The following is a 71,247-nucleotide window of genomic DNA, read 5'->3' on the forward strand; positions in this document are numbered from 1 at the left end:
CCCCGGCTCCCGCCGGCCCGCCCCCGGGCTGGGGCGCAATCTGTCGGGGACCGCCCGTTTCCATAAGAAGCGCCGCGCGGGGCGGGCGCCCGGGAGCGCTGAATGGCTGCTCGCTGTCGGGCGGACGCGCACGCCCCGCGACCGGGACTGGATTTGGACGCATTTGCATAGCAGGTGCTGATGCTTGTCCATTCTTACTTAAAGAAGTTTTAATATGGGATAAATTACCAGGAATTAGGAGCTGGCGTGGACAGGAATAAAGGAACCGTGTCGCCCGTCTTCTTACCGCCTCCTGGCGAAGAAAGAAGGAGAGAAAAATACGAAGTGAGATTCGACTTTCAAAGTTGTCTCCCTAAGAATCTACAAGCATGCACACATCCCATACAGCAAGGGAGCAAAGAGAAAACAGGAGGGAACTTTAATCAATTTGATTTTAGAATCTGTTCTGCAGTGAGTCAAGCAATAATCCCAGGGAGAGTAATACGATTAGCTAGAAAAGATCTTTTGAGTCAGAAGTCTGGCTGAGTTTAAAATGTTAATCCCGGCCCTAATCCGCCCCTTTGGCGGGTACGAGAGGCTGTGTTTTCTTCCTTACTCTTAAAGGAACATCAGGCGAGGCCCGTCGTCCCATATTTGATCACAAGGAATTCCTTCCCTTGGTTGCGTTCTGAGGGCTCACCGACTGGGTACCACGGAGCAGCCAGGGCCTCCTCTGCTCCCTAGGGGAGCCAGGCCCCTGTGGCTGCATGGGGATGGTGCTGGTTTCTAGTTTCACTCCATGAGCTTGCAAAATGGAGCTCAGAATGATGGGATTTGAAGAAATAGGAGCTGAAGTGGCTCTCTTGGCCAAGCCCCCACAATCCCCTTTAAACTGGACTCATGAGTAAAACCGGGCTTTCTGTTTTTAGGGTTTTAGGGACTGGAGAGGGGAATGATGGTCTCAGACTCCAGCCTGTTAGATTCTGGGAGAAATACCTGGGCTCAGGGAACCTCTCAGGGGGGTCTCTAAATACTTGAGGACCTAGGAGGGGACCAGAGTGAAGTGAGGAGGGATTTAGCATGAGGATGCCTTCCCCCCACCCAGGGCTCTCCAACCAAGACACTGTCAGACTTGTGGTGAAGGCTCCCTGCTCTCTGAGAAGTCAAATGCCAAGGCTCTCATCTCCTTTGACCTCTGGCCCGGGAGCTTTCTTCCTTCCCAGTCCCATACACTGCTTTTTAGGGCTCACACTTCTCTGGTCCATGTGGTTGCTCTCTCTTGGTCCAGTTTTTCCCTTCTAGAATCAAGGGGTAGGCCACTGGCTTGCCTCAAGGGCTTCCTAACACACTGGCTTTCCCCGGGAAGGCAGTGTGAGATGCCCAAATGGACCATATGGTTTGGAGAGAGAGCCTTGGGGCCCACAGACAATGGGGAAGTGAGAGGCCCAGGTCAGTGGCAGAGCTGCACGCCTGCAAACCTCCCTTTCAGCCTAATGAAGCTGTTGTCTGGGGGTAATGATGCAAATGCCTGGGCGCTTTCTTGCCGTGATAGTCTAGAACGTGATTTGTCATACAATCTGAATCTTTGGGAGGACTTTAGACAGAACCTCCCCCAAAGATGGAGAAGGAGCCATATGCGCACTTTGCATCTGAAGTGGAGGGGGGCGGAGGGAGGAGGGACCCCTGCTCATGTCAATTGGCTTCCCCAAGGACAGCAGGACAGCATTCTGGCCCTGGCCTGAGAGCTTGGGAGGACACTTAGTTGACCCTGTGAGTGTGTGTGTGTGTGTTGGGCGGGGGAGGCTCATGAGTGGGTGTAACACTACTGAGCTGATCTTAAAGTGACTGTGTGTGTGGGTGGGGGGATACAAAGGATCCATAGATGCTGAGTGGGGTGGTCACTGCAGAGAGAACATTCAGGATGAAGTGCTCACTTAATAACACTTCCCTGTGTCCTGGCTGATGCTAATGGGGGACCGGATGGACTTCAGTGGCTATTTCTGAAATAGAAACAGTAAAAGAGAAGCAGGCAGCCTGGACACTTGGCAGGTAGAGGTAGGACAGAGGGGAAGTCACAGGACAAAACAAGGAAAATGGGAAAAACTCTGAGTGACTGTTAAGGGGAAGGCTGGTATTTGCTCCCTGTAGGAGCAGAAGCTGCTCCCTGTTGCACTGGGGCCGCCTGAAATCTGGGGACAGAGAAACAAATTCCTCTTTATCAGTATAAGTACACCAGATCACCGTGGAATGAATTGCCCTAACAGCTGTGTGTGTATGTGCAACAGAGAAGCACCAATAGCCCAAAATGACCCAAAAAAAGTAGCTATGACTGTGAGTGGTGGAGAGGTGTCTATAGGGTGGATGACATGTCTACATCTGTCTGTAAATGAGTCTGTCTATAAATGTCTCTTCTACTCCTCCCTTCTGTGCCCACCTCCATGGTTGGTGCTTTAGGGGAGAAGGGAGTAGGAATTGGCTGTACTTTTCTGGGATTAATCTACCTTCTGTAACCTGAGAGTTGGCCCACAGGTTGGCACCACAGACCCAGACTCTCTGCTAGGTGCTCAGCCCCTCTAGAAGAGGGCTTACTGGATGGGTGTCTATTCACCCCCTCTGTGGTGGTGTAACTTTAGGAGGTAAAAGAGGGTGGGCGGGAAATTGAAGTGACACCATTGTAGGAGAGGGCCCTAATTGACCCTGCTGACTATGGGGGTTGGGCAAGGACAGATGGAAACCCGGCTTACACTTTTGCCTCCTCAGATCACTCCTAAGGTCATAGGTAAGTTGTCACCAAGCTCTGCCAAAGCCCTGGCACAGATACCCTTAGCTTCCTCTCCGGGCACTGACTGAGAGGAGGGTAGAGCTACCGCGGTGACAGCACCAGCTCTGAAAGCCCAAGCCACATGTTGCTCACCGCAACACCTGTTACCATCAAGAAACGTGTCCTGGCTTGGGAGCTGGGAGGTAGCTCTCTTGTGTCTGGGAGGGATGAGGCGGGAGTGCTTAGAATCCAGTGGGACCCGGTTTTCTGCTAATTTAAGAGCTTAGCAAAAAAAAAAAAATTTTAGAAAAATGACAATCTTTCAGAAACATCCTGGACTTCTTTCTTGTTTAAACACATGTGTTTCAGATTGTCATTTGCATGAGTGCTGGGAATGCCTGGTCCAGGATGCTCAGATTAGTCTTTCTTCCTGACTCCATCATCACCACCATCATCATCATCATTCATATTAATGGAAATACTATTTATGAATAATTTTCTGTGAGAGAGCTCTACCCTCAATAGGCCTTACTTCTTAAATTCATACACAAGCTTGTGAATTGTGTATTTTTATCTTGTTCAGGAAGGTCAAGTCATGTGTCCAGAATTAAGGGACCAACAAGAGCTGGGGGAACCTGGGGAAATCTGGCCTCTGTGCCCATGATCTCAACCACTCTCCAGCACCTTCCTGCTTTTTATGAACAGCCGCTCCATGGCTAGCTCCAGGTAGGTGCTGGGGCAAAGAGTTAGGGAAACCATAGTTCTTGACTTCAGGGGAGGGCGGCTTTTAACGTTGTGGAGGGGAGAAGTCAGTGGGAAAGGGCTCTGATCGTGAGCACGTGGAGGACTTCGTTGAGTTTGAAGCTGGACTGTGTTCTTGTTTTTTTGCTGAGAATTGAGAAGTCTGGGTTTTTCCTTCCTTTCTCAGGCCTCATGTTCAGTAGCTCAAAAGGGATGATGAAGATGGGAGGTAAAGGGATATAAGATGGACCCCAGGGTCTTGACCACCAGCTGGAGAGCTCCAGGCTCTACAGCAGTTCAGCAGTGCAGCAGTGCAGCAGGATAGTGCAGCAGTGCTCTACCCTGAAGTCTGGGACAGTCTTTTTTGTGACATCAAACTCTCTTCTCTATAATCTTGTCCCCTGTGCACGTAGTGACCAGAGGGTAGAGGGGCCCAGAGAGCTGACTGGGGGCTTCTCAGCGGTGGAGGGAACATTATTTGCATTCTGTGTCTGGAGTTTGTGGGCTGTTCTGGACTTCTTGTCTTCACAGAACTCAGCGTGACCTTGGCACTGAGAGACCATAGGTTACTTACGCTCATTGGCTCAGTAGTATTCTTTCAATTCAATACATTCATTCAGTCATTTAGTTCATTCCTTCATTCAGTTTACTCATTCTTTGTCTTGATGTTGACTCAACTTTTCCAGGGTGAAAGGTCGCTTATTTTCCCTACCTAAATCCCTCTAAAGTTTTCTCATGGCACTTAGAATAAAATAGCTATCTTTCCATTTAATCATCATGGATAAGATTTTGCATCTTCTGACCCCTGCCAGCCTAGGGCTGGAGGTACCTCAGCCTCATCCTCAGCTCTTCTATCCTTTGCCCTCTGTGTTCCAGCAACACAAGTCTCCTTCATGCTTTTGACACTCTTCAAGGACTTTGTCCTTACTGTTCTTCCCACATGAGCACCTTGCCCATGCCAGCTCCTTCTCTCCCTCCAGGGTGCCTGGTACAGAGCCTCTTGGTGATCCAGGCCAAAGCCCATCCTACCCAGCCCCCAAAGTCACTCTTCGTTGTGTTACTCCATCTTGAGTAGGTTTCTTATTTATCCATTTACCCATTCTGTCCCTCTGACTAAATGGAAAGATCCACGTGGCAGCAGTACCTTGCTCACTTAGCTTATTAACCCAACTTTTCCATGTTTGCCATGTAAGAGGTGCTTGGTGTTTTGTAGTTAAATGTGTGCATTGATTTGAATATATTTGAAATGGTCAAGCGTGTACCCTTCCATTACACGTGTTCCCAATTGCCCAGTGCCAGGAACTTCCTGGTTGAAAATAAGAATGAAGCATGTATGATTCCATTCTACATGTGTCAAGTGTGTGTGCTTCTGAGTGGGGTGTGTTCAGAGTGGGTCTCCCCCTAGGCATAAGGGCATTTTGGTGGACAGAGGACAGAGGCCTGACTCCTACAGGATGATTTTGTGTCAAACACAAACCCATGGAGCCCTCTGAATGACATCCTTTGTACTTAGAGGGACTTCAGCTCCTACCAGAGCTGGAGATGTCTCTTCTCCTCATGAAAGAGAGCTGATGGCTGGGCTCAGTGGCTCACACCTGTAGTCCTAGCTACTCTGGAGGTGAATATCAGGAGTGCTGCAATTTGAGTCTCTGTGCAAAAAGTTAGACCCCATCTCAATCAATAAACTGAGTGTGATGATACACACCTGTCATCCCAGGTACACAGGAAACAGATGGGAAGATCATGGTCCTGGGGCTGGCTTTAGGGAAAGCCACTTGGAATTACCCTGTGGTGTATTTGAGTGGGAGTGTAGGGGCCCTGCCCTGTGACCAAGCCCTCAGCAGCCCTCCCACCATTCCCCTAAGTCCTGGCTCTGTGTACTGTGTGTTGGCAGTGGCTCAGCTGAGGGTGGGGAGGTGGGGAAGGGCCCATTCTTGCCCTCACAGAACTGGCCATTTTTCTGGGAAGCAGAACTTGAGCTTGCAAAGCTACCAGGGAGCAGGATTCAGATTCAATTCTGGTCACCGTAGTCATTTATGGACTGCGTCCCCAGGTCCTTAGGGCTATGGTGTGCCCTGCTGGGAAGTAGGAGGCAACTCCATAGAGCCGTTCTTAGAGTCTACATTCCAGCAGAAACCAGCCCCCCTCACATAAATAAGTCACACTCTCTATGTAGGTGGTTAGTGCTAAATAAACAGGGTGCCAGGGAAAACCAGGAAAGGTACCAGGGAAGAGCTCTGAGCGGGGTGATGCTGAAGGATGAGAAGGAGCCAGGCATGGGGAGAGCTTGCAGGAGGACATTTCAGGCAAGGCCCTAAGTGCAGACTCTGGGGCAGGAAGGAGGCTGTCATGCAAAACTACAGAAGACCAGTGTATACTAAGAAAGCCTTCGGGAGTGAGGTGCAAATAACTTTGGACACACATGCATAACATGAATAGAAACTGGTATCTACTGAGCACTTTCCCTGTGCCTAGCATAGTACTGGTGTGGCACATGGCATCTCGTCTAACTCTCACAGCAACTCCATGAGATCGCACACCATTACAGCTCTCATTAGGCAGAGAAGGGGATGGAAGCTCCTACAGGTAAGTCATTTGCCAAAAGTTACCCAGCTAGGTCAGTGGTGGAATTGGGTTTGAACAAGTCTGATTCAAGGTGCCAAGTTCATTACCAACATACAGGTGAAACTGTCTCCCAATATACAGGGAAACAATACAAACTGCCACATACTTGCTCCAAGGGACAGGACAGAGAAGGAAGAAACCAGAGGGGCCTGTAGTCATGGCCTTAGGTTGTTGGGAGGATGATTGTAGAGAGCTGTGTGGAAAAGCCTATGGATGAGAAGTCACCTTCAGAGCCACAACCCACCCTCAGGAGTTTATTATTCTTTGATGGCTGGGATGAGTATAGAGCTAGCTGACTTAGCTGTGTAGAGGTGGAAAGCAACGCCACCTGTTGGTTAAGTAGGATATGGCTCTATCACAACTCAGGGAAGACATGCATCCATCACCCATGTGGTGTCTACTGACCACCCTCTAGGTACAGCACCCAACGCACTGGACCCGGTGTGAAGGTTGTGGGAGAGAGGAGTAGGTGAAAGGTGGAGGGAGTTCAGGAGACCTCGAAGCCCTGAATCTTCCTGGCAGGATGGAGAGGGTGAGTTGGGAGGCTGGGCTGTGTGCTTCAGACCACCCTCATGGGTGCCCAAGGATCTCAAAGTATAAACCTAACCTAAGGGGAATGTAGAAGAAGTGAGGGTGTCTAGGTTAACTTGAAATGCTCATTCTTCTCTTATGAGAGAGACAAAATCCAAACAAGTAAGGACTCACAAAAGCAAAGCAGTGTTTTGCATAACTGGTATGATGTATATAGAAGCTATTTGCCACAGTAGTATTTGAAATCTAGATGATGGAAATGACCCATTTTCCATTAATAGAAGAGTGTGTTGCATCCATATAAAGGAGCTATGTAACTAAACCGAAACAGTGGGTGAGAGCTTCAGATTCTGATTTGCAAGTCTCGAAGAAGAGCAGCAAAAAACACAGTGAAAGCCAAGGTATGTTTAGTGTGCCATATTTTATATAAAAAGAAAAAAGGATATAAATGAAATTCATCTTTTCTTGTCTACATGTTAGAACGCACAAGACACTCAGGTGATAAGACGGTGGCCTGAGTGCATGAGAGGGTGGGTGTTAGGTGTGGAAGGGAGAGCGTGTATCTCCCAAAGTATCTTATGTTTTTGATTCTGATTTTAAATTAAGTGTATTTATAGTCCATATTCAAGTTGGTGATTTTAAAGAAGGAAAGCAAATGGAATTCAGACCCCATTACTTGGCACTGGCTTTTCCTCCTGGGCCTTTGCTTCTCTGGATCCTCAGCAGCTGAGAAATGGGAAACCCTTGTGGGATATGTGTGGCCCAGAGTTCTGAAATCTGAGAACTGGAGAGGCCTCTTGTGGTGAGATTACCTGCTGAACAGGGAGTCCCATAAACCTCGTCTGTGTCAGGTAACCTGCTTCTCGAAACGTTGTGGTTGAAATTTGCTCATGTGCGTTTTCCCATCCCTTGACTTTAAGATTCACAATAAAGTTACATTCATAAACTTTTTGAACTTCACCACGACTAATGATGAATATAGGTAGCCATTCATTTAGTTAGTCTCAGATATTTACAAAGTACCTATGAAGTTCTGGGTACTGGACTAAACCCTAGGCTATCTCCCAGGAGTCTTAGCCCCAGGGTGTGCCCTAGTGAGGCTAAAGAAGACAAAGTGAACAGCGTCTGCAGGTGGCAGCAGGGGCAGTGGGTACATGGGAGGGAGGCATGCTGAGGACCTCAGTAGATGGACAAGGCCATTGTCCACAGGGCCTCCAACCCAGGGAGCTTCTAGAAGTTGACATACAGTTGAGGTCCAGATGGGACCTGAGCTAGCCTTCTCACTAGGCACAGCACTGAAAGGGGGCCAGGGAGGAGGAAGGGAATTTGTATGTGAACTTGTGGATGAAGTCTGGTTTGGAATGTTTCCAAGCTGCCAGGTGCTTCCTTCCGGGGGTCATTTCCCACCTCCAGGGGGTGTAAGCAGCCATGAAGTGGAGCTCAGTGCCTGCTTCTCCAGAGGGGGAAGTCTGGGAAGTGGGTGCAAAAGACATGGGCAGCCCCCAGTCCATCCACAGGGCTGTAGAACCCCCTCTACTTGACCTCCAGCCCAGCTCCCTCCTGCCCTGCCAAGTTAGCTGTGGTTTCCTTTCTTCCCATGCTGGAGAACTAGAGTAGGAAGGGGGCCCAGTTCTCAGAGCCAGACTGGAGGCAGATCCAGCTCTCAGATGGACAGTTTCTCCCAATGTGGATGCTACCTTGTGTCATGGCCACTCTGGTATTCATGGGCTACTGTGTTTCTGGATTGCACCAGTGTCTTCCTTTGGTGAATGGTGCCCTCTGAAGTCATGAGACATGGCACTTGGTTCCTGTCTTACCAAATGAAGTGTACTTAGTATGCAAAGTGTGTGAGCAAAAAATCACTGCTGTTAAAAAGCCCCCTGCTTATTTTAAGAAAAGCAAGACATAAACAGGATTAGAAATCAAGGCAGTATGAAGAGGAGTATAACTGACCTCAACTGCCGTGGTATCTTACCTATAGGCAACCACTGCTCCCAGTTACTTGGCAGTTTGAATGTGCACAGAAAGAGCAGGTGCTGTGTTTTCTTTCAACAATCAGTAGCACTGCATCCTGGGTACAGGAACCCTCCAGATCTGATCCTCTCCTGCCTTTGCTCCTCTGCACCATTCCTGAGATGTAATCTATATGGATTTTGTTGGGGGCTCCCTTGCCCAACTCTGTTCTCAGGTGAGTTCCATCAGCAGCAAGCACCTTCTAAAGATGGCAAGGTGAGACTGGGGTAATTACTTCCCTGTCCCCCATCCTGCTGGATCATCCTTCTCAAAGACTGACTGTGCCATCTTGGCTTGGTGCCATCTTGTTCCTTTAAGGCTCAGTTGGTGACTTCTCCCTACTCTTGTTTACTCCAGGTGACTGCATTATCTTGTCTGATTTTCTTTAACTTTGCCCAGATTTTTATATGTTCTCCCAGGGGTGAGTTGGTAAGTGCTTATTAACTGGCTCTCTGGAGAAAACATCATTGTAGAATCTCCTGTTTTCTGTGGGGTAAAATTTCTTACCATGGCTGATTTCAAGCTACCAACAATTTAATAACTGACTTTCAATATGTCACTGAAATGTAACAATGGCACTGAGGGGCTGATAGAGCTGACTTTAGAATACTCCTGGATTTTGTCTTTAATTGTTCACTTAAGGGTACCATCCTGCCAGGATTCTGACTGACACACCAACGTGTAGTTCCGCACCTTAACCACGTGCCTTGAGGCTCCTTCCATATCTGTACACCTTTTAGTGGCTGAATAATTTCCCATTGGATGAATTTACCCATTGGTTAATTTAACTGCTCCCTTAGGAACATGCATTTAAATGCTGTCAGCCTTTTGCTATTATGGTTTTGTAATAAATATCTTTATTCATACAACATGTTAAATACGTGCATATGTAATAAGAGGATAAATTTCTAGAGGTGGAACTTCTGGATCAAGGAGCTGTGTATGTAAAATTTTTGATTAAGTGGGTCAAATTCTCCTCCACAGAGACTGCACTAATTTGCCAACAACAGTGAGTGCAGGCATCTCTTTGCCACTCCCTCCCTAGGATTTCCTAGGTGTTTACTATTTCAAACAGTTGGGCTAAAAGCAAAACCCAACTGAGAGGGTTGACCAGCCTCACAGGGGACACCAGAATTTGTCTTGCAGAAAGGCTAAAGCTCATCCATTACTTCCTTCTGCCTCAGGTAGAAGAGAATCTGGGCCAAGTGCTGGGGCTCACATTACTCTAAAGTAATACCAGTTACTTTAGAGGTGGAGATCAGGAGAATCATGGTTTGAGGCCAGCCCAGGCAAAAAAGTTACCAAGACCTCCATCTCAACAAAAAAAGCTGGGCATGGTGGCACACGCCTATCACCCCAGCTACTCAGGAAGCTTAAGAGGAAGATTGTGGTCCAGGCTGGCTTAGGCGAAAATACAAGACCCTACCTGAAAAATAACTAAAGCAAAAAAAGGGCTGGGAGCATGGCTCAAGTGGTAGAGCACCTGCCTAACAAGCATGAGGCACTGAGTTTAAACCCCAGTACCTCCAAAAATAAATAAATAAATTGAGAGAGAGAGAGAGCGAGAGAGAGAGAGAGAGAGAGAGAGCGAGAGAGAGAGAGAGAGAGACTGTATGAGTCAGTGGCTTTGGTTTGACACTATTTGGGAAGGTACTAATTTTGAAATAATACTTCCTATAATGTGGTCTGGAAGGTGGAGGAGAACGGCAAAGAGAACGACGTAGATGGACAAAAACAGAGGAATTCTGGGTTTCCAAGGACGGGACTTTGGGGTCAGGAAAGGCAGAGAGATCTCATGGTCTGGTTCCTTATGGAGGAATGATTCTAGTGTCTTAATTATGGCAAACAGCACCGTGCTAATGTTGCTGTATGTTCTGCTCAGACGCAGAGGGGAATTTTCATTTCTCTAGGGAAGACACTGATTTGAATTGAACAGTTTTTGAAACTGTCTTTAATATTGTATATTAATTATACAAAGCAATGGGTTTCACTGTGAAATTTTCCTGCATGCACATGACATCTTTTGATCATATTCCCCTCCCCATTACCCTTTCTTGTTTCCCCCCTGCTCCCCTAGTCCCCTTTTTCTTCCCAAATAGTCCTCCTCCTACTTTCACAGTATTTTTTTTTTTAAATCTAGATTCCACACATGAGAGAAAACATGTAATATTTGGCTTTCTGGGTCTGGCTTATTTCATTTAACATGATGATTTCTAGTTCCATCCATTTTTCAAAAAAAGACATGATTTTGTTCTGTGTTATGTCTGACTAATACTCCATTGTGGATATATACATTTCCTTTAGCCATTCTCTGTTGATGGAGACCTAGGTTGATTGTATAACTTGGCTGTTGTGAATAGTACCACAAGAAACATGGTGTGCAGGTGTCTCTGTTGTAATATGACTTTGATTCCTTCAGGTAGATACCCAGGAGTGGTAAAGCAGGATCAGATGATAGTCCCACTTTTAGTTTTTTGAGAACCTTCCACATTGATTTCTGTAGTGGCTATACAAACTTATTTTCCCACCAACAGTACACAAAGGCTCCCCTAACCTGAATCTTCATCAGCATTTGTTTTCTTGATGTAGCCATTTTGACTGGGGTAAGATATGGTGATTTGCATTTCCCTGTTGGCTAAGGATAACGAATATCTTCTCATGGATTTGTTGACCATTTGTACTTGTTTTGAGAACTGTCTGCTCAATTACTTTGCTTATTTATTGATTGAATTATTTGTTCTTTTGGTGTTTAATTTTTTGAGTTCTTAATATATTCTGGATATTGATCCCCTAATGGATGGATAGTTGGCAAAGATTTTCTCCCATTCTGCAGGTTGTCACTTCACTCTGGTAATTGTTTTCTTTGCTGTACAGAAGCTTTTTAATTTGATGTAATCTCATTTGTCAATTCTTGCTCTTATTTCCTGAGCCTTTGGAGTCATATTCAGGAAGTCACTGGGAAATTTTTTTAACCTGAAATTTTATTTTTAAAAAGTAATAATTCAACTGGATTTAAAAACATTTAATAGGAATACTGAAAGCTGCTAAGAGTCATGCTCCTGGGGAGGGAACATGTGGGCCCATTCTACAGTTGGTGACACAGTGTCATAGGCTGAATTCGCCCTTCTTGGGAGTGGAGGTGATGAAGTTGGAATGAGACCTGAATGTCCTGGCCCTGGAGGAGGGCTCAACAGGTTGGGGTCAAGTTTTTTACTTAACAGGCTTTATATTTTATGATGGTTTTGCATTTATGAAAAAACTGAGCAGACCGTGCAGAGGGCTCTCGTATCTTCACCCATGCATTTTCCCCATTACTAACACCTTATTTTGGCATGGCACATTTGTTAGAATTCACGAGATAATCCCAATGCAGTATCATGGACTAAACTCCATAGTGATTCCCATTCCTTCAGCTTCACTGATGTCCTTTTCCTAGTCTAGGACTCCATCTAGGATAGCACATCACATTCAGTCATCGTGCCTCCTTACGCTCCTCTTGGTTGTGGCAGTTTCTCTGATTTTTCTTGTTTTTGATAATTCTGATAGTTTTAAGGAGTACTGGTCAGGTACTCCTGCGCCTGTAGGATGCCAGACATGGGCGTTTGTTTATTTTATTTTTAAAACGGAGTCTTGCTATGTAGCTCAGGCTGACCTCAAACTCATGATCCTCCTGTCTCAGCCTCCTGAGTGCTGTGATTACAAGTCATGCACCACCACTGGGCATTGTTGATGATAATATATTCTGTCAAACTGTCCTTACAAAATCTCTGGACTTAGGCCACCTTTGGATTTCAGGATTCTCCAGTGGGGCTTTGGTGTGCAATTGCCTGGGTGACAGGAGTAATGAAGAAGGGAGAGGCTGTGGCACCATTTTGTCTGGAGAAGCTGGACAGAGCACACTTCCTTGGTAACAGCCCCTTTGGGTGGGTCAGCAAGAAGTCTCTGGAAGAAGAAGAGGACATTTCTTGTGGTATGAGAGGAGCAGGGCAGGGGACACCAGGGCAAAAGGTGTCAGATGGAGTCTATCAGCTTTGGCTTGACTCCTCTTTGCCACCTATTCCCTGTGGTTCCTCAGAGCTACAGGGCACTCACCTACAGAATGGGGATAAGGACCCTTTCTCTCTGGAAAGTCTGAGGATTTCATGAAATAGGGTGCCACATGCTTCAGGCAGGGCTGGCACCTTCTAGCAGCTTCTAGAAATGATAGTTTTGGTGGTGGTGATGATGATGGTGGATGATAGTGATGTCATCGATGATGAGTGGCCCAGAGAAGACACGGGGGTTTTTGCTGGAAACAGTGCCTTTTCTGCCTGGGAGAGAAGAACCCAGGACCTGAGCCTGCATTTGTGTTTTCTTTTGAGATAATTGTGCTTTTCATAGGACAGGTGCCTTAAAGCAAAACTTTTCAGAGTTTGTCTGAAAAGTTGCCTAGCACTTTAATTTTGAGAAATGCAGGTGAGGCTTGTTTGAGAAACTGGGATGCATTGGAGCTTTTGATTTCCAGGCACTTGACTTTTAAATTGTGTGAGTGTGCGTGCATGTGAACATTTCTGAGTATATACAGCTTTTGCAAAAATCCAAGTTTTGAGGCTCTGAAAAACAGAGCTGGTTCTACTAGAATGAAAATGGGAACTTCTCAGCTACTCATGAAAATCTTCCACCAGCAGTTCCTGAACGCGCAGGACCAGTGTTGTGATGTGAAGGAGAAAAGGATCCAACAGCTCTTCCGGGGATTAGAAGTGAGCCTGCAATTGCCAGGATTCAGGAGAACAAGGCTCTTGTTGAGTCCCCTTTGAATGTGTGAGCTGCTTTCTCTCCGCGTGCTCAGTGCTGGGATGCAGCGTCCGTATTGCCTAGGAACCCAACAAAGACTGGCTTGGTGGCTGCTTTGACGTTTCAGTTCCATGTAGAATTTTAACCATGAAAAGGCACAAAGATTGGTTTCTTCTGAGTCCTTGACTGAAAACCACAAAGAGGCACGATTAGTGGGGCACTGGGCTGTTGTCCCCAGCAGCTGTGCTACTGCTGTCCTGATCCTTGTGCCCCTAGAAATTGAGTGGGGTACCCCACCCCAGCCTCCTCTGTCTCCAGTGTTCAGAAATGCAACACAGAGTCAACCCTGGTGGAGTGGAGGGTGCTGGGCTCTGAAGAGGATGTCTGCTGTGGTAGAGAGAGCAGATCTTAATCTGGCTTGCTGGTTGAGCTACTTACTACCAGAATGTCCAATGTGTAAAATGGAATAATGATGCCTAGATTGAAGGCCTATTAATAGGTGAGATGAGATGACCATGGGTAGGGTACTAGTCCATTTTCTGTTATTATAATTAAATGCCTACGGCAGGGCAATATATAAAGAAAAGAGGTTTATTTGGTTCACAATTCTGGAGGTCCAAGGGCATGACTCTCAGCATCTACCTGGCTCTGGTGAGGGCCTCATGGTGGCTAGCGTCACAGTCGTGGAAGTATGCAGGCACACATACGAGAATGATCACATACGAGACAGGAAGCCAGAGACCAGGGAGGGGCCAGTCTTGCTCTTTTTATAACACCCCATTCTCATGAGACCTAGCCAGGGTCCCATGAACTACCCACCTTCCACTTGGCCCCACCTCTTAAAGGTTCCGCCACCTCCCATCATTGCCACACTGAGAACCAAACTTCCAGCACCCTTGACCCTTCAGGGACAAACCACATGGAAATACATAGCAGATAGTGTTGACATCGAGTTAAGTGACACTGACAGTCCTATATACAATATGGATGCTCTACACACCCATCCTGCCCCTCATTTACAGCACAGATGTCCTTCTGCCCATCATTCAAAACCTCCAGACTACTCCCAGCTTCCTCTCCTCTGCTCTGACTGAAGCAGGTCTCCATGGCTGTTCCCCTGACTTTCGGCAACCTCTGAATGTTCTTTAGAATCAGAATGGGAGTGTGATATCTTTTCCAAGGAATTGTTGCAGACAGAGGTTAGAGTAGATGTTGGAAATCAAGTAGCCAGCACGGGGCCTGACCCCTGGGATTCTAAATAAAGGCTCCTTCCTTCACTTCCACTGGGAACGTGAGAAGGGACATCTGACAAGACATTCATGCATGTAACTCAGGAGACTTCTCAGTACCTCACTGAGTTCATGGAGTGCAGAAGAGCAGGCATGTATTGTGGACTTCAGACTCAATTTGTTCAAATCCTTTCACCAAAAACTTACAGATTCTTCTAAGCCTTAGCTTCCTCACTTACAAAAGGGTTCCTATAAAAGTACCTAATATTTAAATGGTTTCAGTATTAAATGACATGAAACATGTGACACAGCCCATAGTAAAAACTCAGTAAGTTTTGTGATGTTCAACAAATATTTGGATACAGATTTCTACAGTATTTACATGAATAGTTAGAATAGCCGCATATATTTAATAAAATTAGTGTGCCATAACCTCATACTCAATTGTATACCAACCTGTTAGCTTTTGATTTGCATTTATTTCTTAAAATTTGTTTTTACTTATGACAAATAATGCTGCAGCCTAGCAGGTATTGGTTTTCTTGACTGAGGCTCTTCCCTTGGGATGGACTTTTACGGATGGGATTTTTGTCTTAAAGTGTTCATTCAGCAGTATCTGGAGATATTTTCATATTGCCAAGTTGGCTGCAAAGAGATATCTGACAATGCAGAATACCCTCTTCTCAACAATCACTTGCTTTTGACCTTCGAGATCTTTCTTCTATGTCAGCTTTTTTTAAATTACAATCTACCAAGTTGAAATCTGTGACTTTAAACCTTATTACATTATGTAATCGTCTCAAATTTGACTAAGTAGAGCTGTTATTCACAAGTACTTGTTTTAAAAAATCTTATTATAAAATTAGTATAGGCTTATTTATTTTCTACAACTGGACCTTACTCCTTTTTGGAGTGGTGGTAGTGGTGATTTACTGTGTGGCCCAGGCTAGTCTTGAATTTCTGGGCTCAATGGATCCTCCTGCCTCAGCCTGCTGAGTAGCTGGGACTACAGGAGTGTGGTATCACTCTCAACTTCTTTTTTATCTTTATTAATGGTAAACTTCAGAAGTAGGCAAGAACAGAATGACTTTCTCCCGTAAGTTGGGAAGAGTTGATATAACTTTGACAAGGCTAGATCCAGTGGCTAGTCCATATGGTTTCAGTCCTGACACTCCACTTCTCTGCTGTGATTGCTTCTGTGTGTTTGGCTTTGGCCTCAGGGAGGTTTTCTGAGGATCCAAAGAAGACCTCTGATGCTTTGAGTCTAAATCCTTATGAACTGTTGTTATAGTTTGGATCTGCAATGTCTTCCACACACTGATGAGTGAAGGGATTGGTGCTATCAAAGCTGATATGACCTTTAAGAGGCAGGGTCTTGTGGGAGGTGTTAGGTCATGGGGATATGACCTCAAAGTTGACTGTGCGGTGCTGGTCTCTTCCTGTCTCTCTTTTTCACCGCCATATGTACTATATGCCTTCTGCCATAATGTACTATACTGCCATACACCCAGCAATAAGGCCAATCAGTCACGGACTGGAACCTCCAAAACCATGGGTCAAAATAAACTTCTCCCTTTATAAGTGGATGATCTCAGGCATTTTATTGCAGGAACGTGAATCTGACTAGCACCCTGTAAACCAGAGAAGAGAGACCTTTTTTCACCCCAGCTTCCACATAGTAAATCTTGTGACATCCTTGACTGGCTTTCTTGGGTCATGCCTCCATGTCTAAGCTAATCGATGTGCTTGGGAAGATCCTTGGCTCTTACTGGCTGTCGTGGATCATCTGTACCCATTCCCTACTGCTAGTTTCAGGAGGAGTTGGGTGTGGTGACTTACAGTGCCCCCCAGCTTTACAGAACTACAGGTGTCCATGTGTATGTGTGTCCCTGTGTCCAAATGAAAGAGCAGAGTGCTGGATGCTGTTAGTGAGGGAGAGGATAAGTTACTCTGCTTCCCTGGACTTTAGCTTCCTCTGCTGTGAAATAGTGATGTAGGGATGTACCCTGCATTCCAGGGTGATTGAGAAGGTCACATCAAATAGTGTACTTGCTACCACATCTGCCATGGAGTAGATGTCAATAACTGTTAGCTTTAAGACAGTCACAGCAGCACTCTTACTAGGGTTGTGTAAAATGGAGTCATTTAAAGTCACTTGCCCTGGCACAGAAGTACTGTGCCTTGTAGCTTTTCAAACAGTATTCCCAAGAGGCATTTCAAAGCTCTTCCTAGAACTGTTTGACAATCCCTCATCCTCCCTGTGCACTGTGCTGACACAAGGCAAGAGTCTCTTCCTCCTTTTCATTTTTGTCTTTCCTTAGCCTTTAAACCTTCCTACTCTCTGTTCTGGGGCTTTTTCTTCCCACCTGCAATTATCAGCAGCTGTCTATTAACCAGCCCCCAAATTGTAGGGAAGTAAGGGGAATTGTGAGTCCCTGGGGCTTGACCACCCTCCTTAAGTATGCACGCTTAATTAGATGGCAGCAGGGATAGCCTGAGTCCTTCCTCTGGGTGCCTGGGTTGGTGATCTGTCCTACACTTCCCATCTTCAAGAGGAGAGTGCTGGCCTTGGAGGCCATATGTTGTGTCCCCACAGATTTAACTCAGGACAACCTGGGTGACTTGGTTGCTGTCACTATAGCAAGAGCTAAGATCTAAAATGATCTTTCTTCCTTTTGTGTTTTAGCATCTCTGGAATGAAAGTATGACTTCTAACAGATGTGTATATTTTAGGTAGTGGATTACAGCCTTCCCTAATCCCACCATTGCCTCTGTCTTACATTAAATTGACACTGCTTCTTATCATCCATTATATCAAAACTTGAGAAATATTGCAATAGGGACTCTGCTAGAGATTTTTGTGTTTGGTACATTATACAGTTTCCTTATTAGTCTCCCGGGACGGATTGTGTGGTGAGGAAGCACCCTGCTGTGGGTATTACACCCAGCTGAGAGAGGCGAAGCCCGCCAGCTCCACATTGCCTTCCCTTCCCAGTAGCATCAACTTCCGCAACCTAGCTCCTTGCAAGTTCTGAAGCAACCACAAGATGGTGCTTTTGCTCTTTCTCCTATAAGGCTGCAAGGCCTTCAATCTGAAAACCATCAGGCAGCAGCTCCACTAGACACATCTCTGTGAGTTAACAGACCGAGGAAAGGCAGTCTGAAGAAGAGCCAGCATTAAGGTTGGATGTGCATGGGAACGTGGTGTGTGGACAGAACTGGGTCCCACACCCAGACTGCAGTGTGAGACAAGGGGTATTGTTTGGTCATTTCATACTAAGCCTCTTCTTAACTCGCTTCCCCAGGAAGCTCCAGAGTCTGTTCTATAACAAAGAGTGAGCACGTCAGCAATTTGGAGTATCCCTTCAAAAGCACTAGTGAAATCTAAAGCTAGAAGCTTCCCAGACCTTCTCTTTCTCACCATGTAGCCTCCTTTCTGAGAAGGCCAACTGTGGGGTTGGCTTGGGAGACACACAGGGAGAGTCCACTCACTGGGTTACAGGTGGGCCCAGGTGAGGGGGCATGCAGGTTTACCCTCCAGGGTCAGCTTTCCCATGACTTGTGTGAGTGAATGTCTGAATAGGCAGGCAGAACCATGTTCTGGTTGTGTTTGGATGGCAGTAAATCCTAATGTTCCACAAGTTAAAGAAGACTCTTGAACATCAGGACTGAGGTTCCCAAAGCATTCTCTCAACACACTAGCCTACAGGGACTCTCTTGTTCCCTCCCCTGAGTCATAAAACACCTACCCTGTGCCAGACACTTACAAGAGGCTGCTAATTCGGAGACAAAATCTATTCATTATCATCACAGCCTATTGGGAGAGACTGACATATCTAGAAAAATGCCATTTGGTGTGGCAATCGTGAAGTATGATAAAATAGGGAAGCTCAGACAGGCCTGGTAGAAATCCTGGTATGGCCACTTGATACTTGGATTCCTTGTGCAAGTGATTGAATCTCCATCAGATTAAGGGTTTTTTTTTGTGTGTGTGTGTATAAAACAAGAATGGTAGTACAGATGTCATATTAGTCTGTTTTGTGTTGCTATAACAGAATACCTGACGCTGGGTAATGTGTAAAGAAAAGAGGTTTACTTAGCTCACAGTTTTGGAGATTTGAGAGGATGATCATGAAGTTGCTTCATGTGTTATGTGATTCCAGTTACTGGAAATACCAGGAAGCCTCTGGACACATGCATTGGTAATGCTCTGAAGCTTCAGGAATAGGGTACTGGCCAAGGTTCTAAACAGGGAGAGGAAAATAGGGAGCCTGAAGGGCTCAGGTGCCACCCCAGAACTGCCCTGGCTCCAGGTGGCTTCATGAGGGTGCCACCCTGCAAGGAGCCCATAGTCTGCAACTTGGGCCTCTGAGATTTCTCTCACCCCAGCTCCTTCTAGGCTCAGGGAAGTAGCAAGTTGGCAGCCTTGTGGTGGGACAAACTGCAGACCTTCCAAAGCTATCAGTCTGGGGGTAAGGTGGAGGGAACTGTGCCCTTGGGTCTTTGTGGGTCCCCAAGCTTCCTCGTATACTAGGGTCCTCCCCAGTCTCCCTGAGTTGGAATAGGATGGCGAAGGCCTGTATCCTGTCATGGTTCTCTGAGGTAGCTGATCCCCTGCCAGCCACAGCCAAGGAAAGCTTTCTCTTTGTCCTCATGAAAGGACAGCTGCTTGGCTGACTTTTGTTCTCCTGAAACCAGACTCGAGTCCTTTAATTGTCTGGGATAGCTCATGTGGACAGACACATGGAAAGGGGACAGTGCTTCTGATTTGGGGCTTCCCTCAGCAGATGAGTCTCCAAAGTGTCACATGCCTCCCAGTGAACAATGCACCAGAATCAGATCCAATCTTTGGCTAGTGGAAGAGGCAGGCTAAGGTGGAACAGGGAAATCCGGGGATTGCCCAAGAAGAGTCTGTAGGGTACTCTGTGGGGATAAGAGGAACCATTGCTTCCAAGGCACCTGGATTCACTTCAGAGTAGGTCATCCATGGGGAGAAGTTGATTAATCATTCCTCAGCCATAAAGAAGAATGAAATTATGCCATTTGCAGGGAAATGGATGGAATGGCAGATCATCGTGTTGAGTGAGATAAGCCAAGTGAAATATAGTATGTTCTCATTCATTAGTGGAACATATGCCTATGATGATGATGGGACATGAATGTGAAAGGGGGATGGTCTGGGGAGACCAATGGGGGGAAGAAGAAAAGGATACTGAGGGGTGAAGAGGATGGAAGTGTTCTGCATACATACATATGAAGATGCACAATGAAACCTACCAGTGTTTGCAAAAGGGGGGAAAAGGGAGGGAGAAGTGGGAATATAATGGAGAGAAAGAGCTTGTTCAAAATACTGTACATGTGTATGGAATTATCACAACGAACCCCCATTGTATTATTATTGTATACTAACTCAAAAATATAATTAAACTATCTGAAAAATCATTCCTGAGACAAAATACAATCCCACACACCCTATATACTCTCCTGCTAGGCTTATAAGGGTACAATCATCTTATATTTCAACCATACTGGGACCATGTTGAGAGGGGAGGAAACACTCTGTTTTTTGATGGTACTGAGGTTTGAACTCAGGGCCTCACTCTACCCCTTGATCCATGCCTCCAGCTCTTTTTGCTTTAGTTATTTTTCAAATAGCATCTTGATGTTTTTGTCTGGCCCATGCTCAGATCTTGATCCTTCTGCCTGTGCCTCCTGAGTAGGTGAGATTACAGATCTGTGCCACTACACCTGGCCCAGGAACATTTCTGAATTGCACTGGGACAACCACCATAAGGCACAACTGTCCCTGGCAGACCAGCACATATAATGACCCCACCTAGGAGTGTCAGGACAAAGCTGTTTAACACTGTCCAGACCTCTTGACCACTGTGTGACCTTGGACAAGTGCCTTAGCGTTTTCATCTGTGAAATGGGACTAAGCAGTGGAATTTAATGAGAAAGACATAGTTGTTCCTACTGTTTTTTATCCAACCTTGCTGCTCCTGAAAGTGTGTGGAATGAGTTTGCTATAAAGGAATAGAAGGGCGTGGCTGCTCTCATGATTTTTCTTGGTTTGTAACACTTTTGTGGCTGCATCAGTGTGAATACTTAACTTTTGCAGGCCATTATTATAGGAGAAAAGCACCTTTGCAATATAGAAATGGTTCTTGTGCGAGGGCTGAAACAATGGTTGAAAGAGGCCCCTTGTTTCACCTTCCCATTATCTCTGGAATAACTGAATATTAGATGAGGGAGAGCCTCATCTGCATCTGATTAGACACGCCTACCACTCATCCCAGAATATCAACTCTGTCCTCTTTGTGAAACAGAGCTGATTGTTTTCAATCTGGCTTTGAATTAATTTTGAAACTGGAATTTTGATGATTTTAACTTGTTCCTAACTAAAACATTGAGTTGAATTTGATGACATTGTGGTCATTTTGCTTATTCAATTTGTTTGATGTCGGGAGGGAAACTCTAGCTGCTTCTACTCAAGCAGAATTTGTGTCCACCAAATGTGAGCCCAGAAGCAGTTTGAGCCTCACTCTAGGCCCCCTGTGCCACCCAGTGGGGGCACCCTGGAGCCATGTGTGGTTTCTGTCATCTTCTGCTTTTCAAAGAGAGAACTGACTAGACAGTGGCAAAACAAACCTGGCTACCGCTGCCATTCTGTGTGGCCTGTGCTCACCATTTGATGACTGGGTAAGGCCAGGACTAGGCCCCGTTAGCTTGTGATCAGAGAGGAGCATCATGTGTTCCCTGGTGGACAGGACCAGTCAGACAATGCAGACTTTGGAGCAAAACACTTATTTGGAGCCAGAGCACATGGCTTCGAATTCTGCTTCTTACCACCTGCAGGCTGTGTGAAGGTGGGTGATGTGTTCCCCTCACTGAGCCTCACCTTCCTGATCTGTGGAATAGAACTGGGAGCAAATCCCTGATGCAGTCGTTACTGGGATTCAATCAGGTAGGTCATGTGAGGAGCTCTGCATGGGGTCTGGTTCACAATAAGCAGTAGTTACACCAGTCACTGTGGTTCTTTCTACTGTCTCAGGGAACTTTGGCAGAGGTGCTAGGCTCTTTGCTGCCCTCTGGTGGTGAGGCACAGAGGGCCTCCAGTGGAGGAAGTTGGGAGATGTTATTTTGAAAACAAGAAAATCCTTTTGGGTTTTAGTGTTTTCCTGATGGCTTCTGAGAATTTTCAGCCCATTTTTCAGAAAAAGGAGGAGAGGAAAACACCCCCCAGGGCTCTGAAATAAGACCAACTGTCATGATTCTCCGGTGCTTGTGCTCAAGGAACCTCTGTTTTACTTAATAATGGCCTTAAAGAGTAAGAGGAGTGGTGGGAATCATTTTGTATGCCAAAGACAAGCCTTAAGCTGTTTTCTTTATATTAATTTTTTTTTATAATTCTGAGGACCAAGCCCAAGGTCTCAAGCCTTGCTAGGCAAGTGGTGTACCACTGAGCTACACCCCAAGCCTAGTTTTAGATTTAATAAGGAAAGACGCAATTGGTATGCTGAGGTTGCTAAGAGCTACAGTAAGTGGTACCTCGTTTATAAATGAACCTTTATCAGAGGTTGTGCATATAGGAAAATCATAGTATATATAGGATTCGGTGCTTCAGATATCCACTGGGGGGTTTGGGAATGTATCCTCATGGATAAGGAGAGACCACTTAATTCCTAAGTGCCATTGTAGGTTCTGAGAGGTTCTTACAAAAAAAATATCACACACAGTCCCTGCCTTCTAAGAACACATCATGTTAAATGTTCAAATTAAAGCTGTTAAATTGTAGTGCAAGTCATGTAGCAATTCAAGGCTAAATGAATCAGCCAGATGGATATTAGAGTTGATATTGGAGAAAGTCCAGCTTTTTGGGCTTAAGACTTGTAAGTTGCACAGGGCTCATTGGGAAAGGGCCCCTGCTTCGGTTCATGTTCTATTGTTGCCATCTTGAAATTCTTAGTTTTTCTTTCTGTCACTTAAAAGCTTTTTTAAATTAAGACATAGTAATTATACATAGTCAGATGGTACTGTGTGATATTTCAATACATGTATACAGTTTGTGATGGTTGGATCAGAGTAATTAGCATATTCATCACTCAGACATTAATCATTTCTTTGTGTTGGAAACATTCAAAATCTTCTCTTCTAGCTACTTGAAATATACAATAAATTATTATTAATTGTAGATTTATAGCATTTAAACAGTGGCCTTTGCATCTTTCCTTTTGTACCAGGCCCTGCCAATTATATGGCAGTCATGACCTGAGGTCCAAGGTGACCAGGAGAAGCTGTCAGGTGGAGGGGAACATGGGGAGTGTTAGGCCAGGTGGAGGAGATGAGCTGAAGTTCAAGGAGGTGGTTGTGTGGTGTCAAGTACGGCACAGCACCGAATTCTGCTCAGGATGTGTTTTGGGAAGTCAGCGGCCATGGCACCTGGGTCTCCACTCAAGCCCACCTGCAGGGAGGTGGTGGTTGCCAGGGGTGAGGCTCGAGTGGACAGAGGAGTGCACTCCTCTTTCCTAGGATAGCCTGGGAGGGCCATGACCATGACCAAAGGGCCTGTTTAGAAAGACTACCTCACCTTATTTTGCTACACTAGAATTACTGTCCTTTCTGGAATGTGCTGGGTGGACGCCTCACAGGGCTGTTGGGAAGCCTAGAGGAGAAAAACCACAGGATAAAGCTCTGTAACCCAAGAGAAAAGGGTTTCCTCCCTTGCTTAGCACAGTTTTGGGTGGTAGTGAGTCCTTGTTTGGTGTTTGGTGAAGTGCTGGTACTTGGAGCCCATCCCATCCTCAGTGGTCTGGCTGGAAGTAAGGTTCCAGGGCTTCCAGGGAGGCAAAGCCTGGTCTTTGTTTTCCAGGAACAGGCTCTGTCGGGAAAGGAGACACTTTGCAATTCTCTCCTACCTCTGCTCTTTGCTGGATTGGGCTCGAATTCCTCTACTTACCTTTACAAATGATTTAGCTTGTCTGGGCATCTACACAACAGTGCTCCCCTGAGGGAGAAGTGCCTGGGCAGTGCTGGCCCCCGAAGGAGGCTGTTAGAGTTATTGGTGGTGCAGTCTGGGAGTCTGCAGGGCAGAGAAGGGAGGAGCATCCTGGCCAGCAGGACCAGGGAGAGCGTGTGGGCACTAGACTCACCAGCAGGACGCAGAGTGCCCTGTAAGGGTGAGAGAGTGTGTGGTGTGTTTAGAATGAGAGGAAAGGCAACAGTGAGGCTAGACCTGGGAATGGTGTGAGTAGCCTTCACCCCATGCTGTCTGCTGACAAATGAAGGGATCCCTGCATTGGGAGGGGGTAGTAGGGCTCTGTCAACAGACTGCTTTATGCCAGGCTCTCCCCAGTGAGAACCTGTTGGTGCTGCTTTGGGCCCAAGCAGGGTTTGGGGCTCCTGGGAGAAGGGGTCTGGCCTCTACTGTCCCCTGTTCTGTTATATGCCATTCTGCTGGAGCTCTCCTGCTCTGTTCTGTCTGTTGGCCTCTGGCTTCCTGTACAGTCCACCTTCTTTCTCTGTAATGAAGAGAAAGGTGGAACCCATCCTGGGCCATAGACCCAGAATGGACTAAGTACTCTCTGTCTCTCAGTAGAAAGGCTCCCAGCTACTAGAGAGTAAGAGAAGTAAAAAAAGCCCTCTGTAACCTTGGTCAACTTTCTGAACCTCTCTGGTCGTCAGTCTTCTCAGGAATTCATGAGGGGTAACCTGGATGCTTGCATTAAAACCCCGAAGCAGAGCCAGCATGTCAGGACACCATCTGCAGAGGTGAAGGGGACATGAGTGACTGGCTCCTGGCTCCTAGTCTAGAGGCATGTCCCCTTGAGCAGTCCTGCTCGGGTGGGAAGACAGAGGGCCTGGCTGACTTGGGACACAGTGAGATACAGGGCTGTGGGGAGTGTGTGCAAAGTGACCTGGTCTTATGATTAGTAAAACATTTACCAGGAACTCACCAGGCCTTGGGGCTCTTTTTCACATACAGCCATCACTTTCAGTCTCCACTGGGTAGGCGTTGTTGTCATGTCCATCTGCAGAAGCAGTATCAGAGCCTTAGCATCTCCCAGCTGTGGCCCCCTGGCTCCCCTGGCTTCATAGCCTCTCCAATGGGCACTTCCTGCCTCTCCCCAAGTTTCAGTGGAGTCTTGGGGTCCTGGAGCCCAAAGCATCTTGACTGGCCCCATCTATGTGACCCTCCAGTCCCATATGCCCTCACCTGCCCATTTCCATCAACCTGCTGCACGTGTGAGAGGAAGGTCTGGCTTCCTGGCTTTGGAATGGACCAACAGCCCCAGACATTCTGCAGAGGTGATCATGTCAAGAGGCAGTTGGCCAGTTTTCTTTCCCAATCCATTTGTCCTTGTTTATTTAGGACATGGTAAACATTTTATTGTCCTCTCAGTTTAACGAAATAGAAAAGAAAAAAGTCAGGAGTCTAGAATTTTGGTACATTTCAAATATATTTTGTCACTTTTCATTTTCGCCTTAGAAAGAATATGAAACCTGCGTGCAACACTAATGGTTTCTGACATTTATAGCATATAACACAGCAGTGCAATGTGGCCTCTACTGAAGGACAGCGTGGCGGGGTGCTCTGCAGAGGGTATGTACACAGCATGGTGAGATGCATGGTCACCTCAACTCCCCAAAGAGGACTGCACTTTTTCCCGATGGATTTCATGGAGAGTCACAAACATTGCTTTAGTACTGCATGTTCCGTTGTAGGGAAGGAAAGAAGCACTCTTGGAAGGTTTTCCCTTGTCAATAGAGTGGCTGTGGGTTGTACATGTATCTGTTATTTTTTACGCTTTCTCCTAAGGTTTTTGCTAACTCTTGGAAACTTCACTGTTGAAGTAAAGCATTGCCTACCAAGGTGGGGAACTTTTCAGAAAGCTTCAGATTGGAGAAAAGACCCAACACCTTCTTTAGTGTCACTTGCCCGGCCATCACAGATCTTGGAAATGTTTCTTAGAGGAAGGGGAAATGAACCCAGGAAGCATGTTTCTCTGGCAACCTAACTTGAGTTCCTCTAAGCACAGATGCAGAGAGACCCCTGCTCCCACCTGCATGGCGACAGGGGCCACTGCAGAGTCACACTGAGGCTGTGACTGCGCATAAGCCTGGGAGAGCCCGTGGCAGCTGTGCCGAGGCGCCAGGCCCTCTGAGCGGAAGCTTCCCAAGCTAGGAAGGGAGCAGCGCTGCAGTGAAATGTCTCCACAACGCTCATTGTTCCTCCCAGGCGCTTATAAAGCTCAAATACAAAAAAGCATTTCTTTTAAAAAAGGAAAGGCATGAGTTTCCCCCTTTTCGGCAAAAAAAGCAGCCCATGAACAAGTCTGCAGCACAGAAGAGCTGCGCCTCACATCTGGAAGCCTTACGCACACAGCTATAAAATGTAAAAACTGACCCTGGGTAAAAAGTGCTTCATAACAATATATAATTTGTATCTTATGCCTGTGAGAAAGAAGGGGTTTTTATTTTAATTTGCAAAGTCCTTTGCTGAAGTCTCCCAACTGGTCTGGAGTTTTTCTATCAGAGATTTTTCATGCTATTCTTCGTAGACCCTGGGAAGAGAGAACACAGGTGTAAGTGGCTCAGGTTCTGATGTAGGTGGCTCACAGCTGCTGGTGGGGCTGCTCCATTCATCCCCCGATATCCCCAAGACTGTGGCTGGGAGTGGGAGGGACACCTCTGAGGACCTGTGTGCTTTTGTGCTACAAAAGCTCACACAAGTCTGGCTTTGTCCTTTTAATCAGCTTCCGCTGCTGTGGTCTTATTTCATCCCCCAAAGTCCTACAGAGCAAACCCCCTTTTCATGTGGGGAAACTGAGGCCCAAGAGACAGAGATGTGCCTGATGATTTTGACTGCTAGTGGGGTAACAGAATCCTCTTCAGCATGGGGGTGGTTCCTGTACCTCCTAGTTCCATTTCTCATTTCGGTCCCTTCTCTTAGAGAAAAGTAGTGGTGGGGGACTCCTCTCCCTTGACTTAGGTTTGTCTCCCAGAAAAATGCCACTTCTAGAAAACACCGCAGAGGAGTGTTTTCTAGACTGAGGAGGGGGGTTAGTGGGTCTGGGGCTGTGACAGAAGGTCCCATGCCCTGTGGTCACATCATCTCGACTGCATTGCCTCACTTTTTCCAGTTATGGGGCATTCAGGAGCCACCTTGCTCCTCTCCTCCCAAGCTGGCTCTATTTAGCCATTTTAACTCTTTCTAGTTCTGACCCATCGCCGCCTTAGGGCATATTTCACACTCAGATAGCCTATTGCTCCCTGTGCCTTGCTCTTGACTTCTGAGTGAGACCACCTAGCTATATATTGAAATAAAATGCTTGAGTTGCTGCTTCTGATGGCTCCCAGAAGCTCTGGTCTGAGGTGCTCTGAGTTCCCTGTCTAGCGATGCAGGCCTGGCCCTGCTATGTATTCTCCTTCCTCTGCCTTTGGGCTCAGCGTTCTTTTTCCGTCTCTGTCTGCAAAGAAGACTTTGCACAGCTCCATTATCTCCATTCTACATCCATTGAGACATTTTTAACCCTTCATAGGGAATAGGAGTATGGAAGGCAAGGGCAAACCCCCTTCTTCTCCCCAGGACACCTCATCATTCCGAGAAAGAGAGATGAACTCTTGATGTAGTGAAGTGACAGAAGGCCTGGTAAACTGAGAGGCTCTTGCTTTCATCCATGCAATTTATAAAAGTAAAAAAAAAAAAAAATCCGGCTCTTCAAAGCTGCAACCCTGGATGGGGGGTGAAGGGGAGGGACAAGGTGAACAAAGGGACTATCTCCCACTAGTCTGAACAAGATGCTGTCAACCCCTCCTTGAGATGGCTGTGGGGTTCACCTCTTTTCACTTTTGATGACACAGGACCTAGAGGGTGACATAGCGTGGACAGAATAGGGCCTGCTTTTGCCACGTGAGCTGCCTACCCTGACCAGAAAGAGGGCTTCATTCCCATCAGATATATAAAAGAGTCTCCCACCTCATCACTTTCTATTTCAGGCAACTGCAAACCAGGCAATTTTGAAGGCAGTAAGAAAAGGCTCAGGTGCAGGGGCTGGGCCCAAGTGTCAGCTGTGGAGAGCTGGTTACAGGGCTGAGCTTGGGGGATTGGCACTAGGGCCAGGTGATAGAACAGGCAGTACAGGTACCCACTGTGGCCACATGTTACCCACTGGAGGCCTGGCTTTCTGCCCTGGCTTTGCCCTGAGCTCACAAGGCAGTCACACTCCCTCCTCACCCAGCCTTGGTTGAGCTGGCTTGGGCTCCTGGGGAGGTCATCTGAGTTTGTGTGTGTTTCCCTGGTCATGCCATGCAAGTAAAGGCGTAAGCAGGCTCTGTGTCTGAACAGTGGTGTACTCCAGGACAGGTTCACCTTCATGAGGGACAGAGGAGCTAAGAAGTGCCTCCCTTTCCATGGCCAGACCTAAGACCCCAGGGATCAGAGTTCAGAAGCCACCTTCTTGATTATGGGGAACAGAAGCCTGGGGAACACAGGGGTCTGGTCATCTCATTTCTGCTGCCCCCTTGGATAAGGGTGGCTCTGATTTTAAAGGGTCAAACCCAAGGTCCTTCTCATACCTGCTGGGGAAGGAATTTGTCAGATGTCTGGACAGTACAGGGCAAGGGCCACCTTGGAGAGGAGAATATGGTGTTGGCAGGGAGTCTTCCTCCTCATCTTGGGGGTATACTCACACTTCACCCCACAAGAGCCACAGGGGAAATGGCAGGTGCTCTCCTGGCCATTCTATAGCTCATGTAATTTAAATAAAAAGAGGAATTAAGACTATAATATGAAAGACTCACACGGACTTTTGGTTCACAAACGAATAAACAGCTGTCCAGAAGAACAACAGCCTACTTTAAGTGGTGAGTTACTTGTCCTTGAGGCCACATAAGCAACGTCTGGTCATCTGCTTGGTGTGGATATTGTGGTGGGGCTAGATGATCTGGTGTGAGGGGTCCCTTCCCACCCCAGGAGCTACAGCCAGCTTCAGCAAGAAGGACAAGAAGAGACAGGCTTACCTACGCTTCTCGTTCCAGGCGTTGTACCACTTGATGAAGCGCTTGGTGCTCTGCAACTTGGGGTGCAGGCAGTGCTCCTGGCCCCGGTACCTAGATACGCTCTTGGTGGTGATGCTGAAACCAAGTGGAGGGGTGCAGGTTGAGGTGTCTGAGTGCCAGTGCTTTGTCTGGTCTGTTGGGTGGTCCTGGTCTGTCAGAGACATGGCCTCCTTCCTCCCTCAAGGTAGCATACCCAAGTCCTTATTCCCTGGCTGGTTCTTTGGAAGGTTCTGTTGTTGCCTTAATGTCTGACTCCAAGTTTTGGTCTAACCTGTATGGAGTGAGTGGTCTCGCTTTTCTCCTTGGAGCCTTCAGAGTCTGGGATAGTGTCCCCTACCCCCACCACACCCCCAACAGTGTGTTGTCCCTAGGTCTCAAGGTCTCTCTTGCAGGATAATCGTTAGGGTGCTCTTTCAGAGATGGAGAGGACCAATGCCAGCAATGTGCACCAGTCTGCCATTGGATTTGAGGAGCACCATGGTGGGGTTAACATATGCCCTGCAGATGCTGGTACTCTGACCCTCAAAATCCAGCTAACCTGACCCACTGCAGATTGTCTCAGGGATGGGGTTTGCTGACCCTCAAGCAAAATCTTGTCGGTCTTGAAGACCATGTTGATGCTTGGGTTGATGTTCCAGTTATTTCACCTTTGGGCAGAAGAACAAGACCTCCCTTTTCCACAGCCCGAATATCTCAGGTTCTCTCAGGCAATACTCCAGCGCACCATGGAGGCCCAGCTATGCTAGAGAAGCAGGGTGGCCTTGTAGAGAGAGTGCAGAGCCCCGGGTTTAAATTCTCCCTATTGCTCTGAATCTGTTTGCCCATCTGTAAAATGGGGACAGTAATAGGACCTACTTTTTAAGGTTATTGGGATGATTAAAGGAGACAGCACCTGATAGATGCCCAGTGAATACTGTTGTTAGTAATTAGTCATGGAAGATGAGACGGCCAAGGAGAAAAGCAAGGCTTAGTGTGTGAGCCTGGAGGGAGAGATCAGGCTGCTGACTATCTAGCACTGCTGTGTTCCCTCAGTCAGAGGATGGCCAGAGTTAGGCGGAAGTTTCTGGGTGGGGGAGGAAGGATGGGGTTCAAGAATAAGGGGGTGCTTAGGATACTGGACAAGTACAAGGAAAGGGGCTGGCATACTACTTCATGAAGAGTCACAGGAGGTCGGTTGGAGGTGAGAGTGAAAAGAGCAGGAAGCAGGGAGAGAAACTACCAAAGGTAAACCCACAGGCAACCAAAGGTAAAGCATCAGGGCTCATGGGCCAAGTTTGAGAAGCAGGCAGTGTTGCCACAAAGAGTTCCCTAATCCTTAGGGAGAGGAAAATGGGAACTTGTCAGCAGAATGGAAGCAGAATGTTTCTGGGCAACCTGTTCTCTTCCCTGCTCTGTGCTTAGAGTTTTTGGGGGTTCCCCATACAATGGGCCTTCTGATAATGCAGGTGGTTGGCCCTGCCTCCATTGGAGTCCTCTATGAGGCTTGTAACTCCTCCCAGGCCTTGAGCATGAGGCCAGGCTAGAGTGAAATCCAGCTGTTCCTCCCCTGCCCCAGTATCTAGTCACCCTGTAGGAATTTAGCAACCCCCCCATGCCTATAATGCTGCTTTTGCACTCTGAGTGAGTGTCAGCGTGCAAGCTAAGCATCACAACTTCTGTAGGGCAGGGAGAACAGGAAAGGACCCATCAGTTTTCCCACCAAAGTGTTCAAATGCTGCATCAGAATTCTGAGATTATATAAATTAGGAGTGGAGGGCAGACTGGAGGATTCCTGACTCCAGCAACTATCAGAAATTCTGGATCCCATAGCCCTCTCCTCAGCAGTTGTGAGGTGCTGAAGGTATCTGGTGAGAGCTCAGTGGACACAGACACAAATTGCCTTTCAAGAACCCTTCTGGTTGCAAGAACTTGAACTTACAAAGCAGACTGCTCTGCTACCCTCACCCCCCAGCCAAGATTTCTGGGTAACTCAGGGTGAGCTGGAAAACTTCCTCTTGTTCAGCCTCTGTGGCTGCAAACCTGCTTTGGCAAAAAAGTGCTGGCCCCTTGTCTGATGTAGAAAGTCTTAGGATCTTGGGAGTGGAGAGGAGCCCTTCCAGGGGGACTTTGGCAATGGGGAGAGGTTTAGGAGAGAGTGACTAGGTGCTGATCTTTTGAGGTCTCTATATATTTTCACAAGGTTACATAAAGCTTTTTCACTCACTTGCTTGGTTGTGGTTTCTCTTTATAACCAGAGAAGTTTAGCCAAGAGCAGGGCAAGCCTGATGGTGAGAATTCTTTTTCAGAGGCCACTATACCCCATACCATTTTTTCCCCCTGCAAGATCTCAGACACAGTTTGCAACATTCCCTGAAATTTTGAACCCCCAAGTTGGAAGTGCTGCGGGGGACTTGTGGCTCTTCTCCCAGCTTTTTTGACCCCTGGCCCACACGCAGAGGATTTGGGGCCACTTTATTTCTATACTGCAAGGCAAGAGACAGGGATGAGGAAGTTAATTTAGATGTCCATGAAGGAAGGCATTGGGGTCGGCTCAGGCCAGGTAGCTTTTCAATCCCCCTAACTTCAGCCTGGCTGTGCAGCCCCAGGAGGTGTGGGGTGTGGGGGGTCAGGGTGGGGGTGTGCCCTGCCCTCTGTAGACTCTGCATGAAGATCTTGGGCCCGGCAGGGCCACTCATTGGAAGGAACTTGCCCAGACTGAGAATAAAGTGTGTCCTCTTTCTGGGGGAGGGGAAGAGGGGCCAATGGCCCATGGCAAATATTTGGGAGCTGCTTTGCCAAGGGCTCTCTTCCTGGCCAAGAGTGTATTGATGGGAAAACCACGGCGCTGGACTCAAGTGGTTAATTGGGAAGGCAGAGGAGCAAGGAAACTCAGTGTTCTCTTGCTCTGCCCCAGTTTTGAAGACATTGCCGGCATCCCCACCAAGCAGGGCTCGTGGTGGCGGTGTCATGGCACATTAACTCCAGCAGAGCACTTTCCACTGGGCCTCTCAGGTTCTCCCGCACCCATGAGTCCAGCTGCTGGGGGAAGAGCCAGCAACACTCCCACAATGAAATTCCTAGAAGCCCCTGGTTGAAAACATAAAAAAAGACTCTAAAGGGAAAAGGGGGACTAAAGATAAATGTCATTACATCTCTCTCCAGTGACAGGAAGGTACATTCAGACCCCTCAGGGTCGGAGGATGTCTAGTAGTTGATGTCTGGGTTCCCCAGGACCACGGGAACAGTTTGGGTGTGAGTTCTGTGGGATTTCAGCCTCGGTGTTCTAAATTGGCACACCCAGCATCATTTAACCCTGGATTGCTCTAGCACCCTGGGCAGTCCACAGTGCAAGGCCACATATTTGAATCCTAGCAAGTGCGCACTCCTAACGCTGTTTGCCGAGCGCGGGGCAGAGACCCCTCCACCCTCAGCCCTCCTCACAGACTGATGAGGCCAGCCTTCTAAAGGACGTGCTGGGCAAATTACAAAAGCTTCACCAAGGCCTTGGCAAAGGCGGAGGGAAAGGTTTGTTAATCCGATTCAGCCCCAGGCTGTGCCCCAGCACTGCACACGTCACGGTGGGGAGCAAAACTCACATAACCATCTTCTCCTCGCAGTGCGGGTACTTTGGCTTCATTTCCAGCTTCTTCACGTCGCTGTAGCGGATTTTGGGCCCCTTCCGGGAGCACTTGCATTTGGATCCTGCGGGAGAGAGCGCGGGTGCTGCTCAATTGCGCAAGGGGTCTCTTGCTCCACAATCGTCCTAGGTGTCCACCCAGACCATCCCCACCCCGGGATCCCAGGATACCTAGTAGTTGATGTCTGGGTTCCCTGGGACTGACCCGGACGGCGATAAGGGGACCTCTCGGCACTCACCGTCCACGCGCCCGGCGCATAGCGCCAGGAGCAGCAGGAGCAGCGCAGCCGCCAGGAGCCTCATGCTGGCCGGAGGGGCGCAGCGCGGAGCAGGGACGCTAGGAGGGCGCCGGCGGGTGCGTGGAGCGGCCCGGAGACGCCGCCGGGCTCGGCTGTCTCGGCTCAGAGCACGCCTCTGGGCTGGGCTCTTTCCAGCTGCGCCCGTCGGTGGGTATCCCGAGCTGTCTGTCGCTGCACGCTGCGCTTTGCGCTCAACGATCTCTCCTCAGCCTCCCTCCGCCCGCCCTGGCCTCTTTTAAATTCGCTCCTGCCCTCGCAGCGAGCGAGCTCATTAATATGCAGAACCACTCGGTGACTCACTGAGATTTCTCAATGTGGTGGGGGGAGGAGACCTTCCCAGCCCGCCCCAGGACCCGGTCGCGATCGCAGCAGCGCACACTTGGAGCCACGCGCACACACGCACACTCACATCCGCTATCCTCTTGCTAACTCGCTCGCACAAGCTCTCCTTCGCACACTTTGCACACCCAGACCACAGCTTGCACACATCCAGTGCAGCTGCTCTGTCTGGGAAGGCCGGACCGTGAAGAGGCTGCTGAAGGGCACTGTTTTTTTGATTCACGTGGATCCCTCTCTAGCCATACAGGCCTATTGTTTCCAGCTGATGGGAGACCCAGGCCTGGGCCCAGATGCTTGGGGGAAGACCTAGAGGGTTTTCCAGGCAGTTGCTAAGTGTGAGTGTCAGCAGGCCTTACCCCTAGGGTGAGGGCAGTCCCTGTTGGGCCAGCAGCTCTGGTGTCCAGAACACAAAGCCAGGTCTTTATAGGGACTTGTCATAGATTGTACAGGAGCAAAGCCAATGGCTGCTGTCCCTGAACTGACTCAAAGAGAGTATGGGGGTGGTTTTGGGCAGTCCCAGAGGAAGGCTTCCTAAAGTAGGGTCTGTAGCCTAGTGGCCCTGTGGCTGGGGGCTGAGGGAACCAGGAGGACTCCCTGCTGTCACATTCTTCTTCAAAGCCAGGCAGAGGCCAAGTAGGAGCCATGACAGTGGTAAATACTTGGATGAGGGCCCTCCCATGTTCCAGACATTGCATCAAGCTTTGGGGTTAGTGGTATGGGACCAGCCACGGTGGCAAAAATTCCGACCACACTACTTACCCACACAGTGACTTCAACACTCAAAGGCCTCTTTTCATGTGTAGGTCATCACAGAGAGGCTGTGAAAAGTACATAAGGTCATAAAGTACTTAGCAGGATGCCTGACACACAGTGCCAGGAAATGGTACTTTTTGCCATCATTAGTATACAACACACACACACACACACACACACACACACACACGCAAATTTTGAGTCAGCCAACTCCCCTCCAAGTTGGTACTTTTAATTTATTTGACAGGTGCAGAAACAGGAGAAGTTCAGAGAGAAGAACCAGCTTGCTCAAGGTCATATAGCCAGGAAACGGGTCTAAGTTAGGAGATGCCCCTGGGTACGTGGCTGCAGAACTGGGCCTCATGTTCCCGGGCCACTCTGCTGCCTTTGGGCCTATCGCCCTGCAGGTCTGTTGATGAGCTCTGGGACAGAGCATCTCAGGTTCTGGAGGGAAGGGGGAGGACTTGTCTCCCAGGCCAGAGCCCCAATGCTGTGCTGTCAGCCTGACAGCTCTCCGGGGGTCTAAGTGCCCAGAGGGGCTTCTGGATGGGAGGGGACAATTTGCAGGGGCAGAGTAGGAAGAATCTATGCTCTCTGTTCCCAGCTGGATGGTGTTTGCTGCCTCTAGAGGAATTTGAGCCCTGAAGAACAAGCAGAGTCCATGTCCACAGTTGCATCTGTCCTTAAAGCAGGCTGGACATTTCATTCAGCAGAAGATGAGTACACGGGAATGATTTTTTGGAGTGATTTATGTTGACTTTTTTAAAACATAGAATTAGCTTTTCTTAATATGAAACAGTGCAGTGTTGTTAAAGAACAGCAACAAAAACCCATAAAAACCAAGCAGTTCCAACTACACTGAGGTCTGTACGAAGACGCTAGTGGTGGTGTCGTTCCAAACCCTTGTCTCTTGGCTTTGCCTACATGTGAACAAGTAAGAGCCAGTTGTATATTCTGTTCCACAATCTGCTTGTTGTTCCTACCAATATAGCATGGTTATCAGTCCACCTGGCTAGTCATGCTTCAACCATATCTCTTTTATGGCATCATTTGGAGCCGTGTAAGATAATGACTATGAGGCTGCTATCTGGACTCAGACTGCCTGTGTGTGATTCTGAGCAACCAGCTGTGTGTCTTTGGGCAAATGATTTTTTTAGGTCTCTATTTTCTCATCTGTGAGATGGGATGCTAATGGCACCTCCAGCCGAGGGGGAATTAAATGAGATGATACGTGTCAAGCTTTTAAGAGTAAGTGCTTAAAGTTCTGGCTAATGTTAACATCATTGTACAGATGTGCCCCAATTAATTGAACTGATTACTCCCTGCTGGATATTTGGATTGTTTTCAACTGCTCTTGTAAGCAGTGCTAGGTAACAAATACCCTTGATGCTTAATTTGGGAATAGCTCCTTAAAAACTGGATTAAGTCTTTCTTAGAATCATTGGGCCATGAACATGCCCATTTGAAGGTTCTTAATACAATGGCCAAAATTCCCTTTAAAAAACAGTGCACTTTATCCTGCAGAAGGAATTTTTTTAACTACCAAGCTTTCTTGGAGCCCGCAAAACATTATATTTTATTAATGAGATTTTATTTCTAACATACTAGTTTCACTAATCTTGAAGTAATCAACATTGATTACTTCAGAGACATCTAACAGCTCCAGGGATCATGGGCACAGAGCTTTTAAGGTTCTAAAAACATGGACAAATGGTCCCTAGCTCACTGGCTTAGACCAGAGGTCAGATTGCTAACTTGTGGCCCCCTGTTTTACACTCTTGTCTATTTATGTTGATCATTGGTTTGTAAAATACAATGGCGTGTGCCTTGTCACACAGATGCCCCATCTGAGTGAGCTCTCCTAGAGCCAGGGATACAGGAAAGGATGTGATTCCCTTTTCCTAGCAGGTCTATGGGTGATGCTGTATCACTGGGCAAGGAGGGGGCTTGATCTCTGACATACTTGTAGGGCACAGACTCTCTACTGGCCTCAAGGCTGAGAGGGAAGGTACTGGGGGGTCTTTGGATAGGTATGGTGGCAGAGTTAAGTGGGCATGGGGGAGGCAATTCTTTGTATAGTAGCTCTGCCTACTTCAAGGAGGTTCTCTGGGCTACAGTGTAGGGCAACACACATGGCCTGCCTCCTGGAGGGCAGCCTGCTCTCTCTCTCTCTGGCTCTCTCTCTCTGTCTCTCTGGCTCTCTCTCTCTCTCTCTCTCTCTCTCTCTGTCTCTGTCTCTGTGTGTGTGTGTGTGTGTGTGTGTGTGTGTGTGTGTGTGTGTGTACACATCCAAGTGGTTGCAGTCATGCCAGGTTCTACAGGACAGTTCTATGGGAGACACAGGTGTACAGGCACAGAGGAGGGAGGAAGCAGAAGCAGCACCCATTCAATGAGGGAGTAGACACTTGGCCGAGCCCCCCTCTCCCCCGGTTTCACTCACTGAACACCTGCTGTGGGCCAGGCTGTGCACAAGGTGCTAAGGACTTAAACTGCAAGGAGAGGCATGTGTGGGGAAGGTGGGCGTCAACCACAGCCATAGGTACAAACCTGGAAGTCCTGCAGAGCTAGGATCCATGAGGAAGCTGGTGCCATAGGACTGAGCAGGAGATCTGGCTAGGCAGAGGTGGGGACTGAAGGATGAGGGGTCCACCAGGCAACCATGGAAAGAGGCCATTTCTGCCCTTTACTGTCCCTGCTGTTCACACGACCATCTCCTGTGGGGACTCCCCTACTCCAAGCCCTTCCTTGAAAGTCCCCAGCAGGGCCTGCCCCTCATGGCCAGCATCTGCCATCCTCCCCATTGACTGAGCTCAGCCAGTGTTTCATCCCTCAGGCAGGTAGGCAGGCAGGATCTTTGTTTGGCCCCTCTGCCCAGTGCTCCTCCCCAATCCTCACTGAGCCCATGTCCACTCCTCAGATCCACCCTCTCTAGCAGCCCTGACAGCAGGCACTCTCGATGCCTTGATCCACCTGACTTGCTTCACTTGAAACAACGTCAGATCATGCTACCTCAAGTTTATTTGGGGGCTTATTGAGGGGAATCTGGGTCTGCAGAGCCCACAGCCATGCTTGGCATGCAGCAGGGACTCGTTTCTTATCTAAATAGAAGCGTGTTTCACGCAACAGCCCAGGGCTGTGAGAGAGCAGTGCTGAATTTAGGCTGTGCAAATGAAGAGGTCTGTGTGACAATGTGTGTGTGTGCTTGTGGAGAAAAGAAAGGGGAGATCTAGGTAGGCTGCAGTTTCCCCGGAAGCTGGTTCTTCCTCAGGGCATTTGCTTTAGCATGACAGTGGCTGGGACGCAGGCAGCTGGGTACACCTCAAAGTGTTGAGGGAGGTGAGGCTTCACTGGTTATGGCTGCTTTCCTGCCCTGGGGTGGGGAGGGGGCGGGAGACAGACAGTTTCTCTCCCATCTTTACCCCTAATTCTCTCTGTGACTGACCTTCTTCTCAGAAGGGGAGTCCTTCATATGTTCCTGATGGGACAGGACTCCTAGAGTCCAGTGCTGGTAGTTGCTGAGGCCCAGAACAGGGCAAGATGTCACATGTGATCACTAACATGTCTTGCCCCAGATGCTAACTCTAGGGTGCAATCCTGGGCTCTGGCAACCTGTCTGGCCCCATGATATGGCAGGTCCTCCAAAATACCTGCTTCCAGTGGGTTGTGTGACTGCCAGCTCTGAGTCCAAGCCTGGTGAGCACCCCTCACTCACCCATCCTTGTGCCTGGAGGTCCATGGGCCTCTTTCTGAGTGTTGCCCAGTCTGTGGAACCCCAGAAAGCTGTGTGCCTCTTCTGCTGGTCTCCTCTAGCTATAGTTCTGCTCTAGCCACAGTCCTGGGTAGTGACCCCCATCCCAGGACCTTGCTGTGAGGTGGATGGGGCTAAGGGCAGAGGCTGTCCAGGACAACTTCTGGTTTTGTTCTTTACATTGGGAATAGTTAGGGATTCTGAGCAACGTAAGCCTGGAGGAAGTGACAGAGGATACAAGCCAGGTGGTATTGAGCTAGGCTCAGGCAGCCCTGTGGCAGAAGACGGCCCCTTCCACTCACATGGGTAATGGGAGGCACTGCAAGAACTCCCTCAAACATGGAGAAAGTGCTGGCTGCCAGTCAGGCAGACCAACAAGCAGCACTTATACTGACATTTATGCATTTAACAGCATGCCTTTGCAAATAGGCATCTTAACTATATCAAGTTAAGCACAAGCAAAAATGTTTCCAAAGAAGACTCCCAACATGTAAATGAGCAAAGGGCATCAAAGGACAACTAAAGGGGAAAAAATAAAGAAAAATAATTAAGCATTTCAAAAAAGAATGTGAACTCTTATTAGCAACCAACAAAAAGCACATTACATGTGTAGTATTATGGCATTTTGCTTTGGGAGCTATCCAATAAGGAACTCTTTATTTCAAATAGTAATATTCAGAGCTTATAATGGAAGCTGAAAGTGTGGCTTGAGAGGTAGAGCACCTGCCTAGCAAGCACAAAGCCCTGAGTTCAAACCCCAGTACCACTAGGAAAAAAAAAGCTGATAATGGTCAAGGGGGCAAGGACCAGCTAAGCACTGATAGTGGGACTTTCAATTGGTACAAGATTTTGGGAAGTTGTATTTATGGTCTGTATCCAGAGTGTTTGAAGTAAACCATTTCACTCCACTAACTCACCTCAGAAAATCAATTTAAAAATCCGATAGCAGAGAAATGCAATTTACAAGCATATTCCTTGTTCAAAATAAAGTACTGTGGACCAGGTCCAGTGGTATTCACTTTAGTGAGGCCTTGGGTAACTTTTAACTCCACTTGGCAGCTCCTGGCAATGGGTGACAGGCCTGTGAGCCTTGCAGCGGGCACTGCAGGAGGGCAGATAGAATCCTGCCTTAGATCGCCTTTGCACAGCTGATCAGCCTGCCCCATGAGTCCACAGCCCACTACTTGCCTCTCCAGGCAGCTCTGCCTCACAGTTACAGCAGGTAATGTCCCACTGGTTCTGTCTGTCACCTGATTTCTAGGTGCCTGGTGGTGCTGCCCCTTGCTACCCTGCAGTGAGCCCACCTCCAAGCTGCTTCACAAGTCAAGGTCTTACAGCCACCTGTCCTGCTGTTCCTTGGCCAGGCTACTTTTTCCTGCCTACCTTCCTGAATTTGCCAACATGGCAACTCACAGGGAAGCTTCCCTGACTGTATGTGTATGTAGTGTTCCTTTCTTCTCCTCATCCCAGCCTAGGAGAGGTCCCTAGTATCTGCCACCAAGTTCTAGCTCCCCTAGCCCTTTTATTAAGTCTGTACAAGTTAGGATATTTTGGGGGGGAGTGCAGTGCTGGGGATCAAGCTCAGAACCTTGTCTCTGCTAAGCAAACACTGCACCATTGAGCTATATCCCTAGTCTTCTTAGCTCCTGTCTTCTCACCCTTGCAAAGGCTTTGCAGGGTATTTATGGTCAGTGGGTTGCTCTGTGTCTTTCTGGTTTAGTCCAATGTCTCAGCATAAGCACAGGGCCTTGCACACAGTAGGTGCCCAATGAAGGAATGACTGGATGAATGGTAAGTGCCTTAATGTCTGTCTGGTGAGTTATGGAGTCAGACTTTCTGGGTTAGAAGACTGCCATACCACTCTGCACCTCTCTCTGTGCCTCTGCCTCCTCATGGGTACAAATAACACTGATGGCGATGGCGGTAATAACAACAACAACAGAAAAACGGGGCTGCCATGAAGATTAAATGAGCCTGTGTAGGACAAACATGTAGCACAGAGCCTTGTACATGGCAGGTATTCCACGGATGTTCATTTCTGTTTTTGTTTTATGAATATTAAATATGTCATTATTAGAGAGCACTTAGAACTATTCTAAGTGCTGTGCAAATATTAGTTTATTTAATTTTCATAATAACCACATAAAGAAGGGTTGCCTTATTTTATAGGTGGTAAAACTGAGGCACGGAGAAGGTAAGTACCTTGCCCCAAGTGATTAGCAAAGGACAGCGCTGAGGTTCAAATTCAAATGGGCTGGCTTTGGAGTCCTGTTCTGTGCTATTGCTGCCCCTCCCAGGAGAAGGGGGGAACCCATCCCTACTACCCCTCTGCTCAGTCTCGCTGGCTCTCCTCTCCCACGCTGCTGCCCTCAGGTCCTCAGTGCTTCTCCTTGCCTGTACCCTAGAGCTTCCATCCAGCGGGTGCTGCCAGCACTAGCTAGCAAAAGCACAAGATATCCATGCATTCTTTGGAGCCTCATGTATTAAAAATTATTCATTGCTTATCTGAAATTCAAATTTAACTGGCTTTCCTGTATTTTAACTGGCAACCCTACATCCAGTACCAGAGAATGGCAACATGGTTTGGGGCCACCCCTCCTTCAATGAGTGGCCTCTTCTGCAGTGATCTCAGAACTACAGAACCTGGGTTTGGCATGGGCAGGGGTAAGAGAAGGACACATGCGTTATGAACTCTTGCATGGCAAAGTGGGGATTCTGCTCTAGACTTTGAACGGGCAGGCTTGTAGGAGGACCTGCCACAGGGAGGCAATAGCTTGACAGTGCTCAGGGATGGGGAAGATCAAGGCGTCACCAGAGCACTGTGAGTGTAGGGCAGGGGACCCTGGGAGCAGTGCTGCTAGGAGCTCCAACTTCCTGGATTGCAAGGGTCCATTGGAGAACTGCGGGCAGGAGGGTTCATGGCTAGTTTTTGACTTGTAGGAAGATCTCTTTGACTGTTGGGTGAGTATATGATAGCAGAGAGGGGGTTGGGAGGCAAGAGAAACCTTGGTCAAGGGAAGTCCTTAGGATAACACTTTGTCTCTGGATTCTTTGCCTTCTGAAAAATATAATGCAGAGATGAAACATTTGTTGTTAAGTGGGAGGTATTTGTGATGTTAGTGTTTTTATGTTGACTGACCTTTCTGTAAGTGGGGTCTCCAACAGCCAGAACCAAGAGCACAGCAGGAGAGAGGAAGTGAATGCCTTTGGGGTGAGGATTGGTGACTAATTTGCTTTGAAATGAGTGTCTCGGGGAGCCCAGGTAGGAGAACAAGGTCAAAGGCATCATCACTCAGAGGATTTCCCTGTCAGGTGAATACTAGCTTTGATTAATCTTGAATGAAAAAAACTTTTTCAAGCAACTGTTTGAGAGATGTTGCAATTTTTTGTCTTAGCAACTAGTCATTGCTTCTGAACATGACCAGGTTCTTAACAGTGAGCGATTTAAGGCCTTAAAAGAATCGTCATAAACAGCTCCCGGGAGTCAAGAGCACAGCCCAGAATTTAAGCACATAATGGAATCATATCAAAAGCAAGGAGGAGCGGCAGGAACCATAAATCCTTGAAGTGCAAAATCTGTCCATTGTGAAACTTTTGCTGAAGGGAAACCAGATGTGGATGCTGGAGAGAGTGAGGCAGGAGAAGAGATGCAGAGAAAGGGCCTCTTTGCAAAGGTAGGTGCCTGCCTCCCACTGCGTGTTGGCCAAGACCGAATCCAAGAGTTCTGGCTCAGGCCATGGAAGTGGGGGCAGGTTGTCTCCCACGTGCCAGGGCTGGGAGGTCCAATGTCAAGAGCGGAAAGGCAGAGGCTGAGGGTTCCATGTGGTACGCACCACTGCTTCAATTGGACTAACACATTTTACAAGGTTTTCCTGTATTTTTGTCTTTGAAGACTCAACATTTGGAGCAGTTCTTTAAAAAATGCATTTGAGAGATCACAAAGAGAAAAAAATGACGAACATATGTGGAAATTCACTTGGAATGGGAAAAGGCAAACTTGTCTCAGTTGCCATCCTTGCCCTGGGTTGGGGAGTGGATTGTACTCAGATGCACAAAACTCTCTGAAAACATCAAGCAGAACACTTGCTGAGCACCCACTCTGTGCCACACATCTTGCCAGGGCAGCAGAGTTGTAGACCAGCAGTTCACTGGAGGCCTGCCGTGGAGAGAGACCCTAAACTAACAGGTCTGGGATTTCAGAGGGTGGCCATAAGGCAGTTGTACTCAGGTAGGGCTTGAGAGAACTTTCTTGAAGCAAGAAGTTGAGACACACCTTGAGTGATATTTCCACAGATAGGTAGAAGAGGGTGAATGAAGGTGATCCACCAGCACAGAACAGCAGAGATGGGAGCTGGAGGCCAGAGGTGGGTTATGGGAACTGGGTGATAGGAAGGCAGGGTGTGAGTAGGGAGAGGTGGGCAACAAGGGGGGCTTGGAACTGATTGAACTGGAAAATTGAATTTATGCCTAAATCTGCTCAAGGCCTTTTCAACTTCCATTTCTTAAACCAACAAACAAAGAAACAAGTAAGCCAAAATAAGCAAAAACTCAAATAAGCCCCACCGTTCTGAGGACAGTACAGCTGCTTTGACAAAAGGGACAAAAGGGAACCTTCCATACCTCCAGCAACCAGCCCAGGCTGTGCTGGTGCTCTGGGGCTTCCACATAATTACAGTCAGATGACACAATCTTGTCCACTCATCTTTCTTTGGTACATGCCACCTCATAAATGCTGCCACCCCACCTAGTCCCCACTTTTACTGTCTAGGGAGGCTTAAAAAGACCCTGGGATAAAATATAGACTTTCCAAAATATGAACAAGTCCCAGTTCAGTTGTTTTTAAATTTGCAGTGGCTTTAGGGGGCCCTTGAGGCCTTGCTCCCCATTTTACTCAACCACATGCCCTCCTAATACCATGACAGGTGAGCTGCATCACAGTCTGCCCAGTCCCTGGTCCCTGGCAGGCAGCTGGACTGACACCAGGCACTGGGCTCAGACCTCTTGGGGCCCCAGGTGAGTTTCCCAAACGTCAGTATTCAGAAGGGACAGGGCGCTGAAATATCAGCTTGTCAAAACTTGCTTTCTATAACTACTGGTAACATTTATGGGCTCTGGGTCTTGCCACAGCTGCCCATTTTCAGTGTATTTGGCAGCTGGCATGTTCTTATATACTATGGATTTTGGTCATGCATTTTCGGTCCAGTCTGTTGTCTTTCCTGATGCTGTAAATTCCAACTTGCCATTAAAGGAAGCAGAGAAAATGGTTGCCTTTCTGGAGGTGCCCAGAATGTAAGGATTTGAGCTGTCCTCACCCAGGGCTCCCCATCTTATAACCTCAGCAGCATAAAGCACTTGTAAAGGAAAGTCTGGAGGCTTCTCGTGTGCCGGCCCTCTGCCCTCCCTTCTTCTCTACCACCATGAACGGCATCACCTTCTGCAGCACGGTGCAGGGTTGCAGGAGGAGAGGGGTGAAATGTTGGATGAGGGGCCTTTCCCATCCTCCTCTCCCCACAGGGCCTAACCTTAGTGGCCCGTGGTTGCTGGGAAACAGTGCATGGTCCCTGAGTGCCTTTGCTCTGTGTCTGGGCCTATAAAACTGCTTGGGACACCCAAGAATGCACCACACTCCCCTTGCAAAATGGCCCTTTATTTGTGTGTGTGTGTGTGTGTGTGTGTGTGTGTGTGTGTGTATTTTTTTTTTTTTTTAATGAAGGCACCTGGTCCCTTTAAACTCAGGGCTCTTGGCTGGCTGAGGCTGAGCTAGCAGGGAGAACAGAGTTGTGCTGGGGGACTGTAAAGCTTGAGCGTTTCCAGGGCTGCTGTGGCTTACCCCCTCCCCAACATCTGGGTTCAGGCTGCACTGCTCCCCTTGAGGGGTGGGGAAGCTTTGTAGGAAAGACAATAGCCTGGCTGTGTGGACTTCAGAGGGGGACATTCTGGGCCCTCTTGCAGGACATCCGTGATGGACTCTCCACCCAAAGGGGTTCCCATTGCCCTCCCTCAGACACAGCCTGGAGGGAGAGAAGAGATGTTAGGAGCCAACATGCATTCCTTCTTGGCATGGGAGCTGGTGAGCAAATGATCCAGCCCTGCCTTTCAAGTGGCAGCTCTGGAAGATTCGGTCAAAACAGCCCTCACTGCCTATGCCTGTGACCTTTGCTGTTTCTAACCTCTCCCTACATCCTCATTCCTGACTGTATCAGCACAGAGCCAGGGCTTCTTGACCTTGAGAGCCTCAGAGCTAGGCAGGCACACAGGAAGGCCCTCAGCGGGATGCTGGCCCACCGACCAGAGGATCTACTTGCTTTGTTTCTGGAGAGACTCACCCACAGCTGGCTCTCTGTGCTGTGACCCAGAGAGTCAACTTCAGTCACATCCTACGTGTCTTAACCTCAGGTCTGCACTCAATGGATAGATAGTATTTTTAAGCTCTGGTGAGTCCAATCAGAATGGGAAATGAAAGGGACTTTGATAGACTGGGGACAGCATGCCATTGAGTTAAGCAGTACTTGAAGTTGCTGAAGCAGCATCTACAGTTTCCAGCACTGTAGACACAGGGCCTCCCCAGGGCAGCATGGAGGACAAATTCAGAGGGGTTGACTGGTAAGTGGTGCCCCATTTCTGCAGGAGTTTGACTGATATCCAGGGATTTGACGTCTTCATTAGCTCTTGTGCCCAGAGTTTCTTGTACCCAGAAGTGTGATCCTACCTTTAGTTATAATAATGAGAGTGCTAAATGGTGAGCAGAAGTTCAGAAAATGGGAGGTATAGTTAATGGGGACATGGGTATTCTTTTTGGAATCAGGGTTGTAGAAATTTTTTTATCATATTGTTATACTAGGCTACATTGTGACATTTACAACGTGTTTATCATATATCTTAGTTAAATTCACCCACTCCATCATTCTCCTTTATCCTCCCTCTCCCATTCTTCAAGTAGTTTTAACAGGTCTCATTTTCCATTTTCATATATGAGTATGTAATATGTCCACCATATTAAGCCTCCTTCACCCTTTCCTTATGTCCTTTCCCCTTCCACTGATACCAACCCCCAGATAGGACCTGTTTTACCTTCCTGTTGTAGGGAATGTTGAAGTAAAGACTTTATAACTTCTGGAACTAGCTTGCTGGCCACAGGCTGGACTGACTGCATACTTTCTGACCACAGGGCTCATGCCATCTCTTTGGCAGGTCCGGCCTTAGACACACAGTAGGGGCTCACCAAATAAGCATGGAGTGAATGAACACTTCTCTGGAGGGTTTGTTCAGGGTAAGAACGCAAGGCTCAGTCAATCAAAAGCAAAACAGACACTCTCAGATACTGTCACCTCCAAGAACAAGGGGTCAGAGGGGCTGCCACGGTGATTCCATCTGGGTGTCTGAGGATTGGAGTTTAGACAATCTCTTTTTAAATTTTGATGCTTGCTGGGTTAGACAACTGTTCAATTGCAGAACCGCTGCCTGAATTTCCCTTGAGAGAAAGTGGCTTCATTGGGGGATACTTGGATAGAATGAGAGGTTTGCTAAAATTGACACATCCCAATCCCCAAGTCCCATTGCAATCCAGAGTGTAGGGAGAGTTGGTAGGATACAGTGGGAAATATGGACTTTGGAACCAGACACTTGTTCAAATCCTGCTGTCACATCATCTAGTTGTGTGACTTTGGGAAACCACTTAATCTCTTTCACCTCTGCTTCCTAATCTGTAAAATGGGGGCAAGTGCAGTTCCCTGGTGGGATAACTGGACATTGCATGAGATAATATTGAGAGCACACCCCAGTGCCTGGCGTAGGGACCTCTGTGGTTGAACTACACTCAGTTGCTCTTCCCCCAGACTGCCACCAAGGGGAAGGGTAAAAGCAGAGCAGGAGGCAGCAAGGGTAGCATTGTTGTTGAAGAGCTCCATGAAAGAGGGTGAGGGGGCACAAAGCCTGGCTGAGTCTCATCTTCCTCCTCAATGACACCACTGCTTGGAGGGAGCCCAAGTGGATAGCCCTTTACAGGAGGAAGCATATGTTCACATATGATCTCAGGTCAACTTTTGCTGTTCCGTTAGGCAGGAGGCCCCGTGAGATTATGGCACCCATTCAAAGGTAAGGAAACTGAGGTGCAGAGCTGTGAAAGATATTGGGTAAGAAGCTTGGTCTCCCAACTCTGAGTTTGGGGAAGGCCTCAGTCTCATTGGTCTGAAGACCTTAGGCTCCATTTCCAAATGGTCCCTGGTAGAGGCAGGTGAAACCTCCCTCTTGTAACCGTTGATCCCTCACCCAGGTCTACACCCGTGCAGTTCCTTCCATGTGCTCTATTTGGAGACAAGATTTTATGGGGAAGGGAATGGTGTTGTAGCATAATAAGTCCCATTGGATATCCCTCATGTTGAGCAACTTGTTGACTCTGCTCAACTTCACGGGCTTCCTGGAGATCAGACTTTAAGTGTCCCATACTGGATGGGAAGTCTGTCAGTGGACAGGCACTGCTAGCCAGGGACGTAGAGCTACCAATGAACATCCTTACCACCCACTAAGGATGCAGAATTATCAATGGATGGACGTCATTGACCAGGAACTTTGGGTCACTTATTCAGTAGCTCCTTCTTGATAGGTTAGCAAAGCTTTTATGTCTCCCACCTTGCCTTTTCTGGGCAGACAGACATTCACTCTTACGGGACTGTTGTATGGTGGCAGCAGAGAGCAGATGTTTTGAATTGAGATGGGCTTGGGTATAAATCCTGGTTTTATCTCTTCTTAGATATATGACTTTTCTCAGCCTGTTTCCTCATTTGCAGCTTGGAGATTTTTTTTAAAATTTTTATTGTTTTATTATTCATATGTGCAAACAAGGCTTGGGTCATTTCTTCCCCCTGCCCCCACCCCCTCCCTTACCACCCACTCCGCCCCTTCCCTATCCACTCTACCCCCTCGATACCCGGCAGAAACTATTTTGCCCTTATCTCTAATTTTGTTGAAGAGAGAGTATAAGCAATAATAGGAAGGAACAAGTGTTTTTGCTAGTTGAGATAATTATAGCTATACAGGGAGTTGACTCACATTAATTTCCTGTGCGTGTGTGTTACCTTCTAGGTTAATTCTTTTTGATCTAATCTTTTCTCTAGTTCCTTGCCCCCTTCTCCTATTGGCCTCAGTTGCTTTTAAGGTAACTGCTTTAGTTTCTCTGCATTGAGGGCAACAAATGCTAGCTAATTTTTTAGGTGTCTTACCTATCCTCACCCCTTCCTTGTGTGCTCTCGCTTTTATCATGTGCTCAAAGTCCAATCCCCTTGTTGTGTTTGCCCTTGATCTAATGTCCGCATATGAGGGAGAACATACGATTTTTGGTCTTTTGAGCCAGGCTAACGTCACTCAGAATGATGTTCTCCAATTCCATCCATTTACCAGCAAATGATAACATTTCATTCTTCTTCATGGCTGCATAAAATTCCATTGTGTATAGATACCACATTTTCTTGATCCATTCATCAGTAGTGGGGCATCTTGGCTGTTTCCATAACTTGGCTATTGTGAATAGTGCTGCAATAAACATGGGTGTGCAGGTGCCTCTGGAGTAACCTGTGTCACAGTCTTTTGGGTATATCCCCAAGAGTGGTATTGCTGGATCAAATGGTAGATCAATGTTTTGTAGCTTGGAGATTAATTACATCTACCTCATAAGGATATTGTGAAGTTTACATGAAGAAATACTTGTAAAATACATGGCATAGTGACTGGCACACAGCACATACTCCGTACATGTTAACCTTCATTATCTTCATTCGACATGAGTTGCATCTATTTATATAGACATCAGTACAGGGTTTCTAGCATACACACTCAACAAACACAATGACTAAGTGGTCTCCTATCTTCTACTATGGTGCATGGTTCCTTCTACTCTTTCCCCCCAGAGTGAACACTATCAGGTGCTGGACATGTTTTCTGGGTGCCATCACTCAACCAGACCTGTCCTTCTTAGGATATCTGACGCACTCATTGGAGGTGAGGACTGAAAAGCAAGCCCATACAATCTTTAACTTATTATTTATAGCCAGTAATTACCTATTTTTGCATGTGGAGACATTTCATATAAAAAATTAAAGGGTTCTATGAACATTCTGTATATTTGATTTCCATAGTTGGAGCTCTAGGGGTATTTTTGAGAATATTTTTTGTAAAAGAGACAAATGATAACTGTTTATACTTGACTGGTAACCATAGAGATGAAATTCCACCAGATCAAAGTATGAAGGTAATTAACTCCCTGCAAATTACAGTCATTGAACAAAGACACATGACTTCACTCATGAGCTAAGCAGCCAAGGAAAAAAAATCTCTGGGGGAAAGAAAAGGATTAGCAAAAGGCCTAGCAGCAAAACCATGTCCCCAGCCCTATCTTCAGGGAGGGTCTTTGAGGGAACTTGAATTTGCCTAAGGGTTTAGCCTTGGCAGCTCTTTAGCTAAATGTGCCTTGACTCCCTTCTCCTCACTTCCACCATCTGAACGGTCTCTTTCCTGACCCAATGGATCAGACCTCATGGACATGGGCACTGAAATGACCAGACATGCCCAGTTGTTCGTGGAACCCATGAGAGAGCTGCCATCAACCCTTTCTTGACCATAATCTCCATTCACCACCATTTTTAAAAACAGACAAAGGGGATTTTCTCATCCTGTGTAAACTGCTAAGCAACCAGAACCTCATGCCCCACTTTTCACTAGATTGAGCCTTCCTGAGTGTCCCTCTTCCATATCTATCACACTATCATTTTGGCAGTGTGACAATCCCAGCAGCATCTTCTTTCTCTCTGTTCCAGTGCCTCCATTTGTCCCTGGATTCACTGAGAGATTTCAGCCTCCAAATGCCTATGTGATAGTCTTTGATGCAGTGTGATGTAGTGTAGTGGTTGAGGTGCAGTGGGCTGAAATCCATCCCTGCCATTTGCTAGCTCTGTAACATTGGGTTACTTAGAATTTCTATGACTAGTTCATGTTTGAAAAAAAAGAGCTAATAGCAGCAGATCTTCTGTGAGGAGATAATGCATATAAAACCCCAAGCACATTGCCTAGCACACTGGGACAAGGCTGCCATTAATCCCAGTTTGCCACTGGGGAAACTGGAGCATACAGAGGAAAAGTGACTTGCCCAAGGTCATACTTAATTTTATAAAGTTGTTTGAGGATTTAAGGAGTTATTGTATTAAGTAACTTGGTTTTTGACAGGAGCAGATAGGGCTCCAGGTAGTCAGGAGGTGGAGAAATAGGTATTTTTTTTTTTTTTTTCATTTTTCTTTTATTATTCATATGTGCATACAAGGCTTGGTTCATTTCTCCCCCCTGCCCCCACCCCCTCCCTTACTACCCACTCCACCCCCTCCCGCTCCCCCCCTCAATACCCAGCAGAAACTATTTTGCCCTTATCTCTAATTTTGTTGTAGAGAGAGTATAAGCAATAATAGGAAGGAACAAGGGGTTTTGTGGAGAAATAGGTATTTTTGTTTTTTGATGAGTGAGAAAGACCTGAATATGCTCCCTCCCTCCCTCCCTCCCTCCCTCCCTTCCTTCCTTCTTTCCTTCTTTCCTTCCTCCCTCCCTCCCTCCCTCCCTTCCTCCCTCCCTTCCTTCTTTCCTTCCTCCCTCCCTCCCTCCCTCCCTCCCTCCCTTCCTCCCTCCCTCCCTCCCTCCCTTCCTCCCTCCCTCCCTCCCTCCCTTCCTTTCTTCTTTCCCTTGTTTATTTCATCCAGCACATGTTTCTGGGTACTACCTTTGGCCTGGCCCTGTGCAGGGAACTAGAATTCATAGGCACACCCTCAGGCCTGGCTCCAGAACTCCCAGACTTGCTCAGGATGGGGCAGTGTCTCTGGGAAACTTGTGGAACTTAAGAAACTTTGGGGAAGTCTGTACATGGCAATGACCTTGGGAAGAGAAGTCTATTCCTGTCTGTCTATGCCATGACATATCTGAGGGAAAAAATCCATTTGTATTTCTACCTACTCCTCTCTCCCTTGGCCAAGCCCCTCAGGGCTCAATATATCACTCATCACTGTGCTGTGTTTGAGTTGTCAAGGAGACCTCTGTTGGCCTCATTACAGTTTCTCATGCTGGGAACTGTGTGTCTGGGTGTGGCTTTTGATTGATTAAAAGTAGGTTAAAGAAATAAGGTAGATGAGGCACTTTCCAGGACCTTCATGTCTCTGTGGCTGAGTTGGTGGTAGCTAGGACATTCCACATGGAATACCTTGGGGGCACAGATGAGTGATGGCTCTTCCTGCTCCAGGTACCAGAGCCCATCCGTGTACTCTGATGAGTACTGCTGGATCCCTGGGCTATGGGTCTGTGCATTGAGGATCCACAGGTCAGGGGCAGTGGTGCTGGAGTCCTCTGAGGGAACCTAGATAGGCTCCTCTGTCCTTCACTGCCTAGTGCCTGCACAGAGTCAGTTACCATCTCCAGGCGAGCCTTTCACTTGCTCCAACCCTTTGTAATTCCCCTCAATGCAATCTTTCTTCCTCTTGCCTGGAACGCTTTTCCCTATGGGTACTGCAGCTATTTTTCACTATTGTATCCCCAGCACCAAGCATGGTGCCTGCCACATAGTAGGCACTCATGTACTTGTTGATTGACTGGATGGATGGATGGATGGATGAGCACATGGACCTTTCTCTGTCTTGAGAAGTAAAAAATCAACCACAGAAAAAGACATTGGAGAGTACAGTGTTGAACAAACTCTGTAAGGGAAGATGTGATCCTGAGTGATCATTTAATGTTTTTGATTTCTTCATTTTACAAAGTACAGTTGACAATGGCTACATCACAGGTTTGCCACGAGCCTTGACTTCGATGTGAATTCCCTTACACAGTGCCCACTGCTTAGTAGGACTTAAAGAGGAGCACACAGTAGGCATCATCCATAAACTTCATGTCTTAGTTGTTTGTAAATGGTGTATGCCAAGCCACAGCCACAGCCAATAAAGTGAGCCCCTGCTACAGTGAGTCAGCTCTGGTGAACACAATAAAATGATTTTCATTTCAGTATTCCTTGCTAATATGGAAGAGTCAATGAAAACGAACATTTCCCCAACCAATGTGTTCACCAGCCCTTTTTCCCTAAACTAGTAAAGGGAAATCCAGACGTTCCACATCAGATCAGTGGGATTTTATCTATGGGGTGGACTTCTAGAGACCTGGGAATGGAACCAGCTTCCGGGGATTTTTCTTTCCATCCTGGCCACCATAGGTGGCTCTGTAGACAATGGATTGGTTGTCTCTGCTCCCTGGAGCTTTGGCGTCATGAGGCTTGGGTAAATAGAATCCTTGTTTTTTCTTGTGGCAAAGTATTGTTCACTCTTAGCTGGACTTTGTAGCCCGTGAGGTTTTCTGGGAAAGAGTAGTCCCCCTCAGAAGGCTATATGTCTGTCTGTTGGTCAGTTACATAACTCAATCCCTATGGTGTGTCCATTCAGCCCTGGCAGCTGAGAGGCCATTGCTAATGGGAATCAAACAGCTGAGCAGTGTGAGCCTACAGGGACCTGTGTGTAGTCAGTTCCCTTGGTTGGGTCTCTGCTGACCAAATCAAATAGGACTTAAAAGAGAAAAGAAAGAAGTCATTCCCCCCACCCTCAGCCAACATCTGGCTTGGGTCTAAAATGTTCCTTCATGCCTTTTTCAGCCATGGATTCAGGGTGCTTCCAGGTGCCCTCCCCTAAGTCTCTTAGGTATTGCAGATACCAGCTCCTCTAGGACCCTCCACCTGCACCCGCCAGGCCCACCTGATTGCCCTGGGATTGTTTTCTGAAGCTGCTGTTCAGAGGTTGAGGGTGAATGTCTTCAGGCAGGTGATTAACCTAATTAAGCTTAGTGCCTCCTCCAATTACCATGCAGGCTTTGAGAAGTCCCATTCCTCCCTTTTAGCCCCAGGGCAGTGTGGAAATCCTGATGTGGAAGTCTGGCCTCCCAACAGGTCCCGCCCTGCCTCTGGTCACAGCACTCTGATGGCCCCTTCCTTTGTCTCTGGGGCATCTGCCTACTCAGAGCCTGTGGAGTCTATCTCCTGAAGTTGACAGACTGGGTGACAGCCAGATTCCTACCAGCTCACTTAGGACCCAAGGATGGGGGTTTGGGGGAAAGAGGGTATTTCAGCCTTAGGGGCAGACGAAGCTCTCCAGACTTGCTTGCTGAAAGGAGAAGACTGCTCCCTTAGAAATAAGCTGCTAATGGTTCTGGGGAGGCTGGAAAAGGTTCTCACAGCTGGCCCTGCTTCTGTGACTGTGAGCATGCTCCTCACTTCAGCTGTGAAGCAGGAGGCTGGAAGTGTAGGCAGCCTCCTCCCCAGGCCCACATCAGAGGTGAGGCACAGGGGGAAAAGCAGAGTAGTTGAACAAGGAGCAAAAATAATGTCCACAGCCACAGTTCACTGAGTCCTTGCTAGATGCTAAGTTCTTTGGCTTGAACTATCTCACTGAGTCCACACAGTGTGAACCCTGTGTGATGGATTCTGTTATCATGCTTCTTATACAGATGAGGAAACAAAGGTCAAGAAAACAACCCAAAGTTCCAAAGACAAGCCTGAGTCCATCCCAGTCTGTCTCCAGAATCTGTCCTTACATTCCAGTGAATGAGGCACAGTGCATATCCAACTGACAGAACGACTTAACTATCAACAAAAACAAAAACAAGCAGACTGTACTTCTCCCCTGTCCTGTTCTGGGTCAGCTTCGGCCATACCCTTGATCTACATCTCTGCCTCTAACCCTCCCAGACTGGCAGGTGTAAGTGTCCCATGTTAGCAATGAGAAATGAAACTCCCACCACTCATCCTATAAGCAAAGTCCACCAGTCCTAGGCCATGGAGGCTGGAGAGCAGGATTAGAACAGCTAGTAACTGGTCATATGGTGGGTGGACTTTCCTGGTGGGTCCCACTCCAATGTTGTAGTCAACAGTTTCAGTGTCTTGGGAAAAGGAACTTTTTCCTACAATTGATTAAAGAATAAATCAGACAGCTGGAGGGAGCTTGACTGGAAAGGACTTTGAGGTCATTAATGTGACTTTGCTCCAGTCTCAGGAGACTAAACTGGCGTATGATGGCATCATAAGCAATTAAGTACCCAAGTCCACAGAACTGTCTGTCCAATGTGGTGGTGAAGGACATGCTTTTGGAGTCAGGCAGACAGGAGAGGACTCCAGCTCACCGCCTACCTGTGTCCCCTGTACAGCTGGGGAGAATACCAATGCTCACCTTGTAGGCCTGCCATGAGGAGTTAATGCTTGTGAAACACTTAGAATGGTGTCATGTACGGAATAAGTGCTGCGTGGGTGTTAGTGAGATAAAAACATTGAGCGCCACTGAAAAATGCTCTTAAATAATTTTAGGTGAGAACTGGGGGATGCAAAATTACACCCATTATGCTTCTAATTTTATTTGTATGTATGCACTTATATAAATAAGAATAATGATTATCTTCGTGCTTAAAAATTTGGATGGTATTTCTTTATAACATTCTATATTTCCTCTGTTATCTACAATGATCATGAATTACTTTAAAATCACACTTTCACACTTAAAAATACAAAACAAAGACTGCTTTTCTAGGCCAGGCTCCAGCCCCATCCCCTGTTACAAGATCAGTTTTAAATGATCTTCTGTCCTCCTCTGAGGTCAGGAGCTCATGTTTGGAGACACCAAAGGTATTGTGTCTCTGAGTGGAAGGATCTGGTGACAAGGGCTTTGCTCCTGCCTGTTTGACTGCCTTGTCCGTGGCCATCATTCCCATGGAGAATGGCTGGACATGCTGCCTTTTCCAGGGACTCACCTCTCCCTAGTGACCCCATCCTCTGCAGAAAGGCTTACTCTTACAAACAGTGGCTACTCTCAATCAAGCTTACCTTGAATACTAGCTTTCCAGAAACTTGATCGCTTAACATCTTAGTTGTCATTGCCTGAGTATCTTGCTGGGAATTTGACCATTCTAAAACCCAACTGTGAAAGTGTTAGTGAACTTGAAAATTGCCCCAAGTTCAGCCATTGTGACATCTCTGGCTGGGTGAGATACTTCTGCAGTGTCGTGGCTCACTGGGAAAATGCCAGTTTTATCACTGTCTCAGTGATGAGTAGAGACATATCTATGTCATTACAGAGAATGCAGGTTTTGGGGAGATGAACTTCTGGTTTGGGAATTCAAACTTCTCTTTGAAGTCAGTATTTCATATGTTACAATCTTATTTTCAGATACAAGATTCAATTCAAAACATGTACTGAGTGCCTAAAATGGGCTCAATTCTCTCTTAAGCAATGCCATTGCAGAGATTGTAGGAACAATCTTAGCCCTAGAGTAAAGAAAAAAAAATCTTAGCCCTAGGGGAAAGAAAAAAAATCTGGCCTTCTTTTTTTTTTTTTTTGGATTTTCTGGTTCAAAAATCATTAGACCAGATTTACACTGACATGAAACCAAGTCATGCCTGGGCTGCTTCTGGACAAAGACCCAGGTATTTGTGCTGGCTTTCCTCAATCAGTCTTCTGTTTTCATCCATATAAAATGCCAGTGTTTTCAAACAGGGGGCTGGAGTTATAGGTCTATCAGGATGAGACAGGAGAATGTGTTAGTTTGGGTTCAATTCAACATGAACGTGCGACCCCAGAAATGATCATTGTTTGCTAGGCTCTGACTCTGTTTTTCAACTTTTTATGTACAATATTTGAGAAGCATTTATCTGTAGATGAACTCTATATCAGATTTTTAATCTTTTAAATATACAGGTGTCTCTACTGTACATCTGCAGAGCACCTCAAGGTCACTCAGGGTCCCCATGTGCTCTGTGGTGGGCTCTTCATCCACACCATTGGCCCAAGGGCCAGCACCATTGTCAAGTTTGTTTCACATGTAAGAAACCCAGGCTCAAAGAAGTTAAGAGGCTTGGCTGAAATCCCTGTCTAATGAATGGCAGGCCATGAACAAGAACACAGCTCTTTTGCACCCCCAAACCTCAGGATCCACAATCTTCCCTGGTCTGCAGGGCATGCTCTCTTCCAGGGAAATTGGCTGGGGCCTGTGATTCACAAAAGACCAACAAGGGAGTTACTTGGAAAAATAGAATCATTACCTTAGGTGCCTTTGTTTTTGTGGATTCTCAACAAACCTTCCTAAAGGTTGTAAAAGAGAAGTTTTCCAGGCCTGGAGAAGCTGCCTTGAACGTGTATTTGGTTTGCTTTTACAGTTCTGAGAAACAATAAAACGGATAAAATTACCACTATGGCTGGTGAGAGAGTAAATTAGAATTCCTGTTGACAAACCCATAATTCTCTTGTTTCCCTCCTTTTCACCACATGCCCTGCTGGCCTAGACCCCAGGACCCCAAAGAGTCCATGGAGTTGGTTTGCCTCCCCCCTCTTTCTCATGCCCTAGACTGCCTTACAAAGATGCTACTTTGGATTGGAGCCCTTGAGCAGTAGAACATCTGCTTTGCAACCATGAAGCCCTGAGTTCAAACCGCAGTCGAACCACAAGCAAAACGGGGGTGGGGAGAAGGTGCTGCTTCTTAGAACCTCAGGTTCCTCTATTCTTCATATTCACTGGTTTGAGGCAGAACATTCTCTAGCTCCTTTCCTTCCCCTGTTGCTTGCACTGTTGCCCTTGAATTATCAATGTGGAAAACAGTGGACTTCGAAGGCCAGACTTGACCCTGATCTATCAAGTTCTACATAGGATAATAGATACAGTTGATTCCCAATTGTTATGGTTTGGACCTATATGCCATATACTAAATGCTTGGTCACCAGCCTGTGGTACTATTGGGAAGCAGTGGAACCTTTAGAAGATGGGGTCTTGTGGGAGGAAGTTAGGTCATTGGTGATGTGTCTTTGAGGGGTATATTGGATCCCTTTTTCTTTCTTTCCTTTCTGGCTGTCTTGAAGTGAGCAGGATTGCTACACCACAAGTTCCTCACCATGATGTCCTGCCTTGCCACAAGCCCAAAGCAACAGGGCCAAGCAATCATGGTCTGAAACCATCAGTAAAAATAAACCATTCCTTCTTTTAACTTGACTTCCTCAGGTATTTTGTCACAGCAGTGGAAAGACGCCTAACAACAAAAGAGACCAACTCATTTCCAAGCATGCATCCACACATACACTGACTCATGTACATTCATTCATCCGTCATTCACCTTCTAAGGAATTTGAGCACCTGCTTATGCCAGGTGCTGTGTTAAGAGTGAGGTAGAAGCCAGGCACCAGTGTCTCATGCTTGTAATCCTAGTTACTTGAGAGACTGAGATCCAGAGGATCACAGTTCAAGATCAACCTACGCAAAAAGTTAGTGAGACTCCATTTCAACCAATAGCTGGGCTGGCCTGGGCAAAAAAGTGAGACCCTATATCCAAAATAACCTAAGCAAAAAGGGCTGAAGGCATGGTACAAGTGGTAGAGTGCCTATCTAGCAAGTATAAGGCCCCAAGTTCAAACCCCAGTTACCACCCCCCCCCACACATCCCAAAAAAAGAGTGGGATATAACAGTGATATAAAGACAGTGATTCTTACCTCCTGGAGGAGAGACCCCTAAACCACATTCTGGAATGAAACATGCTGTGATCAAAGAAGGATCACCACATTCCACTGGTGATTGCCTTTGGATGGAGTATGCATGCATCTCTGAGTGTATATGTTTTCCTGCTTCGAGATGGAATAAGTTAAAACCACTAGAAGTTGTGTTAGGTAGAAAGAGAGGGGGCAATTTCTTTGGCCAAGGTTTCTTACTGACTAATGATGGCTTAGTTCCTAAGAAGTTCATCTTGGAGCCTTCTAAAGGGGCCTGTATTTACTTAGATAGTTATGTAAATCAACATGACAGTTGAGGAAGGAGGCAGAATTATTTATTTACTGGACTGACATCAGGAGCTTTGAACTTTGAGTTCTAGTTCCATCTCTGCCACTAACTTCTGTGGGATCTTGGGCAAGTGTCCTTATTTTCTGCCTTCATTTTTAAGCAAGATTATGCTTGTTTTCGTAGCTCATGAGAATATTACATGGATACAAAAGTGCTTGGGAATTTTTGCAATATAAATAAATGGAAGGTAGTGGGATATGTGCAGTTGAGTGTGTCTGGGCAAATGGTCTAAGCTCAGAGATGCATTCAGGGCCATTAGGACCAGCAGACTTATGGTCTTAGGGTGACATATACTTGATTTGCCTGGTACAGTCCTGATTCATGGTTGAAATCTTGGTGTATTAAGATGACCCCTTCTACTCTTGAAACTGTCTTGGTTTGGAAGATGCATCACACAGCTGTTATGTTTTAGTTTCACAAAATGGTGTTCAGAGTGGGACTGGCTCATCCATGAGGATTATCGCCCAAGTCTGCATAGCTTAAGTCAGGTGACTGTTGTCTAAGGTGGTTCTGCAGTTGGCCTGGAATGTCTCCCACTGGGGCGGCTAATCAGCTAGATCTATTTGAGGAGGGGCAGGATTCCACAGGGGGCCTTGGCCATGCAGTTACAGGGCGCCAAGGCCTGGAAGGGCTGTCACAGGATGGGACTGCTCCACTTCAGCCAGTGCTGGCTGATGAAAGCGGGTGGGTGGGGTGGGAAGTGGAGGTGACCCTTCCATCCCTCCAGCAGAAGAGAAGACTGGATTCTCCCTGATGCCCAAGGCCCATGACATCTGTCAAAAGTAAAGAGGATAGTTTATATTCCAGGAGAGACTACTGCTTCCTGGGATGGCCTGAGACCCATCCTCAGACCTTAATTGGAGGAAGTAGTATTAGGGGCTTACAGCCCTTTGGGGATTTCATCAAGTGGGGATCCTATCTGAAAACAATGGCTGACACTTTGAAAGCTGAGATTCAACCATCATGACTTATCTTTTCCTGGAGATGAGAGGGGCATGGGTCTTGTGATTGTCTGAGTTGTTACTTTGGCTTCACCACTGATCCACTATGTGGCCTCGGGCAAGTTGTGCTTCCTCTTAACCCTTCTTTCCCATCTGTAAATTGGAATTCATTCTTACCCCCATTATCTCATACCACCTTAAATATTGCTCACTCAGGAAGGGAGGGAGCTTTGTAGTCATAATGTTGTTTTACTTACTCCCTGAGAATACTCTGCACTCCTGTCATGTAGAAGCAGATGGTGGGTTCCAGGAATACAAGAATGAGGCAACCATGGCTTTGGCTCCTGGGGAGCTTCTCTTAGTAAGAAGAGACAAATGGTGAGCCAGTAAATAAATGGGCAAAAAAAAAAAATAGTTGGAAACCATGTTACGTGGTATGAAGAAAGAGACAAGGTTCTGAGATAGAGAGGAAAGCCCCTGGGTGAGGGAAGAGGGTGATCAGAGAAGACTCATCTCCAAAGGTGATGTGTTTGCTGAGTGGTGAGCATGGTACAGACTCGCAAAGCCATGTTCCTGGCAGACGAACACCTAATGAGTCCTGCTACTGTTGTGTGGCTTATAAGCCTTCCTCACAAGTATTATGGGAAGGTAGTCTGAGCTCACTCAGTATAAGATTAACTCCATCTCCGATATAGATAATTAAGTAAAAAAAAAAAAAAAGCAGGTGCAGAACAAAGTGAGTAAGTTTATCATCTATGTAAAAAGTAGGATGTTTATGTATTTGTATATGCAGATTTCTCTGGAAGGATACACTAGGAACTGATAATTGTACAGAGAAGGGTATCTGGGAGGCTGGGGTAAAAGATTCACTTGTAACTGCCTATTTATTTTTACTGTTTGATTTTTTTTTTTGCCATGTGCCTATATCACTTTATAATGAACAATTCAGCTTTAAAAGTCAGTTGTAAATGTATACTTAAAGGAAATGTCTGTAGGCCATTTGGTAAGCAAAATGAGAGAGAGGAATATGGAATCTTCCAGGTGCCAGGAAAACAAGCCCGATCTGGAAGCAAATGTGAGCCCGGGGCCAGCTCCAGCATGGAGATCCCAGGAAGGGAGAGCTCAGTGACCCAGGCATCCATCCACACAGGCACAGACATGTTTCCATGGCTTTTCTCCTCATTCACACAACATTCCTGACTGACTGACTGACTGACTGTGTTTCCTGGGCCTGGAAAATCACAGCTCCAACCCTCACACCTGTGCTGATTTTTACTATAATGACTTAAGTGCATGTTTGATTCTCTTATAGGATTATATACACCCAGAGTTCCTAGCACAGAGCCTCTGCCTCATTTAGTGTCAGTACTTAACAGTGTACTGACTATATATAAAATGAAGCAGGTTCACTTGTCCCTGTTGCCGAATTATCACTTCCCTTCTATCCTTTCCAGGCTGGTGTGGACATTGATAACAACTCCATTCATCATGTATTAGGATGAAAAGTTCCAAAAAGCTTATAGAAATCCTGTTGAGAGGCTGAGGGTGCAGGTCAGTGGTACAGCGCTTGCCGGCATATATAAGACCACAGCACTGCAAAAAAAAATGTTGAAATTAATTTAATTTTCTGTCTTATTGTCTTTACTCCTTTGTTCTTGTTCTTAAAGCATGTTTATATTTACTTTCCTGCCTAAGTACTTCAGCTACTTGGAATCTTTTCTGTCCAGATCAGAGCTGACCACCACTGAATAAAAAAGAGTTTAGCAAACAGTCCAAATGGTCCAAGGTGTATTGTGTGATAGTACTTTCACTCTTAGTCACATAAAAACCGCTCTCAGAGAACTTCTTGCTTTACATATAACTTCGATAAATAGAATTTTCTAATTCGTATGTTCACAAAAAATTGAAAGAGTGAAAAGAGATATGTAAAGACAGACACTTTGACTCCAGCAAGAAATGTCAGTCTAGTAGCACAGAAAAGAAATTTAAAAAGCAGAGACCTGATTTCAGAGATACAATGCTAGGAAATGAATTAATTAATATGAGGGCAGAAAAGTTCCATATGCTTTGAAATATTACAGTAATGGATGTTTAATTAATGATTCTGAAAATTCAATACAAATTATGTTATAAAGCTTCTGTTTAAAAAAAGATGAAGCAAACAAAAATCAAATTTAGAACTGTTTTTAAAATCAGAAATTGTTAATATTTTAAAATGCTAGGGTACCAGGAATGTCTCCTTCAAACATGCTGAAGAATATTGCTTAAACTAACAGCCAACACTGTAGAAAATGGAACACAATCAAGACATTCCCATTTAAGCCAGCAATATAATAAGAATATCTTGCCTACCTCTCCTACTCAATAACAACCCCCACAAAAAGGACATGGGACCAGAAACAAAAGATAGAACTATTGAAAAAAATAATTTTTTAAAGTAGTTGAATTTCCTTCCAAGAAAACTCAAGAGGAGCAACGGAAATATTAGCGTTAATATGAGAGTGCAGCAAGGTGTCAGGATTGTGGATGCTGTACGCACTCCAGCTCCTGTGTGTCAATAGCCACTTGGAAAAGTTAATACAAAACATCTCATTTAAATTGTTTAACATCTAAAATACTAGGAATAGAGTGAGTAAGATATAGGATCAATTCTTATTATAAAAACTTGAAAACATTTCCAGAAGTCATTAAAGGTGATTCAAGTTGATGAAAAAGCAGCCTGTGTTTGTGAATCAGAAGATTTTATGTTTTGGAGGATGTGAGACAGTGCTGCACGCAGGCCAGAAAGAAAAGCACTGTGATTAAATCACTGAACCCAAGTGCCAGCCACGACTAACTGTGTGTATAGCCTTGTCAAGTTACTCAAATTCTCTGGGCTTGCCTTTTCCCATCTATGAAATGGAGATAATAATAACATTTACCCCATACAACTACTATGATTTAGAATTTGTAAAGTGCTTACAGCAGTGTCTGCCATTTAGAAGTGGTGTGATAAACGTTAGCTATCATTTTAATACTAACTTCTTTAAATTAAGTTTTCAATTTATGGGAATATCAAGAAAAATTCTGAAGGGATATATTTGGCAGAAACCTTACAAAAGTTATCCGTTCATTAACAAGTTGGTGAGAATGGTCAAGAAAAATTTGAAAAATAAGAGTTATAGGGGGATTTCTGTGTATGGATATTTTTGTATATTCCAAAGTCTTACAAATCATAAAATGATGGCCCTGACAAAAGAATGGAAAGATAAATTAGCAGAAGAAAGTAAAGCTTAAGAATAGATCCAAGTGGATATAAGGATGTAATATATTATTCAGCATTTCACTGCAATTGGTAGGAGATATTCAATAAATATACTTGGCAATTCATTCATTGCCAAAAAAAATTAAGCTCTTTTTTTTTCTTTTTTTTTGGTGGTACTGGGGTTTGAATCAAGGCTTTATGTTTCATAGATATTGGCTCTACCTCTTGAGCCACTCTGCCAGCCGTTTTGTGTTGGGTTTTTTCAAATAGGGTCTCACGACCTATTTGCCCTGGTGGCTTTGAACTGTGATTCTCCTGATCTCTGCCTCCTGAGTACCTAAGATTACAGGCAAAAGTTAAACTCTTTATATCAGTGTTTATCAAAGTGTGTCCAGAGGCATCAGAGAACTTTGTGCATGTCTTAAAACGTAGGTTCCCAAGCTTCACTTCAGGGTGTGGGGCAGAAGGACACCAAGTTCCCATTAAAGTGTGGGAACTGTTGCCATATAACATCCATCCAAATACATTCCAGATGAATGAAAGGAATAAACGTCAAAATTACCATCCTAAAGCCAGAAGACAATAGGAGGGAATATTTGCATTATCTTCCATAGTATTTTTATAGTTCAAAAAGAAAAATATGGCTGGACGCCAGTGGCTCATGCCTGTCATCCTAACAACTCAGGAGACAAAATCAGGAGGATCGTGGTTCAAAGCCAGCCCAGGCAAATAGTGCATGAGACCCTATCTCAAAAAAAAAAAAAAAACCCTCACAAAAAAAGAAAGGTCTGGTGGAGTGGCTCAAGGTGTAGGACCTGAGTTCAAACCCCAGTACTGCAAAAAAAAAAAAAGAAAAATATGAATGTATCATAAAAGGATCAAAGGACATAAATAACCAAACCATATAAGAAAGAAAAGTCCAATGCACATATGGGAAAATGCCAAACTTCACTAACACTCAAAATGCACATTATATATCATTTTTCATATTTCATAAGGGAAAGCACATTAAACATTACAAGAGCCAGTGGTGCTGAGGATGCATTAAAGTGACCGCTTTGATATTCAGGTGATGAGTGGGTGTGCTGAACGAGTTTTCTGAAATGCTTTCTATCAAAGGTCAGCCATACCAAGGGGCCAAGCCTATTCAACGTCTCTGAATTTATCCAGAGGAGCAGTCGGAGATTCACATACAGACATAGGTATGCAGGTATTGGTTGTAGCATTATTTTAACAGGAATAATTGGAAACAGCTGAAATGTCCAACAATATGGAAACAGTTAACTAAATCATGGCCCGTTCAAATGATGAATATTCTGCGGTCACTTGAAATCATGTTTTTGAAGAATCCTGTCATTAAATGCCATGAGAAAATACTGACAGCGTGTTAAGTGAAAACACCAGAATATAAGCTATATAGAGCATGAGTTCTTTTCTTTTATTATTAAAAATAACCAGACACATAAAAAGATGGAAAGATGGCATGTGTCTAAGTGGTTGAATTTGAGCAATCTTTATGTTTTTTATACTTTTTAGATTTTCTAATTTTGTGCAATGTACATGCATATTTGTAATTAGGAAAAATGTTGATGAAAAGATAATAAAACAGACGAATCTGGGCATTAAAAAATGGATGTAATAATGGATTTAATAGGAAAATCAATGAAGCAGAAATGGACACATCAAAGTCAGATTGTGTGGAGGCACAGGGGGTGTGAGGATAGAAGAGCAGGCTTGGGCAGAATACGTGGGGGCTTGCAGGGCACAGAGCTTCTCAGAGACCAGAACCCCTTTTGAGTCTTTCCTCACTGCAGACTCGTGGACAGCACAAAAGAGACAGCACCCCAGCACGCCCACTGCATCACATTGTATTAACAGCCTGTCAACATGTTGCCACAGCAAAGGTGTTTGGTGCATGGACAGCCCTTTTTGGCTCCATTGCTTTGAAAGGAAAAGACCTTTGGTATCAAATTTGCTCTTGGGAAGCCTTCAGGTGGCTGATACAGTTCCTGGCAGAGTTTTGGCTCCTATTTTTCCTTCTCAGCCATGTCCTGGCCCAGAACAGCTGGTGGGCAATTCTGAAGCCAGTTGCTTCCCTTTGTCATGGTGTTCTCAGCATATGAGGATACAGTCTGTCTTGGCCACCCCAAGGGGATGACAGATAGTGCTACCTGAGGACCCTCATGGCTGGGGAAGGTTGGTCTCTGGTTTGGAAAAGCACGGGAAGCTCAAGGATGATGTAAACATATATACTAAGTGTAGACATATATACTGCTGCTCTTGGGCCAGGAAGGAGTCATATGACCTTGGATTTGTCCCATCCCTCTAGTCTGAGCCTCAAGACCTCTTTCTGTTCCCTTTTGGTACTAAGCACCTTGAGGAGTTATGTGAGGCTTAGGTGAGCATGTGCAAAATACTTATCCCAGCTGGACACAGAGAAGGAGCCCAGTAAACCACAGGTATAATTATTGTGGCCTTTCACTTCTTCCCCAGCCTTGCAGAAGGTTAGCCATTGCTCAGCATTCAGTGCCAGGTGCTGTACAAAATGTGCCTGGCACCTGTGCCAGGTCTTCTGGGAACGCAAACTGTCAGTATTATGACCATTGCTGCTGCTGTGTTGTTGCTATGGTTTCTGCCCCAGGCACCCCATGAGGAGGTGGAAGAGCTGTCCTTCAGCAGTCCACCTTCATCAGAGCCTGCAGCTCTTGGATATGTGTCTAAAAGGGCTCCCTGTGTCAATTCTCTCATCTATAGGAGCATGTGAGGATGGCAAGCAAGTGGGTGGGAGCCTGGGGGATGTGGGTGGCTTTTCCCTGAAATGAGCACAAAGCCTAGCTTTGACTTTTTGCCCTCTGCCTTCCAGTGTTTGCAAATTCTTCTCATAGGAACCTCCTTAGCTGGCCCTGGGATGCTGGGCAGGGTCGATGAATCATTCTGAGAGCCCAGGAGTCAAGCAGAGTGTCGACATTTCAGTTCCCAACATCAAGAGATGGCTAGACCAAACTGATTACGTAAAGGTTATATTCATAAGTCATGTACAGATTTTTGGAAATGTCCACAGTTTTATGCTTGGGTTAGTGATATTCTGAAACATAAAATGCATTGAATGAATAAAGCTAAGTTTAATAAAAGAGAATTGTTTTAATGTTACTATGAAGAAAAATATAAAATAAGTGATAGAGCAGGTGTTGAATAGATGGTGGCAGCTATTGTGACAATAGTGTGAGAGTGATCATTTGTGAAACGCAGTTCCAGTGGAACTGGAGTTCTATGCCAACCTCTTACAAATTGAGTATGCTTTCCTGATTTGTCCATTTTTATGAGATTTCTCAAACGAACAGTGGCAAGGTAGAGGATCCTTTAAATTAGTCCAGACCTGGAGAAGGCTTGACCAGAATATTCCAACTTGGTACTTGTTCAAAGCTCGCTTGAGTGTATACAAACATGGGAAAGATGGTCTATACTTTTGACTGGTGTGGTTGGCTTGATGCTTTCTTGGCTATACCAGATGATAACAGAGATTTCTTTCTTTTTGTGTCTGTGGCCAATAGGTCAGATGCAGGAACAAAATTGTCCTTCCAAACCAGGTGACAAAGCATTGCTATTATAATCAAAAGATGTGGTGTCTCTTCATATGAATTAAGTTATCGAATATAAGTGTGCCTGGGTCTGGCCTGGTGATATGTCCTGTTCTTGTGGGCTCTCCATCCTTTGGGAAAGATGGCAATGTGCTCAGAGGTCCTCACTGTCTCTGATTCAAGACAAGGACCATAGCAGCTGTGGGAATCAAGGAGGGAGGGATTGTCCCAATTTGGGCAAGGACAGAGCTTCCATGGACCAGGGTGAGACCAGGAAAGACCTCATAGAGTAAGCGATGGCTGACCTGGTTACCTAGTGGAGAAGAGCTGTCCAGGAGGATGAAAGGCAAGGGAAACGACATTAAGGCTGCACAGCATGAAAGCCCAAGGTTTATCCTGAAGATCAAGGGACACTGAGAGCCTTGAAGAGTATGTGGTGGGGATGACAGGAGAGACAGCTGGCAGGGTCGTTGGGTCTGGACCCAGGAGGTCAACATTGCCCTCTAACATGTGAACTATCAAAATCCTTCTCGTCCACTCTTCCATTGAAGCTTTTTCTGTAGCTTCCTTGGGCCTAGGCAGAATGGGAAGGTCCCTGAGGGGTAGGACATGAGTGACAGAATGCTATCATGGACCATCGTCCCCTGCAATCTCAACTGGGAACTTTGTTCTAGGGCTGAAGGTTTATTTCCCTGTTGATGTCATCTGACCCCATGATGACTCAGGCTTGATGGATGTGGTGGGATGGGCATTTTAAAGGCTCTTTCAATGACCCCAGGTAGAAAAGTGATGAAAGTCACTGATAAAGGAACAGGAATGTGAGAGACAAGCTCCCAGGCTCTCTCCTGCCAGTGCTGGTTGTGAGGACTGCCAGAAAGAGGACTCCTGGAGAAACACAGGTATGCATCCTAGGGAGAGGGAGGAGGGGTCAATTCTGGGACTAAGCCAATACCCTTGTCACGGAGAGGATGGCTGTCCCCAGATTCCAAGGATGACTTCATCAATTTGTTGCGCTGCCACTGCTGGCCTTTGAGGTTCTAATTGCCACATCTCCTATGGATTTGGACACCCATTGGGCTTTCCACAGGTCAATGCCCAACCCTAAAGCCAAGGTTGACCCTTGATGCAGAAAACCTGCACACAGAAGGAGAAGCGGCAGGTTGACTTGGGATGGTGAAGGTAAGACTTCACGGGCAGGGGCCAAGCTGCAGTCCCCATCAGTCTCTTCCCAATTCTCTGAGGGAAGTTTGGGCAAGGTGGGTGGCAATGAGTTTATTTAACATGTCAAATTCCCGAGGCAGATGCTTAAGTATAAACAAAGCTTTTAAACACCCAGCTGTTTCTCTGCAAAGTGGGAGTACTTTCATGTCATCCTATAAACATCCATGGACACATGAACTCTGCTTAAATATCGATTCTGGTTATTCACAGCATTCTTGGTCACTGGCTTCCAGATTTTGATGTGTGTTTCTGGTGAACAGTGGCATTTTAAAGTTAAATATTGGGCCTTCAAGCCAAAGTCTTGGCTTATCAAGGGGGAAAAATAAATCAGTTTTAGGAACTTTGGAAAAATGTCCAGAGAATTTCAGCACGCATGTGTATTCATCAGACTCTATGTGTGTCTCCAGATCAGGCTTCCTGATTCCGCCCTCTTGTGAACAAACTATTCTGGTGCCTTCATCCAAATAAATTAGAGGGTAGCTTGGCTCTATGCATTAGATCTGTTCCTCTAACAATCCTGAGAGATTAAGTCAACCATTTGACTCTGGGAGTTGACTCTATGGTCCATTGAGATGTGTGGGGTGGGATGAGGGAACTGGGCACTTCCGAGCTCTCTCCTGGGCCTGCTGTCAAGCATGGGTGAATCTCTTGCTGCACTGCCCTCAATCCCAAGCTGTCCAGACCAGACTTGCCCTGTCAGAGCTCCTTGATAAGGGACTGGTCTTCCCTGGTCCAGCCAGTCACACTCCCTGGTCTGGCTGGTTGTTCTCTTGGAATAGACTCACAGAAGTAGCCCCCATTTCATGGCCTGGTTTGGCACAGAGTAGGAGAAGCATGGGAAAGAAGGCGATTAACTGTGAACTGACGAGGAGAACCCAGGACCACAGCAGAGGTCAGAGGCTCTTGTAAAACAAATAAGAAGAGCCTCCATCCTTAAACTGCTACTTTCACTCAGATTCACTTCACTCTCTGCTGCATCTGCCTCTTGGTGTGGTTGACCACTGAAATTATGTCTCTCAGGCCCCCTTGCCTTCAGGCTAGGTTTGGTTAGTGAAGGTATCCATGGGAGATTGGAGGATAGAGGAAGGAAGAAACAGGGTATTTCTCTTCGTCTCCAGGGAGGACAGTGCCTGGGGCAGTGGTCACATCTCCACTCTAGTTCAAGTTTTCTGGTATAACCTCTTTCTCTGTGGGCCCAGCTCCTGAGTGGCGGCCTTGGCTCTGGTACTACTAATGCCTCCTTTTTCTTTCCACCTCCCAGCCTACTAATGCAGAGCTCAAGGCTGCCTCATTTTCCCTGTTTGGCCTTTCTCCTCTTCCACTACCTCAGTAACTTGTTTTCTGTAGCAAACCCTTCTATTAATGTAAATCTCATTTTTTTTGGACTGGATCCTGGCTGATATAAGGACTTTCCCTTTGTCCCTCTCAAAACTCTTCCTTTCTCTGAAGTGTCTCCATGGGCAGAATTGAGGTGGTGTGGTACTGGCAGAAAGTGGTGACCCACACAGTTCTATCAGCTCTGCATTGTGCACACTGAGTACATTTTGGTGTTCATGTTGGGGAGAGAGAGAGAGCCATGCAATGCCCTCCCATTGTCACCTCTGTCATGGTGAGAACTGAAGAGTTATTCCTTTATTTACCTTCCTCCTTAAACATTTATTGAGCATCACCTCTCAGCAAGAAGACTGTGTTGATGTGGGGAATAAAGATTGAGGCTTGAGATGAAGTTGTTCGGCCCTGCCTGCCATGAACCTGATGCATCCTGAGGATGTCAGAGCATGTACACTAGGAAGGTGATATGATGCCAGAGAAGTGTGGAGGATGGGAAGCTGCCTTCTGGCACAGGCAATCAGGGAGAACTTTTGAGAGAAAGTAGCATTTCACCAGATTTTAAAGGATGGGTAGGATTTGGGGAGGTGATTGTAGGGATGTTACTCATGAAAGACACTCGGAGATTAGTGTAGTCTGAGGCTTCCAATTTCTTTGAATAACTGCCAATTCTCCAATTGCCTATCTGTACCTTAGTAAAGCTTTCCAAAGTGTTTCTACAGAGGCACCATGACTCCAGAAGGGGATCAGACTACACCCTGAAGAGCCCAGAGATGACTCTTAAAGGGTGTTAGGAAAGTGCAGAATATCTTAAAGGTCCTTGGGGGGGCTGGGTTTTTCTCTGATGAACTCCACTTGGGATTTAGGCTGCTTTCCATGCATCTGCTTGGGGAGAGGGACAAAGGTAAGTTGTTGGAGGGGAGGAGAGAAGAAAAGTCAGACCATGTATGGGCCCCTGGGATCTCCTGGGGAGATCAGCCCAGTGAGTGTAGACTAGGTCAAGGCAGATTGAGGATATAGGAGCAAGGGATGAGGAGTCAGGCAGATTTACATGTTAATGGGTGATAGCCCCTTTGCAGTCCTTTTTGGGGCTGGGAGGGTTGCAGGAGAAGAGGTGTCTCTCAGGATGGAAAGCCCTTCTGTATTCCAAGAATATGGCAGAAAGGAGGCTGTTGGTTGTGGGATAAACAGGGAAACCCTTCATCCTCCTTCATTCACCCCATCCTCCCTCCTTACTCCACTGGATGGATGTCAGAAGCATCATGACCAAGATGGAGGCTGGGATTTGAAACAGATCATGGATTTAATAATGGAGATTTGTGGGATTTCATCTTTCATACCTCAACCCCTTGAGGCTACCCCATGTCCAGATGAGCATATGTGTGAAGACAAGGATATATGTCCACAGCACTGAGGCCAGGAAGCTGCAGCTGGTGCTAGGTTAATTTCCAAAATTAGACTGTGCTCTCTCTTTTCATAAAGTCCCCAACAATTAGAACAAACATTAAACTGTGACTTTTTAAGGGGGGAGGAATTTCATTACATTTCCAATTTTGCCTTGGGCTACATGGGATCATTTCACAGAAATTCAAGGCCAGAATGGACCTGGAGGGGCATCCAGTGCCAGAACCCCTATCATCATAGCCTTTCTAAAGCAGTCCAGTTTAAAGAAAGAAACAAAAACCTCCTGGATTTGGGTAGACAGCCAAACACCTGGGCTGGAATCTAAAAGCAAAAAACAGGCATGGAATGCCAAGAATGCAACACCTGTGGACAGGCTATTGCTTCAGAGGCCAGTGTAGTCTCTGAAGACAGGACTCCACCGTGCCCCACTTCACTGTCAGCCTCTAAGGGGTGGTCAGGGACAAAGGGGCTGGAGGCATTGTCAACCTTATGTGGGAAGATTTGGGGATTTGGAGTCACACAGACTTGGCTTCTAATTCCAAGAGATGCTGGGGATGGGGGTGAAGTAAGAAAGAAAGAGAAGGAAGGGAGGGAAGCTAGGAAAGGGTGTGTCATCCAGCAGACTAACTCTGTGAGCAACTAAAGGTGGATCAGATTTGAGAACTCCAGGGAACAAAAGAGAATGTGCTCAGAGTTATCATAGCCAAGGGTGAGGGAGCTGTTATTGATCCTCCAACTCCTTAAGGATCATGCCATGAGGGTGAGCTCAGAGAGAGAGCTTTAACTTCCTTGCACTTCTGGTCTGTTCTGCACATGGGCTGAGCAGGCCCCATTGGTCTAGAAAATCTTTGGGCAAAGACTTCTAGGAGCTTGTAGTTGAAAGTCAAAGGGTTGACATGAGTATGGTCAAAGAAGAATGGGCAAGGAACAAACAGTGACTGCTATAGGTCCCAAGTCCTTACAGACTCATGACCTGATCAATTCACCCACATGGACTTGCTGGGAACCTGGTACATGAACCTTTCCACTTCCATCCGGGGGTTTTATTTGTATCCCAGATGTGGGAAAGGACCATGCTGACGCCAAGGAATGAATGAGTTGGTAGAATGTGGCAAGTTGCTGAGAGTTTGGGGGAGGAAGGCCACAGTCACCTCTTTGGCAGACTGATCCTTCCCTTCATTTAGCCTGCCTGGACTGGAGGGTGCTCTGTGTCCAGCCAATTCCCTAGACACATGGGCTTGGCTGGGGCTTCCTCCTGTCCCTGCTATAGTCACAGGTAGCCTCCTTGAAAGCTTTCTTCTGCTGTTCTTTCTAATGAAAAAACTCATCCTCAGCTTTGAGAATTAAGCACCCAGTCCCATGAGAAAATCTTGAAGAAAACTGCCACAGCTATACTCATTCTCACAAGGATAACAAAACCAAGACTCTGGGGAATACCAGGCAGAGCCCAAGGCCTCAGGATGGAGCCAGCTAATAGAGTTCAAAATTTCTCTCCCTTCTGGGGTTGGAAGTGGTAGGGTAAGAGGTGAGGAGGTTAGAATGAACATCATTCTAATCTTACATCCCAGGAATCTAGTACCCAGGCTCTCAGCTGGGCCTGGCCTGAAGGTGGCAGCACCACCTCTACCCACAAAGGCAGGCCAGAATAGAAGACTTGCCCTGTGCGAGGGTGTGTCCTTTTCTTCCAGTATTGACTCAGAACTACCTGCATGAAACCTCCAATCAGAAGCACGTGCACTTCCTTTTGGAAAAATGGCTGGCTGTATGATGATCAGAGACCTGCTGTGGGAGCATGGGGTTGTCCAGGTAGCTTGTTGGGGGTCGGGGGTTAGCATGATTTGTTTAGGAGAGGATGGAAAATGAGTGGGGAAGTGGACTGCAAGGGAGCTTTCTCATTTACACCATTCATTGGCTCTGCTTTCCTTATGGTGGGATCTCCTTTAAGGGAAGGAAAGGAGGAGTTTCTTCCTGGGAAGAGAACTGGAAGTGCCCCGTGCACTCTGACTTGCATCTCCAAGCTGTGGAAGTGCAGCCATCCTTGTGACTTTGCATTGTGTATAGCCTTGATCTACACACAGTTCCCATCTGTTTGGCAGCTCAAGAATGGCTCTGTGCAGTGGCTCATTTTAGAAAGATTTCAGGCCTACTTGATGCTCTGGGAGGCCAAATTCAAAGCTGAAAGCTCCAGGGTGACCTAGCAAATGACTAATTTTCCAGAACTAATCTGTCCTGTTTGACTTGTCCCTTTTCCTCTCCCTGGATCAGCATAACTGTCAAAGTCATTGTCATGTGCAGAATGACATCTGTAATGGCAGATAAATGAAATGAGGCTATTCTGGAGAGAAGATTCTGTTTTGAGGATGATTCATTTAAAAGGATGAACTATAAGATTGGTTTCAGTTTATGTTCTATATGAAGGACAGCATGAGATTTAAGAAGCAGTTCGATGTGATCAGTAATATGAATTTAAATAGGCATTATTTCCTGTGGTATATTTTTGCTCTTCATCTAAGACTCTGTTAGGCAAAGGGACTCCTTTGCAGACAAACTCAGATCAAGGGGAGAACTTTGAGATATGAAAGCTGTGTCTCTGCTATTACTTAGATCTCTCCAGTACGGAGAAATTAAAGAGGTGTGTAAGACTAACCTCAATGTGACATCTTATGTGGTTTGATGGTCTTTCTCAGCATCCTCTGGAGCCTGGCTCATGGTGACGTCATTAATCAGCAGGTGGCCAGGTTGCTGAAGGCCTTGTCAGCCGTAAAGCAATGTGTAGGCTCTGTCTTAACACTAAAAGGCTTCATGCAGAGAAGTGGCAGGAAGCTTGGTATATTAGAAGGACGACTCAGGCTTCTGTGTGGAGGATGGATTATGGAAGAGGATCTGCAGTAGGAGACCTATTAGGTCACAGGCATGTTTACCCAGGTAAGAGAAGTAGCCTACACTGACGAAGTGTAGATGGAATCCTAAGGAGAGGCACACTTAGGACATATCGAGAAGGGAAACTTCAGAGAGCATAGGGATTGACAAGGGAGTGCAGAAGAAGGAAAAGTGGAGTTTCTGGCTTGCAAACAGAATAGGTGAATAAAATGAAACTTGGCTTTGGCCTTACTTTTTCTTGGGAACATGCCACTAAAGACAAGGGTCTCCAGACCACTAGGACAGGAATGTTGTGAAAGACACAGAGAGAA

General features: G+C 46.5%; 1 protein-coding gene and 1 long non-coding RNA gene across 2 annotated transcripts in view; one reads left to right on the forward strand and one right to left on the reverse strand.

Moving 5' to 3' along the window:
* Positions 1-25,093: 25,093 nt before the first annotated feature.
* On the reverse strand, positions 25,094-32,868 carry Cxcl14 (C-X-C motif chemokine ligand 14). Its single transcript, XM_020185461.2, has 4 exons — positions 32,569-32,868; positions 32,289-32,394; positions 28,675-28,788; positions 25,094-26,216 (listed from the first exon to the last, which is right to left on the reverse strand). The coding sequence occupies exons 1-4, from the start codon at positions 32,630-32,632 to the stop codon at positions 26,201-26,203; spliced, it is 300 nt and encodes a 99-aa protein (XP_020041050.1). The 5' UTR covers positions 32,633-32,868; the 3' UTR covers positions 25,094-26,200.
* A 36,882-nt stretch (positions 32,869-69,750) lies between these two features.
* LOC141418068 (uncharacterized) overlaps positions 69,751-71,247 on the forward strand; it is a 2,658-nt gene continuing 1,161 nt past the window's right edge. The window contains exons 1-2 of the long non-coding RNA XR_012442703.1: positions 69,751-69,862; positions 70,744-70,981. This is a non-coding gene — a long non-coding RNA (uncharacterized lncRNA). The remainder of the gene's footprint in view (positions 69,863-70,743; positions 70,982-71,247) is intronic.

This window comes from Castor canadensis, chromosome 16 (assembly GCF_047511655.1).
Source record: "Castor canadensis chromosome 16, mCasCan1.hap1v2, whole genome shotgun sequence".
NCBI lineage: Eukaryota > Metazoa > Chordata > Mammalia > Rodentia > Castoridae > Castor > Castor canadensis.

What these genes read in the sequence shown, in the direction of transcription:
- Cxcl14 (XM_020185461.2), bottom strand. Translation starts at nt 32,632, where the DNA reads ATGAGGCTCCTGGCGGCTGCGCTGCTCCTGCTGCTCCTGGCGCTATGC. An exon ending in ATGCGCCGGGCGCGTGGACG is followed by an intron (nt 32,395 to 32,568) that starts GTGAGTGCCGAG and finishes TCTCTCCCGCAG; the next exon opens with GATCCAAATGCAAGTGCTCC. An exon ending in TGCGAGGAGAAGATGGTTAT is followed by an intron (nt 28,789 to 32,288) that starts GTGAGTTTTGCT and finishes ACTTGGTTTCAG; the next exon opens with CATCACCACCAAGAGCGTAT.